This window comes from Polyodon spathula, chromosome 13 (genome assembly GCF_017654505.1).
Source record: "Polyodon spathula isolate WHYD16114869_AA chromosome 13, ASM1765450v1, whole genome shotgun sequence".
NCBI classification, from domain to species: Eukaryota; Metazoa; Chordata; class Actinopteri; order Acipenseriformes; family Polyodontidae; genus Polyodon; species Polyodon spathula.
This window is the reverse complement of record NC_054546.1, coordinates 18894110-18966198: the sequence shown is the minus strand read 5'-3', so window position 1 is coordinate 18966198 and position 72089 is coordinate 18894110. Positions and strand designations below refer to the sequence as shown.

The 72089-nt window shown below is 38.8% G+C and overlaps 2 protein-coding genes across 2 annotated transcripts in view; one reads left to right on the top strand and one right to left on the bottom strand.

Moving 5' to 3' along the window:
• The window catches only part of pdzd8 (PDZ domain containing 8), a 93028-nt gene extending 64948 nt beyond the window's left edge, over positions 1 to 28080 (top strand). Inside the window, exons 4-5 of the mRNA XM_041268211.1 lie at positions 22901 to 23063; positions 24594 to 28080. Coding sequence (XP_041124145.1) covers positions 22901 to 23063; positions 24594 to 26743 — 2313 coding nt within the window. The 3' untranslated portion in view covers positions 26744 to 28080. The remainder of the gene's footprint in view (positions 1 to 22900; positions 23064 to 24593) is intronic.
• Positions 28081 to 32716: 4636 nt separating this feature from the next.
• slc18a2 (solute carrier family 18 member 2) lies at positions 32717 to 55860 on the bottom strand. Its single transcript, XM_041267398.1, has 16 exons — positions 55523 to 55860; positions 54768 to 54934; positions 48829 to 49189; positions 47006 to 47064; positions 46832 to 46915; positions 45550 to 45642; positions 43761 to 43850; positions 42703 to 42746; positions 41757 to 41817; positions 41172 to 41267; positions 38628 to 38706; positions 37065 to 37116; positions 36295 to 36358; positions 35387 to 35506; positions 34744 to 34877; positions 32717 to 33536 (listed from the first exon to the last, which is right to left on the bottom strand). Exons 2-16 carry the CDS (start codon positions 54898 to 54900, stop codon positions 33432 to 33434), a joined length of 1575 nt encoding a protein of 524 aa, XP_041123332.1. The 5' UTR covers positions 54901 to 54934; positions 55523 to 55860; the 3' UTR covers positions 32717 to 33431.
• Positions 55861 to 72089: the final 16229 nt, after the last annotated feature.

The following is a 72089-nucleotide window of genomic DNA, read 5'->3' as shown; positions in this document are numbered from 1 at the left end:
TCACGCCCCCAATTTGAGAACCGCCGCTCTACATAATACTGGAAAAGAATGGATCATGTGGATGACAGGATTGTATTTGAACTTAAATAGAAGGGAAAAAGAAACAAATTTCTAAATCTTGGTTCATAGACCAGATAGAAATAGGCTACATCAAAAAAAAAAATTCCTAAATGCACATAATATAGCCAAAATGGGGAGTTCAGTGCTGTAGACCACCGAGATATTGTCTGGAGAAAGTGAACAGTTGTCTCAGCTCTGCCATCCCCCGCACTAATAATAATAATAATAATAATAATAAAATAATAATAATAATAATAATAAAGCAATGACTTTATGTAGTGGGGAATGCAGGAATTTTGATGTCATTAGCCAAAGTGCTAGATTTAGATGAGAATTGCTCAATTTTTGTTTTAGTTTTTTTTATTACGTTGTTTTGGTGCCAAATGAGACAGGCTGCACTTGCAGTGCTTCAACACAAACTTACCACTTCATGAAACCCAGTTTAAGAAAGCTGTATGATGTCAGAAGTTGCTCAAGGCCAGATATACCCTCCTGTGTTTGAATATTAATTAGGTTATTTTCATTTGGAATGTCAATTTCTCTGGCTAAAAGAAAACATGCAACCCAAAAGTACTACTAAAATAAAGTGAGAAAGGCGAAACTTATTTTTTCTGTTGAAATTGCCCTAGTGTCACATGATATAAATGAAATGAAAAAGGCTGTCAAGTTCCAGCACATAGGATTCTCCAGACAAGCTCAAAGCCATTTGAAAAAAAAAAGACAGGACCCAGAACTGAGAATATTGCAAATATATTGGGACAAGCAAGTAAAGCTGTTCCCGTTAGAGAGAGTTTGATGCTGTACTTTCAGTGGAGGTATTTGGTGCAAGTACTTTTTATGTGTCCCACTTTTTGAAACCAAGAAAAACGTTTTTGCAGTTAGTGATGGATTGTGATTATAATAGGTTCTTGTCTAGGTACCATACACACTGCTGGGAAGAATAATATGCCTACTATTAAAAGCCCTTTAAGTACAACACATAAGAATTTAACATGCATGCACTAAATTTTTTGTGTGTTTGTAACTCTTTGCTTTGTAAAACTAAGGAAGTCTGTACTGTCAGAAATCTGCATGCCTTTCTGTGAGCTGTTTACTGTACTTGAGAGTATTATAACAGTTCTGCGATAAGACCACCAGTCACACTGCTTCTCATCTTTCTGTGAAAGCTGCAATAAGTGTATTTACTTAGGATTTCAGATAAGGATGGAGACCAACAGAACTTCCCTTTACACTGTGTTCTTTCAATAATTAAAGGTATTTTACGTTCTTTTAAAAAGACCACACTATACTTTCGAATAGCAGCTAAGACCCATTCGACCAACAGACAGGCTTGCTCTCAACTTATGATAGTTACCTACTTCTATACTAAATACTTTGGCTGTTATGTGTTGAATAGTTTTATTCGGTTTTGAAATTTGGTGTACATTCTTATTAACACCGATGACAACTTGTGTAAATTTTTCAGTAGCCTGTAATTTGAGCAACACCTGGTAAATATATTGTTCCTTCCTTTGTACTGTTGCCACATCAACAATACTTAGTAGTCAACCTACAGACACAAATGAGACTAATATAGGTGTGCTCAGTTCAGAGCAGATTTAGCAGGGGCCTGATTGTGCAAACTATTAGCACCTGTTGATTTCAATAATAAACCTAAACAAGAGAAGTTCTGAAACCCAGGACTGGGTGCAAGACTAGTGGAAGTTTTTCATGATACGGATAGCTTGAATTTTGCGATGCACAGTATGTTACAGCATACTTGTTGTTAAGATGGTAATAATAACTCCTTCCGTCTTGACGTTTTATATGAAGTGAACGTTTACTCCTTTATCCTTAAGGATTGTTCTGTGAATCTTTTGTTTGCTTTCAGTACCTGTAGTTCATACAGTGTTTTCTATTTGGCATAACCGTGATCACTGAAGGGAGCAAGTTAACCAGGGTTGTCTGGAAGTCAGCAATGTGCCCCACTTTGACAATCCAGACTCCTGGCACATACTGTAAAGTATGGCAGGTAAGTGCTGAACAGGAAACCTATATAACTCTTATAATATCACACAATTGTCTTATTTTTTTAAAGGATGTTTAAAATGAACAAACAAATGAAATTTATGTTAAGAATATTGAACTAAAATTCAGATCTCTCCCAGTCCTACACCTATTAAACCAGAACACCTGGTGCTTTTGTTTAGATAACAATCTCATCATCTTTTCTAACGTGGCAGTCCACTTGTCATATGTTATTTTGGGCTAGTTTTTAGATTTTCTTTTCATCTAAATCAAATGAACTGACATTCAGGGCTTATGATTTTCTTTTTTAAACACATTTGTATTAATAAGGGATAGAAGGTGTCTGATATTTCCATGTCTGTTAAATGCGATCTCGATCTGTCATCTGTCAAGGCTGTACAATATTACAAGGAGGCCTATGTACATGCGCTCAGTGGGGAGTTCATTTGCACACATCTGAGCGGCATACATTTCTCACACTTGGTTGCGGTCAGTGTAGACACTACAATGTGAAAGCAATTCCCCAAAAACATTCCCCTTTCTGTCACCACTCAAAAATCTTTTTTTTTTTTTCACAAGGGGTAGTTTGATTGAGTCCGTATTTTAACCCCTATATATTGGCAGAGAATTTCTAAGTTGTAATCCGGTATACTGCTAGGGTTGCCATCTGGCTGTTTTATTTCCTGTTTTTCAGGTTCCCATTGAAAAGATTTAATGTGCCGGTTTTATAAGCATAGTGATCGTACTGGGATGGATAGGTCTACACTACTACTACTTTTTTTTTTTAAATTCTTGCCTCTATCTTATGAAGCTTTTAAGCAGTACTCAACTGTCATGAAGTCCTGTTGCATTCCCTATTTAGAATAGTTATGTATATCAATAGCGGAAGGAGTTCATGGTGTAAAATCCAGAACGAGACAAATCAGCCCGGAACCACATTTTAATTAATAAAATATAATGGCTTTATATTGCATTTAAAAACAGCGGATAAAGTGACACGCACTTGACAAGAATATTTTAGGGATGACACGCAATTAATAATTAATCGGTGTGTGTAACTTTCTCCATTTTTAAATGTAATATAATTATAATGCGGTTCCGGCTTTTCCCCAAGGTTTGAAACTCGTTTTCAGGTGCGTCTTGACTACATAATCACTTTCCCAAGTTTAATTACAAAAAAAAGGTAGCTCAATGAACCGTAGTGTCCTTTGGTGTCTCTGTTACCATAGAGACCTACAGCTATGACTAAAAGTTTTGCATCACCTAGAATGTTAGGATTGAGACACAGAAGAAGAAGAAAAAAGAAAAAAAAAACTAGTGCTGAGAAAGTTTGTGAACCCCTTGGGATTTTCACATATTTCAAACCTAAAATGTTATTAGATCTTAATCCAAGTCATAATAATAGATAAAAATAACCTGCTTAAACAAATGACACAAACACATGATTTTTCAACATTTATTTATCCACAAATGATTCAACATGCAATATCCATGTGTGAAAAAGTATGTGAACCTTTAGATTCAGTAATTGGTGGTACCCCCTTGAGCAGCAATGACTTCAACTAAGAGTTTCCTGTAACTGTTGGTCAGTCTCTCACATCGGTTTTGAGGAATGTCCTATTCCTCGTTACAGAACTGCTTCAACTCGGTGACATTTGAGGGCTTCTTGCATGGACAGCTCACTTCAGGTCCTGCCACAACATTTCGATGGGGTTTAGGTCCAGACTTTGACAAGGCCATTCTAAAACACAGAATTTCTTCTTCTGCAGCCATTCTGCTTGTACAGTGGCTCTCAAAAGTATTCTCCCCCCTTGGACTTTTCCACATTTTATTGTGTTACAACATGGAATCAAAATGGATTTCATTAGGAGTTTTTGCAACTCATCAAGTCCATAATGTCAAAGTGAAAAATAAAATCTACAAATTGTTCTAAATTAATTACAGATGTAAAACAGAAAATAATTGATTGCATAAGTAACATTTTGATTCCATGTTGTAATGCAATAAAATGTGGAAAAGTCCAAGGGGGGGGTGAATACTTTTGAGAGCCACTGTATGTTTAGGATCATTGTCTTGCTGCATGACCCACTTTTGGTTCAGCTGAGCTCACGGACGGGTGGCCTGACATTCTCCTCTAGAATATTCTGATACAATGCAGAATTCATGGTTGTGTCAATGATGGCAAGCCGTGTAGGTCCTGAGGCAACAAAGCAGCCCCAAACCATTACACTCCCACCACCATGCTTGATAGTTGGGATGAGGTTCTTCTGTTCGAACACAGTGTTTGGTTTTCGCCAAACATAACATTTCTTACTGAGGCCAAAAAGTTTTACGTTTTGACTTCTCTCCAGATAACTTTGTTCCAGAAGTCTTGTGGATCATCTATGTGCTCTTTGGCGAACTTCGTACAGGCAGCAGTGTTCTTTTTAGAGAGCAGTGGTTTCCTTCTGGCTATCCTTCCATGAACAGCATTCTTGTTCAGTCTTTTTCTGATAGTTGAGTCATTAACATTAGCCAAGGCGAGAGTGGCCTGCAGATCCTTGGATGTTACTCTGGGGTTCTTCGTGACTTCCTTGATGATTTTCCGGTTTGTTCTTGGAGAGATTTTGGTAGGATGATTGCTCCTGGGTAGAGTGACTGTGATCTTGAACTTTCTCCATTTGTAGACTATTTATAGATCTGTCTGACAGTGGATTGGTGGAGCCCCAAATCCTTACAAATGGTTTTGTAACCCTTTCTAGACTGATGAGCATCAATGACTGTTTTTCTGAGGTCCTCAGAGATTTCTTTTGATCGTGGCATGACGTGTTTCGACACACCTGTATGGTGAAAACCAAACTCACAAAGTTTCTGATCTTTAGATAGGATGAGGCCTCCTAAACTCACCCCTGAAGATCTACCTAATTATTTAAACACCTGATGCTAATTATCTCCTTAATTGAGCTGATAAAACCAGGGGTTCTCTTACTTTTTCACATACCCTGAATCTTAATTACTCATTGTTTGTGTAATTCATACATCATTTTGTTTCAAAAGACATGGAATTGGATAATATAAACCATACTGGACGTTTAAGAAAAGAAGATGTTCAAGAAGGCTATCATGCTAAAACTATGGAATTTCCATAATTATCACTGGAGTTCTGTGAACATGATGGCTTTGCAGGGGTGACGTCAGACCAGAAATGCAGACTCCAAACAATGAGGAGTGGTAGGTGAATCTGTGACGCTACAGCGTCCAGAGTTTTATTGTAAATAATAAAGAAACAAAAGATTTAAACAAAACAAAAGACACACAAAACAAAGGGAGTGTTGGCCAAACAAACAGACAGACAAAAACGGACACAGTTCACAAACCTTTTCTCAGCACTGTATATGAACATAATTTTGATCTTTTATTTAACATCATGCAATCTAAGAAACTACAAAAGGATATTGCAGAAGTCTACCAGAAGCCATGATAGTAGTACAGTATTTCATATTAGATTTCGAAATGTCACGTTTTTCAATTTTGGTATATGGAAAACTATAAAACGGTATGTAATTGAATATTTTAACATAACATTATTCAGTAGGTTTCATTTGACTTAATAAAGCAACATTAGTTAATTCTATAATTAGCCCTGAGGTGCGTGGTGAATTGCTGCAATGAGAGAATGTAATTGGACATTGTAAATTGGGGGGGGGGGGGTTAGGAGTAAAATAATTGGGCACCTGTAAAAATCTGTTAACCAGACCTGCAGAATTGTATGTTATATATTAAAGGTAAACATTCTCCTTTTTTTATTAAGTGAATTTAGAGTGTTATGGCTTGACAAATTGTCTTAACCTCAGTATCAATAAGTCAGTCAAATCTTTATTTGATATAGCACCCTTCAGAATAATTGTCGCAAGGCGCTTCACAGGTATAACAGTATACAATACAAGCAATAGCAAACATTTAATACACAAATCTATTCAAATGTAACAACATTATTTAATATTAAGACGTGAAGGATAGATTATAAAAGTGTGTCTTCAGTCGTGTTTTAAAAACTGTAACAGTTGGTGCCTCCTTTACAGAAACAGGCAACTGATTCCATAATTCGGGGTCCCTGAAGCCAAATGCTCTACCACCCGTGTTCTTTTTTGATACCTTGGGGACAGTAAGCAATCCTGCGTCCTTAGTGGTCGTCTAGGTGTATGTGGGATTAAAATATAATTTAAATATAAAGGGGGCCAAACACCATTTATTAATTCCAAAGTATTGCCATTTGCAGGTAACTCTTAAAATGGTTTATAATTCAGATGTTTTAAAACTGACGCTAAAGAAAATGCAGCCCTTTGCAACAAAAACAAAAAAACAAAGCTCTTTGCAAAGCATAGAATATCATACTTTTTATCCTTTACATGTTAGATGATCAGACATCGGATTGCTTAAGCTTGCACTTTTCATTCCCATAGCAGTAAGATAAGATTCCATTCATTACATTAGTCTTAAGTAGCATCTGTCATGGGTACCTACCAAGAACAAACAAAGTCACATTTGTACCTCAAAATAAATTAGCGCAGCCTGGAATTAGTTCCTGTGTATATTGCTGCTGGCTACCTACCTCAGCACCAGGTGAGCGACTTGTGTATAGAATTGAAATAAAATCTCTTAACCCTAATTCATAGTGCAAGATTTGTTTCACATGCAAAAAAAAATAAAATAAAAATAACTTCTGGTTTCCAAAAATGTGTTGTGTTCAAAAAGTCAAATACTGGGCTTATTATCAACTTGCTGCAAAACATACAAAACGAAAGTTACAAAAAATGCCCCTGTGGATTAGCATCTACTGAGGAATTTGCTGGACTCGTATATGCTACCAGTATACTGGATCCCCAATAACAAAAATATAACAACATTTTACTGGCGAAATTCAGATTTATTATTATTATGAGGAACATTATGTAGTGGGAAATGTGGGTGAGTTGGGTATCCTATTCTTGATTTAATACTAGTATTTTGACAATGTACCCTACTAAACATTTTGACTGGATACTTTTTAAAATATTATTAACCTAAAGTCTTGGATTTTAGCTCCATTTGTAGACTACCATAAGGATATGAATTGCTGATGCTACCCTTCTGTGGGAAACCTATACTATTGTTGCATGTAAACCAAGCCATGGAATCTTCTGTCCCATTTGAGCTGTTAGGGCTGACTGATAAAAGCATTCAATTTTTGTAAACCAGCTGTACAGACACTTCTCATTACTCAGCGACCCCTTCTAAATTGTACCAATTACCGTAAAGGTCTCAAATTTCGATCAGACTCCTCTTTCGAGTGACTTGATCAACCTGGACAGTAACAATATGAACCTTTGCCTTGAGCAGGTCATCTCCAAGCTGCTGGTAATTGGAAGTGGCAGCACACTTCTGTTTGGCTGCCTTCTAGCGACTTGTACCCTATAACCATACACAAATTGATCTGACATGTGATATTAGATGGAATTACCAAGCAACCAGTGAGGAGAAAATTCTTCATTGTTAAGGAACCTTTGTTTGAAATTAAATAAGACTTTCCCTCTCTAGCTGGGAGCACTTTTCCAGTATACTGAGTACTGTGGCACCAACAATGTTACACAGTAAAACCAGCTTATAGAACTAAATGACAAAATAAAGAACCTTTCTTAACTGGTCACCCTAGTCCCTATGATTTGTGTGTGTTGGTTTGTTATATGATCCGTTGCCTAAATAAAATAGTGTAATGATGCTTTTTAGCAAACTTTTTATTCTTAAAATAGACATTTAACCCAAAGCTGGTAAAGCTGTAAATGATCCTGACAGTTAACATAGCATAACTCAACCCAGTGTTAAAGGGCATGTTGAGGGAATTACATTAATTGGTGTCAGTTAAATTACAGTATCTGTCTCAATGTTTAAGGCAATTTTCAGGTTTGTCGACAGTTTTACAAAAAACATAAAGCTAATGCTGTTGATTTAGACAATTGAGGACATTATAAAAATGTTGCGGATTGATTGATTATAAAGACAAAATTAAACTACATTTTTTGCAGATGTGATTTGTGGTTAAGATCAAATCCTTCTTGTTTAATATCTAAAATAAATGATGGGAGAGTTCTTTTTATGTATAATTGGGAGGATATATAGGGCAAACTTTATAAAAAAAAAAAAGAGACTGATTTAAGGAATGCTTTTAAAGAATGTTTATAGACATTCTCTTGGATTAAACAGCTCTTTGAAATGTAAAAATGAACATCTAACCCTCATTAAAACATTTGAGGTTTCATAGACAGCAAACTTGCTTGAATACATTTAAAAAAAAAAAAAAGACCTGATATGTATTTGTATGAAATGGAAATTGTCACATTAAAATTCTACTATTTAATTATTCTTTAAAAAAAATCATGTTTCAAATCATTGTATAACAGGTGAATTGTAGGCTACTACATACTATTACTACTGACAAGTGATTTCTTGCATAGCCTTTTATCATTCCCCTGTGGTAACACTAGGAATGAAATTGCAATTCAATATTGCAAATGTTATACAACCATATGAAAATCCAGTTATGTTTTAATAATTTTTTTTTTTTTTTTTTTTTTTACCTTGCGTTTTACAATATTTTGACATTCAGAAGCCTATGGGTTAATTTTATACAAAACATGTGGGAGGCAGGAGTTACACAGCTCTTCTGTATACACACTTAACTTGGTTCCATTGTAGATCTGGAGCATAGCATGAGGAGGATTTTACATGAGGCAGTTAACATGGGGAAAGCAAGAACCAATGTGTGATTTCTACAGTAATATGAGGAGATTACAAGGGGAATTGGGTAAATGCAGTCCTGTAAAAAAAAAAAAAAAAAAAAATGATGATAGTGATCTGGGTGACACTATTGAAGCTTCCTGTCTCTCATTGTGAAGCAGACCTGTAGGAGCGGGTTTCAGTAGAAAAGCCTATTTGCACTTCTGAAATATGCCATTGTTAATATGCTATGCCACAGTATGCTAATTGCCTATAATACAATCGAATAGCCACATGTTACTTTAGCAACAGGTATATAATATTAGCTGCCGTGCTTTGTACACAAGAGGCCTGGAGACACTATGGACACAGCAGCTCTGGAGCAGTGGATTCACGGCTCAATCAGTTACAATCTTTCATGTCATTTGGCTTGTTTACTTATTCTTTCAGCATCTGCAGTATGGGCAATTTATTTCCCACAGAACTGGCCTTGACAGCCAGCAGTCTGTTCATTACACAACACAATTTGATGTCTTTGTGGATCCAGTTCAAAGGCAATGTTAGCTTAGGAACAAGAACATACAGCCACTATGGAAAAAGAGAGTCATAATAACAAAGTGGTTGGATATTAAAGCAGGACTCGCAGCAGTTTTGTGTTGAAAAAAAAAATATTTTAAAGCTTAGGTTATTGCTCCTTTACCATTTCTGGCTAACATTGTCCTGCTGAATTAAGCTTCTATATACTGTATGTTCACAATGAGGTTTAGTCGGATCTAAATACTGCCGTCCTTTACTCCTACATTAATCCAGCTTGGGGTTCTCCTTGTGTAATAATGTTAATAAATACAATGCAATAAGGTCTGCAAACAATCAGGTTTACACATTTTAGGCAATAAAGGTCTTCTACCGTTAGGAACGTTAAAATAAACCCCACTATGTCCCGTTCCTTTCAATATGTCTGACCGACAGTCTGGCATCTAATTTAGTATTTATATGGATTGTACTTTACAGGCTTAACCTCCATCACTGTCGAAAGCAGTAAATGGCAGGCAGGAAGATGTTGGAAAAACACATTGAAAAGGAAAATAATCCAATCAATATGTTGAATATTCTAGGCAGAGCCGCGGTGGAGTGTCGCAGTGGGGTCTTAATGGAGAGTGAAAGACTGTTTGTGTTTGAGATGTATTGAAGGAACGTAACATCAATGCTTTGGGTAAATTGTTGTCCTGGGAAGAGTCACACGTAACTGCAAAGATCCGCTGTTTACCTGCTCCTGACATTATTGGTGCAGATAAATGCAAGCCGCCTGCTGCTGCCCTGAAGGCCTGGACACCTCTGCTGCCATTCTGTGATTGCTGTTTAGTCACTAGGTCTCAGCAATCCCTGATAATTGCAGCACAATTTGGCTTTTTGCACATGTCATAGATAATCATCTTCCATCACATTTCTAAGACAAAAGGCTACACGTGTCGCGTCATTAAAGTTTTCTGGCAAATTGAGATTACTGTAGCAATTTTCTTTTACTTAGCAGTGCCTGTAAATGAGGCTGGCAGCGAAGACAGTGTCTGTGTGCTGCCGAAATTGGTCATGTTTTTTTTTTTTTTCTGAGTAAAAGGGACAGGAGTAGAAAGCTCATAACAAACAAAACATTGATATTTAACGCAGGAACGGCTACACCTGACATCATGCAGTCGCTGGTTTTGAATGCTGTATATTTCAGTAATAGAAAATAATCAAATAGTTTTTAACAGATCCCTAGACCTAACTCAGGCCCAATGGTCACTTCAGCCAAGTTATACAAACTGACTTACAGGATAAAACGTTTCTTTTACTTTGAACAATGAAGAAAGCTGCTGGTTGGTTTTTCACAGGAAAGAAGCCAGTGAAGGGATGGGGACAGTTTCAGTCTCCACTGAAATATCCCAGGAAGTGCAAGAGTCTTTAATTTAGCCCAGTGTTATACCAGATATGTTTACTGTAACAAGGGTTTCTTTCAAAGCTGCACTTTTGAGACCTATATAATGAATGGATGTGCATGGTGGAGCAAATCTGTGGAGCTATTAGATACAGCAACTGCAAGAAAATCGCAGTGAGTTTTCTATGTTGACGGTGTGTGCGTACGTTGATGTTCTGGCTGCAAATACCAGAAAATTAGTTTTATTGTATTGTACTTCAGTTTAATGTCAGTACAGTATAAACCCAAAAGCTAGACTACCTAACTGGTCTGTTTTAAAATCTTTTGTTTGTTTATCTTTGCTGATTGGACAGCCTGATTTGGCTTCAGTGTTTGAATTGGGTCCACAGTGCAGTCCACACATTGTCCGCCAGTATCTCTATTTGCACACATGCTGTGATGAACTGTGATTAGTATAATACAGGTTGTTTTCTTCCTATACTGATTTCAGATAAACAGTGAAGATTGCACTGTACAGTACATGCAATATCCACAATAAATCCAGGCATGTACTGCAAGATGGGATTGGATTGAAGAAGTAATAACAACATGCTGCCAACATCTACCATCCCAATAACACAATCAACACAATAGTACGCTTGGCATGCCTTGAACCTGTAGGTATTCTACTCGTGCATTAGCTAAAAATGACTTCTTCGTCGTGTCAGCATTATGCAGTAAAGGAAATGGAGGTTTCTGCTGGGAAAGAAATATCAGGATTCCCACCCAGACCTGCTGTGGGATCAAGAACCCACTCGAGGAGCTATATCCAGAAGTGCTTGTTAGAGCCTCGTTCTGAGATGAAAGCTATGATTAGATTATGGTGTGTCTTCTTGTCATCCTTGTAAAAGGTTATTGCTTCCCATAATTGTGGCAGTTTTAATGCCACCCTGTGTTCACCAACTCAGCTAATAATTGCAGTTTAATTGGCTTGTTATGTCCCCATATGCTTCGACTGCTCCTCGGCTGACACTGTTGTCCCGTGTACTTGATAAGGCCAGGGAGCTGAGCTTGTGTCTGTGTGGAGATTGGTAGCTGTGCTGCATGAACAGGCTATCATATTTGTCAAATTGTGTTATCAGTTACTGCATCAATTTTAAATCATCCAAAAAAAAAAAAAAAAAAAAAAAATGGCATACAAAATAAGGCCCATAATCTGAATGCAGAATAGGCTTCTTGTAAAACATCATCACAAATCCTATGAAATTTTTATTTTTTTTAATACTGCAGCATCTGAGGTTTGATAACTTTTAACAATAACTGGGTTTGATTTGTATGCTGTTTTATTTGTGTTCCTTCTTGACATTTAACCCTCTGTTGTCATGCTGAGATGAGTAAAATAAACCTGGTACACTCACGTCTGTACAGTGGAATCTGTTGCCTAATTCATATGTTACGGAGTCACTTCCTTTGTGTTGTGTCTTTTTGTCACATTAAATTATATTCTAATAGTCATCTCAGCGCTGGTATATTGCATATACATCAGATTCTATTGTGCAAGGCTGTAGATCTGTGTTTAAATGATTAAACATTTAAATAATGCCCTATTTCTTACCATTACTTGAGTAGCCTTGATGGCCAGTACGACACCTAAGGACAATTTAGCCACATTAAGTTTTGACCAGCAAATAGCTAGTGTTTTGTGGAGCTCGACTTTTCTGACATACAGGATGTTTATAGTGGGGGTGGCACTAGTTCAAAGTTTAAACATTTTAAATGTTATCAAAAAACATGCAGGACAAATATACTGTATATGTTAGCCTTAGAGTTTACATACAGTAGTATTAAGTGTACATTTTAGACCAATTTAGTTTTATGTTCAATATTTGTACACATTCTTTTCCATATCAAATTAAATGCTGTACTGTCTTATACACAAATACATGTTGTAGTAATTTTTTATATATATTTTTTTAAAGTGATGAGTGCTTTTTCAGATTGATTACAAACATTAACAATTTGTTCAAATGTAAATGTTTAAGTACCATATTCCTTTGAACTTAAGATGCCCTTGAATTTAAGATGCAGTCAACATTTCCCACCCTCACTTTTAGGAAAAAATAAAACCTCAAATAAATATGCATTTACAAAGACACAACCTCAATTACACATCTGGAGGTAGTTTGCGGCTGTCTCACACAGAGCATTAGTGCTGCTTCTCATTTCCAGTCATGATTACTCACACAACAGTTTTTCTCCCAGTTTGCGGAAGGTGGTATTGCTTGGCATGTCAGAAAGTATGGGGGTCTGATCAGCATTTCCAATCTGTCCAAGCTGGTACTGTTAGAACGGAGCCTAATAACGAAATGCTGAAAGTGTAAAAAGTTCTCTTTGAATTCCTCAGGAAGCTAATAATGCTTTTTGAAAATGGTTGCCTGTATGTCTTGGATGAGTCGAGATTGGTCAGTAACGGTTTTGGTTGTTTTTTTCTCGGCAGTAAGTCACGTTGCTGTTTGTGTACTGGGGCAGTGACGTCTTTGTTCATCTTTTCTCAGCAGCCAGTCACGTTGCTGTTAGTGTAAAAAATTGTTTAAAAGGTGTGTCTTAAATTCAAAGAAATACGGTATGTTTTAGTATACTAGAGAGGGTTACTAAAATTAATTAAAAAACAGTCTTGCGTGTCACACTTTATTATAGCACATTGAAAAGCTTTAGGAGTGTTGCGCAACTCAGAGCAGCTAACGAAGCGAGATTCTGTACAGTTACCATTCAACAGCCTGTTCTCACTGTCTGGAAATCCAATTTATTTAAGATTACGTTGTGCTCATACACTGTGCATGTCAGCTCATTGCAATCCAGAACTCTGCTTGAGACCCATACTGTGTCTGACTTTTTCAGTCTTCTTTGAACATTAGTGTACCAATGGCAAGAGACATATTGAGTCAAATAAAGGATGTACTACTATGTCTTCAACTAAGAATGAGCTGAATTTTTCCGATGTATATTACTGTAAACTGATTCTGCGATTGCAGTTCGCCTTGTGCATCTGTATTTCCCTTTCAATGGAATGACAACCATTACCGAATGGGAAAAGCCCTCTCTGACCCCCAATCACTGAGCATATATAAAAAAGCTGCCCTATCAGGGCCCTGCTGTGAGGAGCTGGTCCCTCTAGCCTGCTGAAGAGAGATGTCCTCACAGTAGCATATCGACATTTTCTCTCTCACTTCACTGAGACAGGTCACAAATTGCCTTGTGCTTTCTTTGTCCGAATTTGGCTGATTTGTTTGTTTATACCTTCAAATTAATTATTATTCACGGCAAAATTACGCTTTTGAGCATTATTGAGAGCGCTCCTGCCTGATTCTCCTGTCAGTTTACTGACTATAGCTGGTTTCGACCCCTCTTGTGAGATTGGCAAGCGGCCATTACTCTCTTCCACTACCTTGTGTAGTTTTCTCTACCATGTTTGTAGCTGTTGTGGTGGTGTAAGGTGACCCCGCAGGCTCTCAGCGTCGTCCTCTATATCAATGTAATTGGCCACAGCTACCAGAAAAAAAAAAAACAGCTTCTCAAGCCTCTGGCTTTCCTAGAGCGGCTGTGCTTATCCTCGGCGTCCACGCTACACAGCCCGGCATCGACCACTCTTGTACTCGCCGACTTCAGGCTTGAAACACCACTCCTGCTCCGGCCCCGATTGACTCGGCGTCGGTGTGAACGTCTTCGGCGCTATCTACAGCCCAGCACCGACCGCTCTCCCTCTGCGCCAATAGACGCGTTACCGACTGCTTGGCACCAAACACGGTTCCTCTCGGCACCGAGCGCAGCAGCCCCTCCTACGCACGCAGTGCGTTCCACTGGGTCCTCCGCTGGTTTTCACCAGTGTGACCACGCGGCCCTATCCCCAACGGAGTCTCTTTCCGTTCATGGGAGAATGAGGTCTGTGGTCCAGGGTCCTCCGCAGAGGTCCTGTAGGACCCCCCCAAGCCCCCCCCCCCCCCTGCCACAGTGACTAGGGAGCTCCCCCGCACACCTGAGTCACCCTCCCCTTCTCCACCACTGGTACAGAGGCGTAGGCGCCTCTCAAGGGAGGCGAGATGGTCACCGCCGCCCTGCCACAGTGACTAGGGAGCTCCCCCGCACAGCTGAGTCACCCTCCCCTTCTCCACCACTGGTACAGAGGCGTAGACGCCTCTCAAGGGAGGCGAGATGGTCACCGCCGAGGCGGTACTGCTCGAGGGGGCGTTCACCAGGGGACAGGCGGTCACCGCGCAGGTACCGCTCTCCTTCCCCGCGCAAGCGCAGATGCTCACCATCAGAGTCACCTCAGAGATTCCCAAGCTCGGCTGAGCGGTGTTTCCAGGAGCTGGCAGAGACTGTAAAGGCTCAGCAGACAATGCTGGAGACCCTGATTTAAATCTCAGGGAAGACTGGGCAGCCCCAACTTCCCCAGTCTCGATCTCCAGCGCCTAGACCTCCTAGCCCAGACGAGCTGTCTTTTACAGCGTCGAGGTCAGACGTGTCTGACCCAGCCACATCCATCGGGCAAGCCACAGCAGGGCGCTCCTTACCGCCCCTGCTGCATGTGTCTCAAAGGGAAGTGTTCCGGGCACTCACCACGGACGTTCCCTGGCTGGCAGAACAGGAGGGAAAGGGGAACCGCTTCTTACAGAAGAAAGGGCACCCACAGCATGCCCTCCCCTCTGCACTTTGCCTTTCAAGGCAACACGTACGAATTCTGTGTGCTGCACTGGCTCCACTCAGGCTGCGGGGTGTTCGGATCCTGAACTATCTGGACGTTTGGCTAGTTTGCGCACGTTCTAAAGCACACGCAGAGGCGCACACAAAACAGGTCATAGATCATGTGACGAAGCTAAGGCTCTTGATACACCAACAGAAGAGCAACTTCGTACCTTCTCAGTCAACAATGTTCCTGGGAATCAAATTGAACTGTGTGTGCATGCTTGCCTCACTGTCGAAAGACAGGATTCGGTCATTGGAAGCCACACACTCCCTATTCAGAGAGGATGCTCTCCTACAGGTCCGAATATATCAAAGGTTGTTGTGGCTGATGGCAGCCGCCTCGAGAATCCTTCCACTAGGGCTGCTGAGAATGCGCCCGCTTCAAGTCTGGGTAAATACGCTTAAGGTGCACCCAGTCCGAGATCGGTACCGGCTGGTGTTAGTGTCCAGACAATGCCAGAAGACACTGGAGTGCTGGCTCCGTCCCGACAATCTGCGACTTGGATCTCCCTTCGGATCCCCTCACAGAAGGGAAGTGGTCACTACAGATGCCTCCAGCCTGGGCTGGGGAGCTGTCTGGAATGGGAGAGGAATAAGAGGTCAGAGGAAGGGACATTGGCAGCAGGCGCACATAAATGCCCAAGAGCTGCAAGCAGTAAACCTGGCGTTATCTCATTTTCACCAGCAGTTAGTGCACAAACATGTGCTGGTCCGGGCGGACAATACTACATTGGAAGCCTACATAAACCACCAAGGCGGCCTGCGCTCGTCAGGCCTTCACCACGCAGCGCACAGACTCCTGTCCTGGACTCACAGAAACTTGCATTCCATCAGAATGGTTCACCTCCCAGGTGTGGACAACAAGGCAGCAGACTTCCTGTCCAGAAGAGCTCCAGACAGCTCGGAATGGAGACTGCATCCTCAAGTGGTGAAACAGATTTGGGAGAGGTTTCGTACTGCACTAGTCAACTCATTGTCCCCTATGGTTCTCCATGGAGAGAGACGGGGGCCCTCTGGGAGTAGACGTGCTAGCCCACCCACAGGGGCTTTTGTATGCATTCTTTCCGCTACCATTATTACCCCTGACACTAGAGAGGATCAGGGTGGAGAGAGCACAGGTTCTACTGGTTGTTCCCAGATGGCCGAGGCGCCCCTAGTTTGCTTTCCTCTCCGACATGTTGACGGGTCAACCGTGGCAGCTCCCGCTGCGCAAGGACCTCCTGAGCCAAGCGGAGGGGCTATTATGGCACCCGAACCCAGCCCATCTCCAACTCTGGGTCTGGCCATTGAACGGAGCGGTCTATTTGGACGAGGCTTGCCAGATGCAGTGGTAGAAACACTACAGTTTGCTAGGGCGCCAAGCACTTGAGCCCAGTACTCATACAAATGGAAAGTTTTCCAAGACTGGTGCATTGCCGAAGGTCACGATCCTGTGACTTGCCCTATTGAGACGATATTAACCTTCTTACAACACCTGTTTGATGCAGGCAATTAAGCGTCCACTTTGAAGGTATACCTGGCAGCAAAATAAGTGTGCCACGAGAAATTGACTCTGTGAAAATGACGATATGCTACTGTGAGGACCTCCCTCTTCAGCAGGAGGTGGGAGGGCCCTCCTCCTCACAGCAGGGCCCTGATAGGGCAGCTTTTTTATTTATGTTCAGTGTAGGTGGTCAGAGAGGGCTCTTCCCATTCGGTAATGGTTGTCATTCTTTTTCAGGAAATCAGGGTTATGGTAATAACCCAACATTATATTACAACTTCCCAACAAGATCAAAACGGAACACACTTTTCTGGGGAGGTTAAGACTTGGCAATTTATTCATGGCACTGCAGGAGTCGTCAAATGGACTGGACAAGCACTGAAAAGGTTAAACAAGAATGAATACGAGCAATTAGTCTTGTTTCTCGCTAGGGGGCCTGGCATTCATTGAACAGAGAACAAGGTTAAGCAGAACAAGACGAATCAGGCCCAACTGCTTGCCACTTTGCATAGTGTTGCTAGTTTTTCATCTGCTGAATTTAATAGACGTCCAGCTCTAAAAGAGTTTCAGATACAAATGAAATGAGTTGCTTTATTACGGTTATTCATCTTTTTGGTGCTTTTGCGTTCTCCCCTTTACCCCAGGCTAATTCTGTACTGTACCCAGCTCACTGGCACAGCTGGCTTTGTGCTTGTACACTTCAGCAATTGAAGTGAAGTAACATGCTTGTTTTAAAAAACACTAAAGCAAAAAGGTTGCAAAGTAGATCACAGTTTGAACACAAGGCTGTTTTCAGGGCTGGTATTCGGGGCACAATGCAAATGGATTTCACAGGCTGTGGAGCAGAAATTAAATAAGATCAGGGGGCCAAATACTCATCTCAATGCACCTGTGTATGACTCAGGAGTGACAATGTATTGCCAGTGTAGTTAACACTAGTTAACAGCCCTACTCAATCCATCTACTGTCTGCTATTTATTTGTTAAATGCCCAGACGGCCAAAAAAAAGTTGAATGCAAACTGTGCAAGTGACTGTTGATGTATCATGGAGGCACAACCAATCTCCAGGGTTACTAGACAAGCCTAAGGTAGTATCTAGTAGTACTGTAGTAGTAAAATGTGACTGACTGATAACCTGCTTGGAAAGGAACTGTTTGAACCTTCCTTCGGTAATGTGATCCGAACCTTCGAAGGTCAAAATGTACCCTTCGTTGCAGCCCTCATTCGGACAGGCCAACTACCCATGCACCTAATAATACACAATCTATCAAAACTGCTGCTGTGTTTAATACTACTACTCTGTAAAAACTGTCTAGTGTATACTGTAGTTTTTACTGCAGACCTGTTTTTCTCTGGGCTCAGTTTTGTGTACTCCAAGCAAACCTTTGTTTTCCATTGTAGTGCTTGTGTCTGTAGTGCCTATGAAGGTGAAGGTGAAAGATGCAGACAGTGTTGGTAGAAGCAGGCTACAGTTAGTCACAGTGTTGGTAGAAGCCATAAGAGGTTCCGTATACAGATCTGTGTGCAAGCGCCAGTTTTTAATGAAATAATTCAGAACATTTGTAATAGTCATCTTCGATAGTTCCAACCCTGCCTTCCTGCGGTTGGATGGCACACTGTTAAGGAGGATAATTACAGTAATGCAGTTGACATGAGGCAGGGGGTTTAAGTCCATGCTTGTGTGGTATCTGCACATGTAAGAAAAATAACCAGAGATTGATGCTTTAAAAAAAACAATGATGCAACATTGACTGTGACCAATACCCCTTTCACACAGCCAACTTATGACCGCTCAGAATTGGCACTGATGCGGAATTTTGGTCTGTGTGAATTGCTTACACTTTCACAGAGCTGTAATATTTTATGCTGTTTCTGAACCACCTCGAAGGATGGTGGGTGATGTTGAAATTTATGGGCAAATCGTCGTTGCCATGAAAACGATCTGTTGACTGACAGGTTTGAAAGTTGTACTTGCATGATCCCTTTGGCAGTGTGAAAGGGTTATGACGGTATTATACTGGCACAGATTGTACAATTTCGTGCTGCGAGAATGAAGGGGTATTTTAAAGATTTTTTTTAACGTCTGAGACGGCTCAGTAGTGGCATATGTGTGTGAAAGGGGCTCAAGACAGCTGTCTTTGTAGTAACTGCCACTATGATATAATTAGCTCGACTTGCAGAAATCCCCTCAATTAGCAGTTTACATGGGCTTCTTTGTCATCAAAGTTTGGACAAGGTGTCTCATTTCTTTACTGAAGAGTTCTCCAAACCTGCCTTATTGACAGCCAGGATCCCAGTTAAGTACTGTAATGTACACAATACTTATGCGTATAAACCATGTTATTTCTGATGGTGACGTCCAAAATATATTATTTGAGAGTTTGTGGATGTCCAATATATTATCTGAGCAGATTAACAGAAGAGAGAATGCTCAAATCCCTGTCAATTGGTCATTTCAGTAATATACCTAAAGGAGACTGGGTGCAGGATTAGAGATTCTTACTCTGGTCTAAGAGTAGAGACAGAGCTGTATAGCTGCTTGTAAGGAGAACCATCACTGTTGCTAGTAACCTTGAGTGCGAAGATGTATCTTGTAAAGACTAAAAGCTATTTTTGAAGGCTTCTAAAGTTATTACTTTCCTTTTAATTGTAAGTGGTACTGTTTCAGTAAACAACAACTGTTAATTGACCCAGAGGTTTAAATATACAGTTTTGATGATGATTCTGTATTTGTCAGTTGCCATGATTGTTTGTTTTCTGTAGAAACGAAGCTTTTAAAGTTGCTTAGATCCTGAATAGGACAACCTAAAGCAGGGTGCGTGGCATCAAAATGAAGCAGACTAAATCCATCACGAAAAAATGCAATAACATCAGCCTTCTTGTGATCAGAGTAGGAGAAAAACAAAGGACATTACTATTAAGAAATTATGCACATGTATAGAAAGTCATGGCAAACTGTTGTACCCTTATCTGAACAATGCAAACTGCACAGGATGATAATGGTGTTTTTCACTCAGGGTGAAGAGCACTCAAGTGAGAACCATTTCTTGGCTAGAAAAAGAAAAGTTCTAATTAGAGGATATTATCCCTTATAGCTTTTATGGTGTCAAGCTTGTATTCCAGATGCATTTTTGCTACATTTGAGCAGTTTCAAAAGAAACACATTATTTTAAACACATAAAACACATTTATTGTAAAGTCTGTGCCACCTAATCGGATTGCTGTTTAAATGGGATATACTCTGGGTGACGGTGCTTCACAATGCTATATGTCGTTTAATTGGGACGTCACCAGGGTTTGAATTTCAGCGGGGGAATCGCACATTTTCCAAGTTGCTCTCGCATATCTGCAACTTTCAGTGTGCGAAAATCCCGCAGATAAATTTTAAGACACCAATATACTGTATTTTTCACCCAATTTAGAATGCCCGAAACACTACAACAATCTCTAAGGAAGCAGGTGTCAGTGACGAAAGCACTATGAGCCGCATTCTGAGTAGTTCTGGTTAAAATAAATAAATAAATAGTACTGCTGGATATTTTAAGTGCCGCGAGACTATATTCTCTCATACGTGATTCTCAGCCGCTATCTTTAAGGATTGTAGAAACTCAGTACACTCCAGTATAAGTAAACCAGTTTTGATAAAAAAAAAACACGATATTAAGTCTATCAAAGTGTTGTTTTGCAAGAGGTGACTTTCGCTTTAACTCTTAAAAGCTCCATTCATTTTGGGGCGCCAGCGCACCGAAGGTTACGCACATATTACTCAGGCACCTTAAAAGTCACCTACCTTTAAAAGTACAGACTCTGGGCTTTCCAAAGACGTATTCAGTGAGTGTATAGGGTACTCCTAGCCAGAACTACGATCATCTGAAGTCAAGCCTTTCATCATGTGACAGAGTTCATAACTTAGGTTTCGTTTTGAGTCTCTTGTTACCTCTTTATAGCAGCTAGACTGAAAGGGGCGGTATCATTAGAAATCTTAGAAGCTCAGCTTCCCCCCGTGTTCATTTCATATTGGGTTAATATATATATATATATATATATATATATATATATATATATATATATATATATATATATATATATATATATATATATAGCTAGTAGTGCCAAACATGATTATTTTGGGAAAACGTATTTTGTTTTTCTCTTTTTTTTAAACATATATTCTCATCTCTACCACATATAGTATGCCTGGTCCTGTTGCAACTTACATAGTATGAAAGGTAATTTTGTGGCCTTTCATTTGATATATTACGTGCATGCAGCACAAACTATCCAGTACTTAAACATACATACATGAAAACCGTGAAAAACTGGTGGAAATAGTGTAAAGAGTAAAAAAAAAAAAAAAAAATGGAGCACTGGTTAAAAAGAAAAGCACCTTTTTCTTCAGCTGCATACAAAAAATTCATGTCAGGCAATTGCAAAAGCAATGGAGAGTGCTCTGTCTCACAGGGATGAACAACTGGTCTCCTGAAACGGCTTATTTTAAAGCAACACCAGTGTGAATGATGATGCAGTAATATGTATATATTTTTTTATATGCAAAAGTGCCTTTTCTTTTGCCATTCCCCACCTAAAATTTTGGAATTCCTCATTGGCTGCAATATATGGGGCGGAATCCCCCTAGCACACACAAATGAAATTCAAGGCCTGGTAGGTATTTCCAAATGATGAACAGAAGTCGCGTTTCAGAGCAAGACAAGTCACGTAGAGCAGTGCATTGAGAATGTGATTATCCTGTGACTTGCATCAATTGTGTAAATCACGCTGACCTCTTGAAAGAGCTGGAGTCTCCTGCCGTTTCTCAGGCTGCTGCTGCAAAGAAAGTTGGTGTGTCAACATCGCATATGCGATTTAATTTTGATTAGGAATAAAAAAGAACATGGACTCATTTTAAAATATATATTCAACATTTAGTCATAAAGTGATGTGATTTCATTCTTTTTCTTTTCATTAAGAATCAAAAAAATGTGACAGTCGTCTATACTACCTCTTTTAATTGGGACTGCTTATTCAGGATATTTTTCCTTCTCCTGTGGCATCCCGAGTGTTTGCCGACTATACTGCTGTAACACCTCATTTGATTACCTCATGACATCTAGGTTAAATTCCACTTATCCAATTTTCATTAAACTATTTATTGCCAGTTCTTAATCTTTAGTATTCTGTACGGTTGATATACTTCATGGTCATCAATGTTTTCGTCATACTGATGGCTCTAATTTTGAATTTACAGCTGTGTTTTATTTAATTATTTTATGTATTTTTCTTAATATATGGAGTGATCCTATGTCCTACTAAGTTTCCCAAAAACATCTTGCATCCCTACTTTTAGTAGCAGACTTGGTATTTTTGTTGTGCCAAATACCCTTTGGCAGGAATGTAGTATTTATTGTGTCTTACAGGTTTCAAAGCTGTCTGTGTATCTTATTGATCTTATTAAATATTTCTGATGAAATCCCAACACCCTGGTGTTTCACAGATAGAAATACACTCCTGATACTCTATGAATGTTTAGATCCTTGATTTCCATAACCTTGGCCTTGCTTGAATGAAATAAACATGGGCAGTATTTTGATCCACTGCTGTTTAGAGCAGTTAAGCAGACCCCAGTGATTGCAGTATGTTGTGGGTCTTTCTCATTGCAATACAGCTCTAAACAGTTGGTGCCCTTTTAATTTGTGAGGCGGCAGTAGCAGTGAATAGTCTGAATGCTTTCAAAGTCAAGTGGTGTTCACTAGTGATTTTCGAAAGGCATAAACTTTGTGCAAACTGATGGATGTTATTGAATACAGCAATATCCTGTTTTCACCACAGGATATGTACTGTATATGCTTTTTATCACAGTTCCACTTAAAGATTACATTTTAATAAAGGGAAGGGGATAAAACAAAGAATGGAACAGAATTGGATGATGGTCCTTTGATCACCTATAGTAATTATATTTCTGTTTTGTTTCTGTTTTTGTACAGGCTGAAATCATCAAAGGAAACTCCCAAAGTGTTGGCCTGACATTCAGGCAGGCACCAACCATTGAAGGGGATGCTGTGCATGTCAGTATTGAGACTGTAGTCCCCAACTCCCCTGCTGCCCTGGCAGACCTTCAGAAAGGAGATAGACTCATTGCCATCGGAGGTGAGTGGTCATGCAGTTTTAACACTGCAGATTTAATAGTCTTTTGAATTATTTGTCATAATTAAGACAAATCCTATATTTGTTATGCTGTTTTGATACAGTAACTGTGAAGATTGCACTGGTGGTTTTGCTATCTGTGCAGGGATGGAAATAAGACTTCTATTGCATAGCACTTTCCCCCATTCCAGGTTTAAATATAAGCTTGATTAGCCACAGTGTATAGATAACAAGTCAGGGGTGTGTGTGATTTAAACTTGTACTGAAACCAGGAATGGATTAAACTGATGTGCAACATGAGTCTTATTTCCATCCTTGCTGTGTAAAACCATGAAAAAAGCACCACCTAAAACTTAGGTATTATGTATGTTATGAGTTCATGAGCAATAGATAGATGAGGCTGTCATGACATGGCTACACAGGAGATTGTGCAATTAAGAACTACTGTACAACAGGGCTACTCAACCCTGGTCCTGGAAGGCTGCTGTCCCTCCTGGTTTTTGTTCCAACTGTACCCTAAATTACTTAATTGGACCAATTAAGTGCTTATTAGAAGCTTAATTGGTCCAATTAATCAATTTTCTGTACAGTTAGAACAAAAACCAAGAGGGACAGCAGCCCTCCAGGACCAGGGTTGAGTAGCCCTGCTATACAATAATGATGTGGTATGTTTTTTGGTCTTGTCTGAAGCATACCATGTAAAGCATCAGTGTATGTTATAGATCTTGAGTGTATACTGTGTCAAAGGTGCTATAGCTGGAGCTAGCACACATGGAAATTTCAAACAACTGTCAAAGGAAACACCTCTTGGTATGCAAATTCAACTTCCCAAAAGCCTTCCTTATTAAAAATGAAAAGCTTATTATTACTCTAGATCTTTGGTCTCCAACCCTGGTACTGAAGAGACCCAATCCTGCAGGTTTTATAGGTATCTTATCATCAATGGCTAAAGTTCTGGAACACCTGTTAATCTTGAGTAATTCAGCCAATAAGTGGTTCAGTTAAGTAACAGAGCTCGGTTGAAACGAAAACCAGAAGACCCTGTAGCTCTCCAGGACCAGGGTTGGAGACCCCTGCACTAGATAGTAGACATCAACAGGTTTCCAATTAACTGTTTGAACTGAATGCATCCAAACACTATTTTTAACATGTGTTGTTTTATCCTAGCACACAGTTTAGTAATCAATATATCATACATGTAACTGTCCTCAGTTTTTTGGAAATTAGTAGCATTAAAATATGTATTTATAATGTAGAAATAAGAGATTGAATGCACAGAGTAGGAGATTGTAATGACTTAATTCTCCTACCAAAACATTAGTATTTCAGCATCCCAGATTATGTCAATTGCCACTCGGGTCTCACGGGCACAGTCTCAAGGTCCACCTGTATAACATGGAATTGTAGTGTACCCTTAAAAGATTCAGTGAAAACAACTTTTAAGTGAGGCTTTACAATACTATGTACTGTAACGTGTCTCTAATAATGGTAGAAGCACTTTGTTTTCTACAATTGTTCTCACTGATTTTCTAGGAGTGAAGGTGACCTCTTCAGTTCACGTCCCGAAGCTTATTAAGCAGGCTGGGGATAAGGTGTTGGTTTACTACGAGAGGCCAGTGAAACATCAGATACAGCCAGTGGGGGCGCTGCAGGAAGGGTTCACTCAATTGGAAGAGCCAGCCTACCTGACGCAGCCCGTGTACGAGGAGGACTCTGCCAGCATCAACACCTTAGACAGCAGCGATGGCAAAGATTTGGACCCTGAGTCAGAAGAGCAGGTGTATGAAGTGAAGCCACCAAGCAGTGATATCAAGGAAGAGTCTCTGCTGAACATAAACCAAAGCCCCAAAAGGACAGTGGCCAACCTTGCTTCTAAACCCCTAGGAACCGTATCCCCCATCCTTAACCGCAAAGTGAACCTGGGAGGTCTTCAGGCGCCACTGAAGCCACAGCTGAAGGATGGGACTAAACCTCCCCTCCCAAAAAACACAGAGCCCCCAGAATCAACTCAACAGCAAGGCAAGCCTTTGCATGTCCCTCCAAACAGACCCCCTGTGCCCCCAAGACCACACATTAAGCTGACCCTGGCTTCCTCAGAAACACAGTGCCTACTGGATTCAGGAGACGCCCCCATCGAAAAGCCGGAAAGACCGCCTCCACCTTCGAACAACGGGGAGAAAGCAGCTGAGAAGTCGCCTGTGAAACCCATGGAACAAAACGAAGAGCTGGAACCCTCAAATTCAAGCAAAGTGGACTCTAAAGACAAGATTTCTGAAAGCTCCTGCAGCACTAAGGATAGTGTGGAGGATCAAGCAATGTGGGAATCCTCGGAAGCCGTTTATCGCAACCGAACTGCTAGATGGAAAAAAGCCTCACAAGTGTTTGAGCCAGAGAGTCACCAGAAGTACCTTAACATAGCACTTTGGTGTAAGGACCCTTTTAAACTTGGTAGTCTCATCTGCCTCGGACATGTAAGTTTGAAACTTGAACACATCGCCTTGGAATGTCTGTCTACATCTTCTATGGAATATCAAACCACTTTCAGGCTAAACACACCAGAACCAAAAGCTAGTGTCAGCAGAACTGCTCTGAGAAATCTAAGCAATCACAAGGGATTTAATGAAAAACTGTGTTACGGGGATGTTGTTGTAAACTTCACCTATTTGAAAGAGGGGGAATCTGAGCACTCTAGCAGTTTGATGGAAAGGGAAAGAGAATGCAGCGTACAGGAAGATGCACCGCAATTTCCCAAAGAAGAAGCTAACCTCCCACCAATGCTGATTACAGAAGTCAAGCATAATTTCCAAGACACACAGTTTCAAAACCCAACTTGGTGTGAGTACTGCAAGAAGAAAGTTTGGACCAAAGCAGCATCACAATGCATGATCTGTGCCTATGTGTGCCATAAGAAATGCCAGGAAAAATGCCTAGCGGAGAACCCTTACTGCGTGGCAGGTGACAAGAGGGTGGACTTGGAAGCAAAGTCAACCCTGAACAAGGCCACAGGGTTGACCAGACATATCATCAACACTAGCTCCCGCTTGTTAAACCTAAGGCAGATACCTAAGTCTCGCCTTGTGGAGCAGGGGCCAGAGACAGTCGAACCCTCTCCGAAACACACGCCCAACACATCTGATAATGAAAGCAGTGACACAGAGACATATGTTGCCGGCAGTCCATCCAAACGTCCAGCTCCTGCAAGTACAAAACTAGTTAGAAAAGAAGGAGGCTTAGATGACAGTGTGTTCATCGCTGTCAAAGAAATCGGCCGAGATCTTTACCGGGGGTTGCCGACAGACGAGAGATCCCAGAAGCTGGAACTGATGTTAGACAAGTTGCAACAAGAGATCGATCAGGAGCTGGAACACAACAATTCCCTTGTCCGAGAAGAGAAAGAGACCACTGATGCCAGAAAGAAGTCTTTGATTGCTGCAGCCCTGTCCAAATCCGGAGAAAGACTACAAGCCCTAACCCTTCTCATGATCCATTACCGAGCGGGCATCGAAGATCTGGAGTCGATCGAAAGCACATCCCCTTTGGAGCAGCATGGCAGGAAAGCCAGGGGCTCGGAAGATTCCATCTCAAACCCGGAAGCGTTTGACAATGAGATTGCCAGTCCGATGGAAGCTCAGATACTAGATGAGATATCCGAAGAGCAGAGCTGTGTCGAAGCTCTGCCGTGAAGCAGGAGTTGAAAGCCTGTAACTTAGAAAATCCTTTTTGTCATGTTTTGTTTTTGTTCAAGCTAGATGTACAGGTGTATATTTTTCAAAAAGCAGTAAGACTGCAGAATGCTTCCCTTTCGATGGTTTGCTAAGTATTTAGCTTTCTAAAGAAAGGGCTTGCATGAAAGGCAATGGCATGTACTGTACTGAAATTGCTTTGTAAGTTACACTGCCCCAAAAAGTTTATCACTTCAAATGTACCGTTGTTCAGTTTGTTTAAGCAGTGTATTTTTAATTCTTTGTAACCTCTGTAAATCTGTGTCTGTGAGCTTTTTTTATTGCAGAGCTATTGATTGTTATTCTGTCCTGTAAAAGGGATTATATAAATGACATTTTAGTTTGTTACTGGTAGGGCTGACATTCACTAAAGCTTGAGGCCATTGCATGTGCAAAATGAATGGACTAAAACAACAGTCATTTTGGGACCAGGGTTGAAAATGTCAAAGTAGTTTCTTTGTTTTAACTTAGTTTTATTTCATTTTTTGTTGATGTTGTTTCCTTTTGCCACAAAGTGTATCACAAAGGCAAAAACACTGGCTTAAACTGTGTCCATTACAATTATTGAGTAAACCTGTATGTATATCTTGTTGCTTCTTGCTTTAGTAACTTTATACGTGTAAGATGATTTTTGTAAAACACTGGGGTAGAATGTAGTACAAAAATGCCAGACAATGTTCATTTTCATTACCAAACTGTGGTTTTCTGTTACATTTTGCAGCCCAGTATGACACCTGAGTGTGCTACAAATGTGTATGCACTGTTAATGTCTGCTTCTATATTTCTGCTGTAATTCTAGCATTTGGCAAAGCAATTTGGTAGCATTTAGGATGCATCGCTAAAGTATAAATGTGGTAAAATGATTAAAGTGAAAGTGCAATTGTAAATACTACCAATTACCTTGAAAGGGACACAGTTATTTAAAGGGAATTATTTTTATTCTTGCTTGATGTGACCAGAGAAACACATTGTATTTGTGCTGTAGGAATGTCTGTAGCAGTATTTTACCACCACAATACAAAAATGAGCCTCACTCCACACAAAAAAATAAATAAATGAGTACACCCCATTGAAGTAAACACGAGCACAGACGAAACGCAAGTAAGCAAATATTTCAGTGGTCCTTGAACCTAACAGATGTACCCTGCACTGTTTCTATTGATTTATAAATGGATATGTTACTTTGCCTGGCATTGCTACCTTCAGTTTAGCATTTTACAAGATGTTCTACAAAGTAATACAAATCATGTAATCATGCTTTACTGTACATAGCTGTAATAAACAATACTCGCCCGAAATTGCCTCATTGAATTAATGTGAAGATTTTTATTTATTTTTTTCCTTAGATTGATGGCCTTTTGAGTTGATTTTTTGGTTTAACATTTTTCATAAACTTTCAACTGCAGACCTTCCTCAGTAAAAAAAAAAAAAAAAAAAAAAAAGTTATAAGTTAAAAAGTTATACTTACTAAATTGCAGCTCCCTGTAAATGCCAAAATAAAAATCAGTCCAAATTGAGTTAAAAGCCCTGATAGCATAAACCTGACTACTTCTAAATCAAGCATGTCTGAGGCATCTTCATATCAGTACAAGTGTCAATTCAATGAGTGAGGCAACAGCATGATTCATCAGTCTCCTTTTTGAAGTTTAAACACTGATCCTTTTATACATTATTTATGAACTCCTAATATATAAAGTACACTCTTAAAATGTTGCATTGAGATTACATGTGCACCAAAATCTAGACAAAAAAGGAAATGTCATTAATATTCTACAGTAGTAACAAGAGTAATCAAAAGCCATTGCTAGCTGAAAACTGGTTAATGCCATCAAGTACACGCATCTATTATCCCAGCATCTGGCACCTAATTATTACCCAGAACTGAGACGGACACAATGATTATTATGTGGCAGTCCTTTCATGCGGACATCTTTAGTCTCAGTGTTTTTTTTTTTTTTAAATTCCCATGTACCATTGTCATCTAGTTTACATTGTATGTCAGGTTCTTCCAATGTTTAAAGAAAACGACTCAATTAAAAAGAAGCCCAGATTCACAATTATGTTAAATTCATTAAGGCATTTCAAGATAGACTGATATACTTATATTTACTGAAGTTATAGCCAGCACATTTTTGTTTATTTTTTGTTGCTGTGGATTTCTTTAACACAATTAAGTTAAATTATTACACCTGAACAAGTGAAAACTGAAAAAGGTTCTCATTTGGTCCCCAAGTGGCTTACCTGGTAAAGGCATGGCTGGATTTCACAGGGAGATACAATCTCCTTCTCATGCTACAGGGGGCCCCACTGTCCAGTTGCCCAGTGAACATCATGTGGACACTGGCAGGGCTAGCCTTTGTCCTCCAGGAACACTCTAAATTAGGGAGAAAAGCAGGGGTGAAATAAGTAAGCATGTTAAATGATGATAATTAAAAAAAAAAAAAAAAAAAAAAAAGTATATACAGTAACTAATGAAATAATTATATAAATCTTACCTGCTGTGGACTCCCATTCACTATGAAGATGAAGTTTACAGCAGGCATATAGTGCCTATGAGAAGTTTTAAGTTAGTTGCGTTACAACCTGAAATCTTGATGCATTTAAATTGATTTTTTTTTTTCCCTTTTGATTTACACAACCTACTCAACACTTTCCCAAACTGAGCAGCCGGGTTAGAAGGGCATTGGTCAGAGAAGCCACCAAGAGGCCAGTGACAACTCTGAAAGACCTACAGCGTTCCATGGCTGAGATGGGAGAAACTGTCCATGTGTCAACAATAACAGAGGTACGCCACAAATCTGGCCTGTATGGAAAAGTGCCAAGAAGGAAGCCATTTCTGAAAAAAAGCCCATGTAAAATCCTGCTTGGAATTTGCAAAAAGGCACATGGAAGACTGAAAAGATGTGGCAAAAGATTCTGTGGTCCAATGGAACAAAAATTGAACTATTTGGCCTAAATGCAAAGCGTTATGTCTGGCGCAAACCCAACACAGCACATCACCCAGGTAACGCCATCCCTACTGTGAAGCATGGTGGTGGCAGGATCATGCTATGGGAATGCTTTTCATCTGCATGGACTGGGAAGCTTGTCAGGGTAGAGGGCAAAATGGATGAAGCTAAATACAGGCAAATCCTTGAGGAAAACCTGCTTCAATCTGCAAAAGACCTAAGACCGGGATGGAGAGTCACCTTTCAGCAGGACAATGACCCCAAGCACACAGCCAAAACAACACTGGAGTGGCTTAAAAACAAGAAAGTAAATATCATAGAGTGGCCTAGTCAAAGCCCAGACTTGAATCTGATTGAGAATCTGTGGCAAGACTTGAAGATTGCTGTCCACCAACGATCCCTATCCAAATTGACAGAGCTTGAACAATTTTGCCAAGAAGAATGCGAATATTGCACAATCCAGATGCGCAAACCTTGTAGAGACTTACCCCAAAAGACTCACAGCTGTAATTGCTGCCAGAGGTGGTTCTACCAAGTATTAACTCAGGGAGGTGAATACTTATCTAACCAAGACATTTCAGTTTTTTTGTTGTCATTAACTGTTGTTTCACAATAAAAGTTTATTGACTCTTCGAAGTGTTGAGTAGGTAGTGTAAATCAAAGGAAAAAAAAATCCCATTTAAATGCATCAAGATTTCAGGTTGTAACGCAACAAACTGTGTAAGCATCCAAGGGGGTGAACACTTGCTATAGGCACTGTATATTAATTATATATGGCTGCCGTTTCAAGCCATTTCATCTCAGCAGGGTCTAAGCCTTCCACTGGCTATTAAGCTTAGACTGTTTGGGAGAGTTTAATTCCCCTGGGGGAAATGACCGATGAGGTGTAAAGCCGAGGGAACACAAAGCCACTGTGGCTTTTAACTTAGTTTCAGAGACTGCCATGTTTCAATCCACTGCATGGCACACCAGGGGGAGACAGGTTTGAATCTGCAAAGTTGCCTCAAACTAGGTCTCCCTGAACCAGGTTTGGAGCCACTGTTCCTGTAAAAGTGTCTTTGTGTTCCCTGAGCTTCAGTGTAAACTGAGCATATTTTTACTTATTTTATCTTCCTTTGCTATTTCTTTTAAGATATTTCCTAAAGGATATGAAACGTTAATCCTGGGGTTTCCGAGTGGCTCATCTGGAAACAGACATGACCGCGAGATGTGCAGGGCGAGTCATGCATTCAAGAAAGGGCAGGGAGCTCCAGTGAGTTAGTGAACCAAAATAAACAAGGACAAGTCTCCTCATTGCACTACAGTGGACCCCCACTCAAAAGCTCAAACCGGACCATTGCAGTGCTGGCCTTTGTCCTTCAAGGGCCCGTAGCTTGTTAACATCCCCTCGATAGCACCCACTGCCTTCAGTTCTCCTGAGCTGTTGTGGGGAGTTGCTGCAGCCAGGGACCATAATTGGACATTTCTCAATTTGGAAGAAAAACGGGAGTAAAATAATTGAGTGGTCACTTAAAATAAATCCTGTGATAACATCTTTATACTGTATGCGTAAAACCTTAAGGCAGACATTAATGGTTAACTGCTTTTATTAAAGTTGAAATCTGAAACCCCTAACAGGACATGATGTGAGTTTAGAGAGACTTAAAACACATAACACAGGTGAAGCACTCAGAAAACATTTATTACTGGATTGCCCTTCCCTAAAGAGCAGCATGTAATACAGTACACAAGCACACCCTCACCCTCCTCCACTGTTCAGGGACAGCTTTTTTGTCTAGTTCACTTCTCAGCTACATAGAGAACATCTGCTGACAGTTGAAAGAAGGCACATATATATTTTATATACAAAAGAAAAGTTTTGTTAACACTTTTAACAAGACATTATTTTCTCTCCCAAGTCGTACCGTTATTTGTGTCCTTTGTCTTCAGTGCAAATAACTTCTATGACAGATATCATTTCTAAGCTAGTTTTTACCACTCTGAATAATTGCTTGTGTGGCGAAATGCAATGTACTATTTTATTTAGTAAAGTATTAGCATCATAATAATTCGTTTTTGTTTCAATCTATTGGATGCTTACTCACTAATCTTGTTTACAATAGGAAATATTTTAAAACAGTAGTTTTTTAAAAGAGGAAGCTTGTATTCCCCCAGAAAACTAGGTGGACTGTCAACAAGGTCTGCTTCTGACAAAGCTGTGTGCCATATAAGAACAGAAATAAAAAAGAGAATGTGGTTTGTCATGAAATGGAAATTGTCAAATATTGAAATGGAGAATAACGTTCCTTACTATTGCCATGTCTAGCTTGCTTTAAAAGGAGTGGCATGTCGATCATTGCAAGTCTAATCTACACTGAAGTAAAATAAACAAGCTTCCTGGTACACAGTCACCTACAGCACAGGAAGTGATTGGGTACCATCTTAGGTTTTAAATCCTTGGTTATCATTCCTTTTCAGTTCAACAGTACTATAAATTGTACTATCTACAATTCTTGAATTAAATGAACGCTGCAAAATGTTTAAATTAGTACTGTGGTGCGTCTAAAAATACACAAAAAAAACAATTTGCTTGTAAAGCTGTAAAAGTTGTAATGTAAAACTAACTTCAATGTTCAATATTTAAAAATATACGGTATTACAGTATTATACTCTGGCAGTGTGTGGGTTTTAGTTTAAAAGGTACATAAGGACCTTTTTATTTTATTATGTTACATGTTCCCATGTGTTGCTACAACTGTTTATGTACAGTATGTCTATTTTTTAAATTATTTTTTTACATTCTGACCACTTTTTAAACTTTTAAATTGCATTCCCTGACTCAAGATGGCTTCACATGTACCTGCATGGACCTCTCAGAACTACATTTCCCATCATCCTCCTGCTCATATATGTAACTGAGATGGATTTACCAGTGAGAAGGAGGATGATGGGAAATTTAAACAATACCACACCTTATATAAACAGTTGTAGCAACACATGGGAACATGTAACATAATAAAATAAAAAGGTCCTTATGTGCCCTTTAAATTGTAATAGACAAGGATATGAAACACATTTTCTTGATCATTTTATCAGTAATTTAACTGCATTTGTTTTCCAGAATGTATTCTCATATTGATTTTGAAGTGTTCACTACACAACTAAAACAATTTAAAAAACAGTTTTGCAGTAAATATGACCTCACCAGCACCATTGTTTCCTGTGTACAGCATATAATGGGAGGGTAAAACTCAATTGGGATCCTATTAAATGTAACAGAAGAAGTGAAAATCATGTATCGAAAGTGTACCACACTCTGCTGTATTTAAACCCATCACAGACAATTAAAAACGTAAAAATGTATCGACTTTTCACTTACAATGCCACTATCAGATTTACATTACTTACACCTGCAAATATATAATTAAAAATATAGGCTATATTTAAAGAAAACCAAAGACTTGATTTAATTTGTTTTTCTTCTCCCAGCAGTAAATTACTTCCATAAATACATTAACATCAGTTTTATAAGGCTGGCGGCTACTTATTTTATATAGAATAACAAAAACAGCTGTAACACTGGCAATAAAAACAGCTTTGGTATGCTTCAATAGTACACTATATTGACACCGCACATTTAAAATGGGACGTTCACATAAACACTGCTTTGTTTGTACAACAAAATAGATATTCTGAGGGGTAACATACACATATGGCTCCTGTTATTCGTCACTTTCAGACTCTTCATCTTCCAGAGGGTATGGTTGCATGCTGTTCTGAGTGTACATTCTGGTCTTGACTGGGTGCTTCTGATCCATTAAGATAGCCTGAAGATAGAGAAGAGGTTCTAGTCTGAGGGCTCTGTTTAAGAGTGCTAACCGAAGCTTTGAAATCCAACTCAAAAGACAATGCCTGGAGCGTTTAAGAAATAAACAGTTTGTGTGGAAGCTATGGAGTTCGAGAAGTTGCCCTGCCAAAACTGAAAATATGCATTATACAATAGATACATAGATAGGAAATTTAACAAGGTAGCATGGCCTTAAACTAGCTATGAGGACACTGAGGTCGTGTCCTTGGTTGTTTTAATCATAAATGCTGATTCTCAAGTAAAAATTCTGGTAAAGTACAAAAGATGCCTTAATTTTTTCTGTTAGTTTGCCATGTAACATAGATTTTGGAGGTTGATTAGTCAGTACCAAGCAGTCATAAATACTGCCAGCTACAGCTTGAAACCTAGGTTTGACCTCGGTAGAATGTTAGCTCTGGTTATGGCCCTGCAAGATACCATTATACACACAGCAATGAAGAGGATATAGGCCTATTTAAATGTGGGAGCCAAGTATTTTATTAGTAAACACTTCTGTGTGTTCTGGGGGTACTAAATTTGAACGTTATAAATATGGAAGCACTGATGAACAGTACTGATTATAAAAGAAAATGCCATGATCTGTAATGGATATTTCTCTGTATTAAAGAGCAGTTTCAAATATCATCTGAATTGTCTTTTCACATTTCTCTTAATATCATAAGGTCTTCCAATACTGAATTATCATATTTTTCCCTAAAAGCAGCCTTTCTGTGTGCACTCAACACAATGTAACCCTTAATGCCTATACACTGGGACTTCTTGTATCAATCTGTAAAAGGCAATCTGTAAAAAACCTGAAGCAAATGTACTTTTTAAGCACTGGAATGCATGCCTGTTCCATTATTTATTTTTTTATCTAAAATCACAATTACATTGCTAAAATGACCAAACTAAAAATATTTATCCATAATCAAATTTCACAGTTTGATCAGTGAACCTGAATGTTGTGTTACATTGACTTACTGATCCATTATTCTGGCAGAATGTAAAATGCAAACAAGTGATATATTTATGAAACCTGTGTTCTTTTTGTATCAGTATGTATCTACAGATTATGGATATGGCATATCCTGTAAGTCTCCAGAAAATCACAATTGAGCTGATTGTAATGTTCTAGACTCTGTGCTGGGTTCTGTAGGTAGAAGGCTCATTATTAGGTCACTTACCATTTTCTCTTCCTTGGCTGGTGGGCTTCTGAGGAAGTAGCAGAGTGGCGCAAAGAGTATGTCAATGATCCCAATGATCGTCATCAACCAGGGAAACCCAATGCTCCGAGCAATCGCACCACCAGTGGAAGGGCCTGAGGAGTGACATTTCAAGAGGTAACAATGAAAACAGTATTCAAAAGAACCTGGCACTGCACAGCACATATATGGTAAACCAGTTTGAGTTAGCCCAGATACGATATAGACAACAAAGCATTGAGTTTGAGTCACAATTAACAAAGGGTGGATGTATTGATACACTTCTTTACACTGGAAGCAGTTACAACGGACATATTCTGATTATGTACATGTAAAGCTAATTCACTGGTCCTTTGGTATTTTTAAAAATAAAATGCTTATTTTGAATTGAAAAGAACAAAAAAGGTGACTCTTTCATGGTGTCTGCCTGTAGTTTCTACAATTATCCATCAAATTCAAGGTAAGATAATAATTCATTTGAATTTACATGTTGACAGAATTAGTTAGAAAAACATAAGTGGAAAACTGCTGTTCAAATTTAAGTACTTGCATACAAAAGTGATTATTTTTCACTTATGGAAACGATTTGAAACAACACAATGCTGAACCACTGAAGCATGCTTACCCAATGCAAACCCCATGCAGAAGGCTACATCTGCGATGGCATACACACTTCCATAGACAGAAACATGGCGCAGGTCAACGAGGTAACCCATTATAGGCATCATTGAAGAATCCACCATGCCTGTTACAAACCAGGCAGAAATGTCTGTTAGTATCATTTTACTGCTACAAAAGACTTTCTTTGCTAGAAAAGTTCAAATACATTAGAGTATGTTTTTGTTTGCAGAGTTAATGTTTTTAGTAACATTTTCAAGTATGATGCAGAGCATACTGTTGGAGCTTTAGTGCTGTGGCCGATCATAGCAACAACTGTGACTTGAATAAAACCAAAGTTAAGGGGGAAAAACAGGTCTTTTTGCATTCTAAAATTGGGAGTCTTGAACAAACAGTAAACTGTCTTGAGGGACACGTTTGTCAATGCAGCCAATGCACTGAAGGACGGGCCAGTTGTGATGTCAGCAAGATCCTTCTGCTTCTCATGATTATCACTGAGTATCTGCACACTGTATCTGAACTCTCACAAAGCTTATATAGGTCTGGTCGAGTATGTGACATGTCACCTCACCACTACTTGCGCATACTTTTTACTAGTCATTTTTTTTGTCTCCAGTCAGCATCAGTTATAAGATTGTAGGAATACTTTTACAAAAAACATGCTGGTTTTATTTGATCCTGTGTAAAATATACACCATGTAACTTCTGAAATTTTACGAAAGTTTAGGGAGATTCATGATGTAGAGATGTCAAATTTGGGTGACAATTTTGTTCTGGACAGTATATATATATATATATATATATATATATATATATATATATATATATATATATATATATATATATATAAGGAAACAAGAACGAAATATGTTCGGCTTCATCAATGTAGTGAGGTAACAGACAAAGCTCACTCACCAATGGCAAAACCAACTCCAAAATTTGGTAGAATGAGCCCATATATGTTTTTGGCAAAAGGTACCTGTATGAAGAGATGAAAAAACAAAATTCCCTTAAGAATGTTTACTACGGTCATTTTAAAATTGTATTTTTAATTTGCCATAGTCTGCCATGCTTTACTATACCTCTCTGGGCTTTACAATGCTTGCCTTTGCTTTATTACACTTTGCTCTGTTTCTGCTATGGGAAACATGTATAAGGGCCAGTGTTAACCTGTTATTTGAGGTTCATTGAAAAGCAGCATTTTTACCTATCAAATCTCAAGAAATGTTCAAATATACTAATATTTATGAAACCAGTGTCTACTTATACAAAACACAGGCAGATTCAATTAAGTTTTTTTTTGTATTATTACTTTTACTATAACAGTTCTTGAAAGGGGCCAACCCTTTGTGTGTTCCCAAACTAGAAAATCATCTCTAAACATTAAACAATCAATAGTGCTCGATTTAGAAATACCAAGAGAAACTTTAATAATTCAATGGCAAACGTTTTGAATAGGTCTTTCTCTGCGTTAACTCTTTTAATGATTTAAACAAGGACAATATTTGATCTGCTGCCGTTACAATCAATGGTATAGGCTGCAATGTGTCTTGTACATCTGCCCAAAGGCTTCTTAATTCAGCTGTTTCCACATCAAGATATTAAAAGCTTAGATCAACTAAGAAGATATGTTTTAGTTTTTAGATCACAATGAGAGTTACAGCAATAACGTCTACATCACTCACACATAAGATGCTTATTCCTACAAGTACCATTCCGATCAAGGCACAAAGCCACCTGTGAATAAAAAAAAAAAAAGACAGAAACACAGACAAATTAGAAGCGCATTCCAAACTGATAAAGACACTATACCTGTATTTGAATTATAATACAATACTCCGTAAAACAGAAATGAACAGTTGGTTTACTGGATAAAATAAACACATCAATGCAAAGTCTCTGCCCATTTTGTTTTACGGTTCCTAATAACCTAATTTAGAAGAAAATGTTCTTAAAAATATTTTAATACAGGTCAGGGTGGGACACAAGAAAGTGTGTTCAATGTATTGCTCACAAAATCAGATCTGTAAACATCAGAAAAACAGTTTTTTTCTGAGTGGAGCAAAGTGCTGGGAAACGTGGTCAAATGATGGAGCAGCAATGTGCAGGGTTCCAGTTGAGAGCATCCATGGAGCAATTAAAGAGGTCAGAAATCAAAACCAAGTGGCAATTATTGTTTGGCTTCCCCTGTAACATCTCAATGAACTAGAACTCCCCAGTCAACTGTGCGGTTTGACTTATATATTTTTTTATTTATTTTTAACGGCTTTGTGCCATCTGAAATAACACGATCCAATCTAAGCTGTTTCGCAGAATTCATTTCACCGTTTGAGTCTAGTTCCTTATTTCACTGTAGTGGTCCCTGCACAGCAGCTGTTACAGCAGTTTTATACCAGAACCCCACTGCACGCAAGATAAAGGGCAACTATGAAATCCTGACTTGTGAGAGAATCAGTTAGGTCTGTGTGACCCTAAGTAACGTGCAATTGAATACAGAGCATAAGAATCCAGGGAAGGAAGCCAGGTTGTTGATTGCGGCACTATACCTCTGTGTGGAGCCGGAATTGCAAGTGCAACCCAAGCCTTCAAAATCACTTCAAACGAACCAAGCAAACTTGTGACAATAAGCAGAGCTGACTTTATCAGTTCACCAAATGACCTAGCAAAATAAGCTTTAAAACATAGAATACAGCATATATGCCTATTTTGCTGTATAACTCAAATATAGTACAAGGCATTTTTATTGATACAGTTGTGTTTAATTTTGTGTTAAGCAATTTATTTTCCAATATATAATATACAGTACACTTACAACACATTGTAACATTTTAATAGTTTAACATCTTACTTACATTTAAATCTTATAAGCTTGTTTTCCAAAGTGATATTAAGTGGGGTAGAAATCAGTTTGTTTTAGTTGTAGGACTGATAAATGTGAGTGATATTAACCAAAGTGGAGTTCAGGAGTGAGAACCATTATATTCTGACCTGGAGATTTCAATGTGGTGATAACAAGTGGAGGGGTAACAGGACTGAAATTAAGCAGGTTTGACTGTACACTGTTTGTCCTTTTATTTTTACTTCAATGTCTCAGCTGATTGTTCATTGAAAAATCAATTTCCAATCTCTAGAATATTTTAATCCAAACATTCAAATGCAACACTGACAGAGCAAACCTACTTTTAATAACCTGTCACAAACAGAAAACAGATTGAAATTATTTGATTGAAAAATACAATTTCCTGTACCTTCCCATTTTGTGAGCAAGAACGCCAAAGATGTTGGTTCCAATAAGGTAGGAGATGCTGGCGGGGACAAAAGCAACGCCTGAAAAAAAAAAAAAAAAAAAAAAAAAAAAACAAGGTTATCAGAGGTTTCATCACCAAAATATAGAAATAAAGTTCTGAATCCAAGACCTACAATAATGAAACAGGCAGATAATAAAACTGTCTGAATGAGTCTTTCATTTCCTGTTCTTTCAAGATGGTGTTTCAAAAATTACTCGACGTGTAATTCGCTGCACAATACCCATATATATATCTATAGCATATCTATATATATATATATATATATATATATATATATATATATATATATATATAATAATTTCCTTTATTTGCCAAGTGTTAGATCTTGTGAAGTTCCCATACAGAGATAATATAAAGTCTGCTGGCCAGAGGAATGAAACTAAGCAGGAGATACCAGAAGTCTTTAGGACTTAATTCATTATGATGTTCTCCATTTGTATGCCTTTGTACTTGCACTTCCTAGTTGACCAAATATGATACCTGAGGTCCCCATCCCTTTTTCCCTGACATAAACCAGCCAGCTGCTTCATAATGACTGACAAGACCAGAAATACATTGCTAGGGTGCATGAAAGGTGTGCAAACCAAGAACTTTCTTTAACCAAGCATGGTATCAGATAGCTGCTTTTAAAATGTGAGACCTACTGTATAAAGTGAAAGTACAGGACCAGTAAGATGTAAGGAATTACTACATTAGCTATAACCCTTCAAAGTTATTTATTTTAATGTCCGTTTTGATTAATTAAATAAAGTGTGACATCCATGGGTTTTAGATTAATGTCGGCTTCTTTCAATAAAGAAATATAATCGCCCCACCCTGAGCACTCCTGTTTGTTCATCAAATCATTCATGTGATTTGTAACCTCTGCTATTACAAACTTAATGGTTTTCTCAACATCTCGATCATTCCAGATAAAAGGGAATCTCGCTGAAAATGTACTACGCTTCTCAAAGAAAGGCTTAAGAATCTCGTTTCCTTTTGTGGATATGAGTAGACATATTTCAGTATAATAGACCCTCGATTCAATAAAGCACGAACTCTTTCAAGATTTTGATTGTCTTGTTTGTTTTATATGTGCAGCTGAAATGCATCTCTCTTTAATGGCTCCAGTTTCTGAAATATGCCTAATCTGTTTGTCCAGCAGTGGTTTTAGAAGAAACATTTGAGACATAACATATTGAAATGAGAAGCAAACAGAGATTCTCACGCATTACGCAGAGCACCGATGAGCAGATCTTTTCCTTCTGGGTCTTTCCTTACAAAGAGGCAAGACGAATACAAGACCAGCAATTTCGCATCAATAGTTGTATAGACGAGCCCTATCTGTATAACAGAAAAGTCATTTTCTATTATAGTAGTTAATAACGTACTTTTGTTATTTTCTTCACTAGCATCAAGCAAGTATGTTTTTCATACATCCCACTATTCCAGAAAGACACACAGTGGTCAGTGTGAACATTTTCTGTAATGATTCAACATGTACGATTAAAGACGCTGCGGCCAAGTTGGTAGATTTCCACTCCTCAGCGACAAGTTGGTGACGTCACTCACGTTTAACCAATCACACGCATTGTTCTTTCCTTTAGAATTTTACAAGTAAAACACAATTTACCTTTTATTATTGGAAATAAATGATACTTGTATAGATGTAGCGGAAAATGTCTAAATAACTAATACTTAAGCGTGTACAGTACCATAAATAAACAGATAAATAATCAGAATGAAAACTAACAACTCAGGAATTTAAACCGTGTTTGATGTGTGTCTTTCAGCAGCCTACGTAGTGTACTACTGAAACTTTAAAGCAGGACGGTTAGATTGAGCGGGTCAGCTCAACAAAGTCTGAGCGAACGTCAGTGATTTTACCCTGAAACTGAATGGTGGCATTTGCTGTCAATCATAAAAAAGAAGCACTGTGGTTACACAGTGTAGAAGTTAAATGCAGCTGTGTGCACGACTCCCTGACCCTCCAAAAGAGTGTTGTCTTTTTTAAACCAATCAGAATGAACTAACACCTGAGCTACAGCCTGCGTCTGTTCGTAGTGTCTGTCTGAATCGTATACCCAGTGTGAACCAGCCTTTAGTGGTGATTCTCTTTCCTATGAGGGCATCTCATTGCAATGCCAATATCCCTTACCTTTTATCAGCATGGAATTCACAAGTGCAAACATTAAAAAGTACGCAATTGTTCATCTTCATGAAAGACACTACATGAATAAAACGTTAAGAGGAGGATTACGGTTGTACTATAGCTGCTGTATCCCATGCTTAACTGGACCCTGATTCCTGGTTCAATGTTTGCAACTGTATATCATTTCATAGTTCAACCTGATGTTTACTACCTGAGGTAGTTTGGCTCCCTCTTTGAAGCTCTCTGGTCATAATCTAAACAGCCACCCCCCTGCTACTAGCTGCAGCAACAGCGGGGGTATGAACAATATCTGTTTTTTCATATTGGACACTACAGTTTAAATAAACAAATACCAAGTTGCCATTTTCTTGAACACATGGTCTCCATCATCCATATTGGCAGTGCTGGCTCTAGCATTGCGATGGCCATGTTAGCAAAGCATATGGATCCTGAAAAGTACAAAAAAAATAAATAAATACAAATAATAAAGCAGTATAGCCTTGTACGACACTACTAGCATTTTACAAACACACCCTTATTGTCTCAAAATGCATGACCTTTTCTGATATACATTCTATTGGTTCAGCCTCTCCAAACAAGAGGCCGGTAATTGGAGGAGTGGGTGGAATCACAAGCTGGGGATGTATTTCAGCACTTTAATATCTGCCACTTCTGAAAAGAGTGTGCCTTTCATTAAATACAAAAAAAACACAACACTTGTACACAGTTTAAAACAAATGCATTTATTGAGCTGCGTTCGATGCCTAGTCATATAAAACATATTGATTATTTAATTTAAATTGTATTGCAATTGCACTGCTGTGGTGTGTTACTCGGTAATAATGGAACTCCTTTTATTGGCTAAAGAGTTCCATTATTACATTGGAACCTACTACAGCAATTATATTAAATCCCTTGAATATATATATCAAACCTACCTGCAGCAATGAGGATATAAGGGTCCCGCAAAAGTGCAAAGAGTGATGTTCCCTCCTGGCTCTGTCAAAGAGAATTAGATAAAGTTAACAGAAAGAACACATAAACACAACACGATGCTCTAAAACAGAATCAATAGTGAAAGTCCAGTCTGCTAGACACAGACAAGAGCCTACATTAGCTCATGGCTGTATCTGAAGATGTGCTCAAGATAAACAGAACACTGACAAATGAGCAATAACACAATGCCCAATATCCGGGTTAATGGGAAGTCATCGTGAATTATACAGTTACTGGTTCTGTGCATGACGACATGTGTTTGGGGAAGACGACTCCCCCTATTTTTCCATATAAGATGTTCTGATCAGATACAGTAAGTCTAAGAAGTGTCATTTCAGCCTGATGGCAAGTACACATCCTCATGGACCTAGCTGTCAGTCTCTATAGATCTTGTGGTGTTCCCTGTTTTTAACACCCCACACATGCTGCCCTCCCTGCTTATGCACTGCATATAAAGGTAGTTTTATTATCCTAACAGGTTGAGTCTAAAAAGCTGTCACTGGATTTCATTAGAGCATTTTAGAACACTGGGGAATCTGCCTGGATTGCTTCAGCTACCAGTTTGCATTTACCCTGGGATAGCCCTAAAACTACATGGCTAAAGCTTGAAAATTCTCTGATCTATTCTGGCGGGGGTTTACAGTAGGTGTTGATATCACTGACCTCTGAGATTTACAACTCATTAAATCAGTAGGCTCAATACTACAGTACTAACCTGTTCAAGTGACTATGAAATAAATCTATTTTCATTATATGTTTAATTCTTTCTTATTTCTTAAGAAACATTTTTTGTTTGTTTTTTTAATTAATGAAGAGTAATTTCACACAGTCTTTACCCTCAATAAAAAAAGCATTTAAGCTTCTGCTGGTTTTTTATATGTTACTTACTTCAGGTTCTGACTTTGATGGCTGCAGAATAAAAAGCTGCAAAGCTGTGGGACAACAAAACAAAGATTTTTAAATAAAAGGTCATTAAATCAGTCTTACCTGTAGTGCATTTCCAGCTGTTATACAGATCTTAGCAAGCATGAATTTTCATTAAAAAAAATTAAAAAATGCATCTGGCAATATACTACATAAACTAAAGAAAGTTCTCAGTGTGCATTCCTTACTTTCAGGTGTAGTCTGTTAGTGTATCACTTCAGTGGTTGAAACAACTGGTTTGATAATGGCAGGAAATGTTGTATGATTTTATTTAACTTAAGATGGTATTAGCATGGGGTTAATAACAAGACTTCTCTGGGACCTTCCACATTGTGAAGGCTGTCTGGACTTTGTAATCAAGTGTTTGTTAGCAGTGTTAGCCAGCAACTGCAGACACAGAAATGTGTAACCATTTATAAATAAACTGGTGTAAGATTTTAACTCGCATAACCGTTCTGTACTTTTAACAGATATGTGTAGGTTTACCATATGACTCCATGTATATTAGGACTGTTTGGGACAGTTCAGGCTTTTCAACTCACATTGCTGGACTTTCTGGTATGTTTTACCCATTTCGCAGGACTACACTTGCCAGAATGCATTGGCACAGTTAAAAGCCTGAACTGTCCTCACATACATGGAGTCATATGGTAATCCTAGACAGGCCTGCAGTGCTTACTTCATTTTTCCTACTGTAACAAAGAGCTCTGAAAAGCTTGATGTCTACACCTTCCATAACCACTTCTTTGTCTCTCTGGAATATAGGTACATCTTGCCTTGTTGTGAATTTTGTGTGCTATCCATGAAGTGTATTAACCCTAACCCTTAGCAAATATTTTTGGTCAATCCACAAAATACCAGTTAATCAAGTGAGACAGGTAGCAATCTGCTTGTCCAAAAATGCACATGTTAGATCTCCATGAATGGAGCTGTAGGCAGGCAAGATATAAATACACCGTTTGGTGACTGTAATTTTAATAATGCAGTTACTTTAATTAAATAAATACGTTAAACTCACTGACCTCCATCGAGCAGTGCCAATGCTGCTAAAATCAGAAAAGGTGCCGTTTTCCCCACAAACTCGTACATCACGCTGCCAAAGGGGGGGCCAACTGAAAGGGAAAGCAAAAACAAAACCGTGATTCTCAGAACTAAACTCATAAAAGCTCTTATAAAACATTTTTTGTCTGATTTCCAAATAGAAGAATTGAAACTGCAAACAGTTGTAAACAGACAAGTTGAATAAGTAGGAACATTTTTTGACAATTAAAAAATATATATGTCCGGTAATTTCCGATTTAAACAATTCAACAAGCTTGATTAAAAAAGAAAGTGGTACCGAGAATGTTGTTTTGTGTACTCTTCATTCTCTAGCATGTAGCACTCTCTAGCTTGTTTCGCCCCTCAGCCTGTGTGTCTGTGTATTGTAATAATATAGCGCAATATCTGGTGACACCTGCTTAAGCACTTTCTCTGGTTCCCTAAAAATCTAAAGGCACAATAAGTAACAATACATCTGATCTGCAGATACAAATATACTGGAAGCATAGCAGTTGATATTTTTAACAGTGGTTTATATAATATATTGTAATAATAACAACCTAAATGTATAAACAAGGAAAGTGACCCATCGGGGGGGTAGTACATGTCTGAAAGCTAATTAAACACCTTTGAACAGATAAGAAATGATCCGACCCTGAAAGGACTGATCAGTCCTGTAAAGGGTATTTTCTTGACTCTAAAAGGAGATGTCACTTAGATACCAGACCGAAGTCCTTTCAGAAAAAAAGTTTCTATTTTGAAGCTTTTGTGAAAGAAAATGTAAAGTAAAAAATTTGACTGTGGTAAAACCAAAAAAAAAAAAATGTAATTGCTGAATGTGCCGTTTGTATGTTAATTCTGAAATTAGTTAGAGCACAGACAGACTTACCATTATCACCCAAGAACTACCCAGCAAGAAAGGTTTGATGTTTTAAGACTTGAATGTTTTACTTTTTTCTAAAGTAGCTGTTTTGTAGATTCAGAGCAGATAGCTGGTAAACACACATCTCAAAAGCTGGTGCTGCCAATATGCAGGTAAAAGCAAATATTTATATAGGATGTAGAAAATGCATGCTTTCAAAAAATAAATAAATAAATAATGCTTCCTTATAAAATCAACAAAGCAAAAAAATTCCTTAATGAGCAACACTTGACATGTCTGCAAAAGTGACGGCCAAAAATAAAATATTTACCATGGAAATTGTTTCACCTTTAAAATCAATAGATATGGTATTTCCACATTCTTATTTTTCCATGGATACCAAATGTTATGTAGTCATCCTACCCACCACCTCCCCCGGTCCCTTTCCCTGTCCCCGTACAATTTTGCACTTAATTATTTGTCTGTGCTGCATATCATTTTATACTTAGAATGTCCTTTACAAATCAATTTGATCATTAACAGTCCCTAAAAGAAAAGTTAAAAAAAAAAGAAAAGGCACCCATTTGAAGGGAGTTCAGTAAAACGGCATGGCAACAAAGCCTCAATTACAGACAGAAAGGCTGATCTACTATTGGTCCCTGTATCATTTATATTCATACATGTGACATATGTAGGATTCACTTCATTTTTAAGTGAATAGATCTGTGGGTCTGTACAGCGTCAGATCTAATAGAGCCACTATTTAGATCATTAAACAGGGCTCTGTAAATGCACAGGAGTCTCTTCAGTGTAATTCTGCCCTATTTTAGTTAATCAAACCACGGGGGTATTTAGATCTGCCTTCATGTAGTGAATAAACCAACTGCTCTCTGCATCAATATACTTACCCAGCACTCCCATAGCCAGGCCTCCTAATGCAATCCCCATGGCATTCCCTCGTTCCTCATCATTCGTGTAGACACTAGCCAGCATCCCCATACCTGATAACAAACAATATTACTTAGAAAACCCCCTTCTGTAATGGGGAGTCGTGGGTAACCGGTTAATATATACAAATCTGTATTTGCATTGCAAATGTGCATTTCCGGACATTTGTATTAAATTACTACAAGTCAATTAAATTATTTACCATACTCATTTGTATATAGTGTATGGATAAATTGGATATATGGCATATATACAGTACATTGTCCAATGCACCATCCTTGAAACAGAATGAATAGGGGTGGGAATTCTATTCTACTCAGACCCCCTTACAGTACTTACTCAAAATCTTCAATAAATATATGTTAAACATTTTAAAACATGTCCCACAAGTCCCACAAGCCAAATAATGCCCACATACTGTACACATATATATATATATATATATATATATATATATATATATATATATATATATATACAGTGCTCCCTCACTCTAAGGCTCTCGGTTATAACGCGCCTCTGATATAACGCTCCTACAACATGTCTCCCAACTCCCTATATTAGCAATTCATGCAATATTTCTACAGTAAATACAGTACCAGTGTTGTTCAAACTCTAAACAACTTCTCAGTCTTTTCTGTCTCTCCCTTTTGATACAGTATCTGAACTGAAGAAAAGCTGTGCTGGTAATTTGTAACACAGAAATCTTATTCAGCATTTGTTTTATAACTACACAAATATTAGGCCTATGATGTGTTATCACTCCTAATGTATTTACTTTTTTGCTGCAAGAGGAGCTGCAACTTTCTCTGGGAGACAAGAAGCTTTGGGCTTCACCTCAGCCCCCCTCCGGTAGCCGAACCTGAGGAGAGCCCATTTCCTCTTCCCCTATTCTAAACCGCTCTCCTTCTCGCATTTGGTTTGCTTGTCTGTCACTTCGAACTGAACTCCCGGCCGTTGTTGAGCCAGGCTATTTATAGTTTAAAAACTGCTAATTAAAATGACCCACTAGTTGTAAAAAACATAGCGTTGATTACATGGTTGATTTATGCATGGTTAATTAACAGAAAGTTACATTTTTGCTTCACTATATGTGCATTATAGAAAGGGAATTATTTTATTTTTTATTTTACTCAGATGTGTGTTGTTATGTGGTTTTTTTTTTTACTTATTTCTTTTTTGTTTTGGATTCAGGGCTGACATTTTCATATAAACAGAGCATTAGATGCTGTGTGTTCTAACCTGCCACTGATGAACAGGAGGAGCCGATTCCCTGCAGAGACCTCGCCAGGAAAAGTAAAGTATAGCTTTCAGAAAAAGCAAACACTGCAAGACAGATAAAACATGGCATTAAACTTTTTATTTTAGAAATCTGAGCTACTGTACTGTAATAGTTTAAACGTGAGAAGTACTTACTGACAGTGGAAAGAAACATGATGCAAAAGCCAGCAAACATAGGAATCTGGTATCCTATTCTGAAAAAAACAAGCATACAAAAGAGCCATCATAATGCATTTGCCTAACAGAGAAGGGCTTATTAAATACTACCAGCCTTTAACCGTTTATTCATGAGTTCTCGGGCAGTGATGTGAAGATCTGATGCTGCTTTTATCAGAGGTTCATACAATTTCCATAAAATAGTTCAAACAATGCAACTGAATCTATCAGTTCTAAACCATTACTCTCATGCTGGCCTTTGAAAGTTGATTGGCATTTCGCACAAAAGAAATACCAGTATAAGCATAAATAAATATATTTTTGGTCTGTGGAAAAATCCTTACAGTTGGGAACCATAGCTTTACGTTTTACTTCACAGAACTTAAAATAACTTAGGTTGTTAGAAGGTTTGGTGATATCATTTACACCGAAGGTCTCTTTCACCCTCAGAGATGTGCCACACCTGTTTAAAATCTACATGTCACTTCATAAAACTTACCAAACCTGTTCAGAAATGTGAAAAATGCTGTTCCGACTGTCCCAGACCCCACTGCTTCAGTTATGTCAGCAGTTCAAGAGAGGACAGCTGACAGCACACAGGCCTGGGGGTTTCTTGAAGACACATTTACGATCGTGTGTACGTGTGTGATGAAAGCTCTAATTTCACATATTTCACAAGTGACAACTATGCTTATTAAAATCACCACATTGAAATGTCCCAGCCAGAATATAATGCAAGTCAAATTAATAATTTCTTAGCTATTTCAGATGTGTCTGTTTAGCAGCATAACTTGTATTTACTGTGAGTGAAGCATCATTGTTATTCATATTGAAACATCAACTTTATTATGATTTTATTATAATGCTGCGTAACAAAAGTTACAGTAATAAAACATTGTATCGTCTTACTCACAGCTCTGCTAAATGTAATATAGTCAGTTTATTTTATTCTAGAGTAATCTAATTACTGTATTTTGATAATGGTTTTGACACACAAGTTTAAATGCTTCAATTTATTAGAAGAGACAAGCGACTGCAGCGAAATGGACTACTTATTCTCAGTGTTTTTTTCAATAAGTTATTTACAGTTTTCAAAATATTTTACATAAATGAAGAAATCCTTTTTTGTTCAAACTCTAGATGTGTAATAATTATTTGTAACAACATTAGAAGCTTACTTGTGCAATGTCATGTGCACTGTAGACCTAAATCCAATATGTCTTTTAATGGTTTTGCTATATGTATGTGGGCCCTGTGCCAAAAATGAATTTCAATAAAAATGACAGAACTGCACGGGATGCTCCAGGGACCCAGTTCACTCTCATCACTGTTAAATGTAAAAAAGATGTACTATTCTTTAAAACTCTGCAGCACAATAACTGCAAGCGACTTTAACCAAATCATACTTGCACACACTTCCACATGCAAACGCAGCACAGTGTGATTGTATACAAGAGATGTTCTTACATGGATCTGACCAGCCAAGTTAAGAGTACAGTCATCAGCCATATTATGATATTTACAAAATGTACCAAGTTATCTTTTCTTTTTTTTTTAAACAAATAAATGGGGTTATCTTGCATCCAGCTTTGTAGTCATGTTGCTATTATTAATATGTATCATTTTTACTAGCATGCCATTTTTTTGCTTTCTATAAGTTAATACACTGTGTGTGTCTCTTACTGTTATATAAGATGTTCTGTGCATCGGGGGACACATCTGTACACCGGACGTGCTGGATTCCAATTTGGATTAAGGATTCATCATTCTAAAACTTTTCAATACAAGTTCAAGGAACCTACCTGTTGGTCAGAGGTCCAATGAACGGATTAGTTATCAACTGCACGGTGGCTTTTGAAGCAAACAGTAAACCCACTTTCACATTTTCATTTAAGAGACGCTTGTCCTTTTTGGGACAGTCTGATGGGTCTTCAGTGGCATTGGTGACGGGGCTGCTGGTGGTGGTGTAGGAGAAAAGGGCTGTTCTTTGGGATGTCTCCTCAGAGGCGTTGCCAGGTAGCCTGGTGGAGTTGTCATAGTAGGAGAAGATATTTTGAAAGGTGTTTGAGGAGGGCACAGAGTCTGGCCCAGGACTGGCCGTCTGGTTTTTCACTGGAGTGGCCTTGTGATCTGCTGTGTACAAGTAGCTGGGGATAATGGGCACTAGAAAAACAAGAAAGAGGCGATGTCAATGACGTGCTTTTACTGTCCAGCATCACCAGCTCTGTTATGAACAATATTATGGACACACATTTCAGTTAGTGCCTTCAGTGTACTGAATGTTTTTGTAGGTCTACCTTTTCACAACCTTTCACATATATATGGTGACAAATAAATCAGACACTTACCCTTAATGTAATTGTAACTAACAAAATAATTCCATAAATTTGCATTTAGCTACATAGGTCTCAAACGTGCAGTTTTAAAATAAACATACATTATAGCGCATGTGCACTTGATTTAAAACATGATATCTGGTACTACTCTAGGCCTTATTCTTTGGTTATCTGTTTGACCTTGCACTTCCTGGGTCATTTCACCTGAAGTGTCTTTTGGGTCAAAGCATGTCACTGGCTAAAAGTATGTCAGTCAATAGGGAAAAGCAGCTGATTGGTTATTGACAGGAAAGAGGGCAGTGAAGGGATGGGGATAATTTCACTCTTTTGGTGAAATGACCCAGGAAGTACAAGACCAACTAAAAGTACAGTCTTAACCTTGTGTCGTGCCAGATATCATGTTTTAAAATGAAAGTACGTTTGCTACAGATCATGTGTTTTTCAAAACATCTCTTTTGAGACCTATATAGTGAATGGATGTGCATGGCAGGGAAATTCTATGGTACTGTTTTGTTAGCTACAAGTATTTTAATATATAACGCTGGTAAGCCACTGGATGTGGGAATTATAGACCCATATCTATACTCCCAGCACCTGCAAATATCTTGTAAAAAATACTTAGCCTCAGTTAACTGCTTCTGGTAATGGTAATTATCGTCATACTGATAAACAACCTGGCCTTAATGCAAACTATTCTATTGCTGACAAATTATTTTGCTCGGAGCATGGATAAGGGACAACTAGTCAGTGCTGTTTTTACAGATCTTAGTGAAGCATTTGATTTAGTTGACCACAGGCTACTCTGCTAGCAAAGCTTAGTGGTTCTGGCTTAGGTCCATCAGCCTTGACCTGGTTTTCTGATTACTGGGACAATAGGGTCTATGCTGTCTCGAAACAAGGCTGCCCATCTGACTGGAAACCTCTTACAAAGGGAGTACCCCAGGGTTCTGTCTTGGGACCTCTACTGTTTTTTATTTTGCCAATGATTTGCCCCAGGTCTGTAAAGACAGCTGCAAGGTAAGAAGTTGTGGGAGGATGTTTTCCAACTAAGCTAACTCAAGACACAGTGGAACAAGGAATTGATAAAGTGGGGTGCATTTGACCTTGTGCAGAAATGATATTGGAATCAATAAATGGACCTTACTAACATAGCAAATGGTATTGCGCAGACATCACATTAGTTTCTTTGCAATACTAACACTCATCTGCTTACCTAATAACATCTAGGTCTAAAAGACCACATATCCCATTTCCATGAAACTATTCACTGCCATTTTGTATTCAATACTACTCTGTGATGATATAGGTCACAGGCACCAGCTTTGTCCCTCAAACTGATAGCTGTGGCTGGGGATGCATGTAAGTGTCATACCATCCACTACAAGAGGTGACCTTTCTGGTTTTTTTTTTGTTGTTTTTTTTTTTCTGAACAGATAACTAGTCATTTTTTATATAGGTTAAACATGAAAGTTCAAACTCTAGATATGAGCTCTGTACCAGACAAGCATCAAGGATCAACCTGCAATTTATTTTAGCTTGACTCATTTCATGGAAAAGGTTTTTGTCTGCCCCACAATGTGCGACCAAGGTTTAAATTGATTAGGCGACCTTCTGGGTTAAGGGCAGAACCATAAAGAGGGTTAATTGTTAATAAAATACAGATCATGGTTTTGTTGAGTCAATACTTGCCCTCCTCCAGCCAGCCCTAAACTTGTTAGCTGCACACCAATTGCTGTTTCAAACAGCTGCTAAGTTGCCTGGAGCTACAGCCCACACTGCTGCTGTGACTGGCATTGTGAACTATTTAGCCACCCCCCAGTGTTAGCTTTCCACGCTGCTCATTCCCTGTGATTATTGTTTGCAGATGACAATCTCTGAATATGCTTCTTAGGATTCACACTGGAACCCTACGTGCAAGCGAAGTGCAGCTGTAAGGTAAAAACTCAAAACGTTGCTGCTGGTGCTTTCTTCAGTAACGAATGCTTGCCTACTCGTGTCTGATAGTTTTAACGCTTTTAAAGTTATGGAAAAAGCCTGTATGTAAGTATGCCACACTTCACAAACTGCTTAATATTATGGTAATGTCACTCTCCACTTATTATCACCACTTTGAAATCAACTGATCAGAATATTACAGAAACCAACAGGGACAAGCTCCTGACAATATCACTTTGGGCAAGTGCCTCTGTTATTTTTCATGGATGGCTACGGACGGCCCTGGCAGATGAACACTTGCCATGGTGAATAAATATTATTGTTTTAGGATAGAGAGGCTCCTTAGAGGGCACCCTGGGGTGCTTGTGCAGGAAACATACTAAATAAATTAAGTAGGTGTAGAGACTGCCCATAACCCAAAGAGAGGGTGAGCTCTGGGATATTTGGAATATGTGATTTTAAATAAAAGCATTCAACACAATTTTTCACCAACAGCAAAATTTCATTTTAAAAAATCTGTTGGGGGTTTATTGGCCGGTAGATGCCAGTGACTGTAAAAATGTGTTTTAATGAAATAAAATCTGTTTCACACTACTGCAAATGCATTATGTTTTTTGTTTGTTTGTTTGAGGAGTTAAAACATTTTTTTTAAATATCATGTTACCATTTAAGATAATTTAGATTTATTTTTAACAAGCCTGTATGTTACATAAAAATCTATTATATACCGTACTTAAAACTGCTAAATGGCCATGAACCCAAGCCCGGCTCTGCATTTCTTTCTTTCTCAGACTGCACAGAATGACAGCAAGCACACCTTGTTTTTTCTTCAGCAGCAAAACAGAACAGCCATGTCTTGTGTGCTGGCCCTTTTCAATCCAGGTCAACACTGATGCTATTTTGGACAGAAATACAAGTGTGGAACATGCTGTATATGGCATGTGCGTTACGCAAGACTGGAACACAGCTAGTGCTGTATATCGTATATGCGTTTCGCAAGCGTGGAACACAGCTAGTGCTGTATATGGCATGTGCATTACACAAGAGTGGAACACAGCTAGTGCTGTACATGGCATGTGCATTGCACAAGAGTGGAACACAGCCAGTGCTATACATGGCATGTGCATTGCACAAGAGTGGAACACAGCTAGTGCTGTATATGGCATGTGTGTTTGTGTTGCGTCCTGTGTTCGGAATTACGTCCAAATCACAAAATGTGAATTGTAAGACAGCAGAGCTGCATAAAATGACTCAAACCTAAAGCCCTATTAACCATGCAATGAGAAAAAACCACAGAATAAAACTGGGAAACTGAAATACGGAATCCGACAATCATATACGTCACTTAAAGGAAATTATGTTAGCATGCCAAGTGCGCTGCCAGGACACGCTTCTTTTAATTAATATGTTCAAAGATCTAGTTATTAAAATTTTTATCTTTACACAGCTATACATAACCTTTTCCATCCCAAGCACGGCCATGAAGTGATTATGGAGTGTCAACACAAATCTGAATAAAATCAAACTGAAAAATCTGAATAGCTTAGCATTCATAAATTAGGTACGATTTTCATATTATATGCAATGGGGGTAATAAGACATACATTATATCTGCAAGAAAAAAAAGTCATTTTTTATACCGATTAACATTTTGCAGGAAATAACAGGATAATTGATGCTTTCATAATTATAAGGCAGCTGGTACGCTGTAGTCCAATATATAAAACCAGATGAAGCAGCTGTAAGCCGTGTACACCTCTTTTGCATTCTCATTTTATAACAATATTAGTATATAGTCGCTACAGAGCAATGTACAATTAACATAAATGATTATCATTTGCAATTACTGTACTAATAATTAGAATTGCATATGTATAACAGCTTTACAATATCTCGATAAGAATATAAATCATGATATGATAAGCAATATAAATCATGATATGCCAATTTCAATCGGTGTCCCCCCCCCCCCCCCATGTCCTTCCACAGAACAATATTATCAATTTCACAAAACAATGGTACTACTGTGCATAATCAAATTCTAAAGCAGGCATACTGACAGTCAGCAAATCACACCTGAAAACAGCCAGAACCTGTATACCTAAACATACGGAGAAGCACTTGCACCAAACTATTCCCAACACACTTCATCTAATTGTACGGAAGAAGTCAAATATTTAAGTCTGTGTCCAATATTAAATCAATAAGGCCAGCTGCAACAAGCTTTTCTACAGAACTGTGTGGTTTTGTATAGTGTCAGGGATCCCAATCAACATGCTCTACGATCATGTTATGCCTTTCTGTATTATAATTCAATAGTGCATGCTATTGATTTATGGCATTCTTCCAAAGTACCTTCCATGAACTCCACTTTATCAGAAACACATTAATGACAGTCCAGTTTTTTTTTTTTTTATGTTCTCCAAATGTTAGCTGTGTGTTTCCCTGATTGAAATTCACTCCAGGCAAAATAGGTAGATGTTTTTTTCTTTTTTACTACTTGCAGCAGTAGAGGGTATTAAATGACTTTATAAAACAGCAGGAAGCAGGACACTCTTGAAAACGCCTCCCTTCCCCATCCCCCTCCCCAGATATGTTAAACTATCAAGTTAAAGTTTAATATAAATTACATTTTAATGACATTCTTTGTATGATAGATATACCTGCAGACACATTCTCCCTAATAATTACATTATTGTAATCTTCAAAACAAAAGTGTAAAAATGTTCCAGAACCACAACGATGATCTAAACATATCCAGCCGCGACAGTGATGATGATAATACGCAGAAATAAAAGCTATCAGTAATTTCATATAGACAGATATAGATAGATAGATAGATAGATAGATAGATAGATAGATAGATAGATAGATAATTCATATCCAACAGTTGTGTTTGTGCTTTACCCTACCCTGGACCCTGGATACTTCAATGCTAATGTCATGAATCTTTTGAAATCCCATCAAGATAAATATTAAATAAACCGTGGCTTGTTATCGCCTATACAACCGTTAGCAGTATGCTCCCTTGAGAAAGATATGTACAACATATCGTTGGGAAGTTGGCTCTTTGAGCTAATATATATATATATATATATATATATATATATATATATATATATATATATATATATAATATGCATTATGTTGGTTTCTTGAATCACAACCTTAGTACTTGCTATAAAGGTATACTTTACCAGTGGAACCATTTTGGCACGAAGGCAGCTTTTTAAGATACACAAAGCAAAAGCTTAATACAACATTTCCCTTAAATAAAATATTAATACCTCTTTATCTTTATCCCTGATGTAAATCTCTTGTCAGCCGTCTATTTGGTGTTTTTTTTTTTTTTTTTTTTATACCGGCTGTAGAAATTTGTAATGCTAATAAGAAAAGCAAAAAGCCTGTTGTCAGTAGATTTTCTACTGGTTCTAATCACGAATTTTAAAATAGTTTAATCGCATACATACCGACTACAGTGAGGAGCATGTTGTCCAGCAGAAGTGCAACGAACACGATAAGAAGAATTAGCCTCCTCGATTGCCTGCCTTCTCTTAGCCATCCTAAAACACTGAACTCCCTGAAGGTTTGCAGTGCACCCATTTTTCACAGGAACCCACGGAGGAACGCTTTCACTCTGCAAGAGAGAAACAGGTCACTTCGTGCTTCCATCCCCGGAGCACACGACAAGGCAGCAAGCGAATGCTCACATCTGCATGCAAGATAATATACACCGCTAATCTGTGTGTCTACGTCGCATTTTGTGCCATTACCTGTAAGCACTGAGAGACAGACAAAATTCAGATCAAAATATGTGTAGGCAAACAAGTAGACAAATTACATATTGTTTAAAATATTATTTAATATTATATAGGTTTTTTTATTATAAAAAAAGGTTTTTTTTGTTTGTTTGTTTTCATTTGCTGTGCTTTAAAATACTTGTTTTATGCATCAGGTCAGCCCTGTATGACATATTCAGTATGTTCCTTCTCAAAATATCTGACATTATGCTTTCTAGTAAGTGGCAGAACTTTTGACACCCAAATGAATAAAAAGCGATCACATATCAATGTGAATAATTCTTACTGTTTTCGATTTATTTATTTATTTATAAAAATAAAAAAAAGTTTGGTCTGCATGCAAAAAACATATATGGCTAAATAACTAAAGCAAATTATAAAGCCGCAGAATAAAAACAGTTATAGAAAACAAAGATAAATCTTACTTTGAGTGCAATCCACGTAGATTTAAAGTACCTCTTGATTCCTAAACTCCAGGAGACACAGGACGGTATAGCTGTGGGCAGGTAAACTAACTTGCCTTGCAACTGACGTCACAGAAGCCTTATCAATCATGTTTAAAAGGTGGAATTTAATGACACACGGACTGGGACACGACCAGTGCGATGTGTACATAAACACGTGTTTTGCTGCATAACATCTAGTAAATCAAGTAAATAAACAGAAGTCAATGAACTACTGCTACTGTACGCCTATGAAAAAAAAAAGTGGATCTAAAGCTGCGTTTCAGACTCCTCGCAGTTGCCGCAGCTGCTTTTGTGGAAAACCTTACCTCTATTTGTTGCTGAAATGGTCACACTGGTAATAATGGTTAATACTATCGCCTTGACACAGTCAGATTACATCAGCATTTTAATACGGGACTGTAGGCTAGGAGGATATATGCAGACACATGGGCAGCTACCTATTAACGAGACAGCTTCGCAATTGAATGCAAGTTATAAATATGAGTGTACATTCGAACCTGGTATATTAAATATTTCAAGGGACATCATTACTTCCTATTGAAACAATACGCTGCGCCTCTTTTTTTTATGGACATGTGGAAACAGAGCAATGTGGTTTGCGTTGCTGTTATTTTGTAAAATAAATAAGTAAAATACACATCACATATACAATTTTAATACAGGGCAAGGTAAACTTATCTTAACACAACACCATTACTGAATTGTGCAACTGGCAAGTAAGGAAACTTATATTTTTAAGAATAACTACTGCGCTTTTCATGCCTGGAATCTGCACATTTTTCCACAAGTTGGGTAGCCGAAAAAAAAAAAAAAACATTCTAGAATCTCCAATCTTTATCTTTAGTGTCTATTATTTTGATCTAAAATTAAAAGGATGAATATACCAACGTACATTTCTGTGCTTCGGTTAATTTAGAGCTTGTTTCAACTCCTCCTCCATTGTTAAGCTTTATACACTTCTAAATTCACCGTGACACTTAATTTATTAAATTCATTGTAATTGTCTTATAGTCTTAATGGCCATGCATTCCTAGAGATTTTAATTGCCCCATGTTCAGCCGAGTCTTTCAATTGTTGGCTACCTTGCGTTAATACCTGAGATACTTTTATACATTCATAAATAAATAAACAATTGAACCAATTTGACCAACAAGCAGATCCGTAACTAGGTATTTTAGCGCCTGGGACGAGCAAGAATATTTGCGCCACCTACCGTTTTTTTGTTGTTGTTTTTTTATTTTTTTTCAACATTATATGAGTTAGGATATGAATATGTATAATGATATGTAATATGTATTGTATGTTGATATCAATAGTGCGTATGTGTTTTTGTAAACGTGTATGGTTAATAAAAACATTTTTAAAATTAATAAATAATAAAACATAATGATGTAACCAATCAGCACACACTTGAACTGTCGGACGCTGGTAACTGTTTTGCTGCAGTCGCATTTAACCCCTTTGCCTACGCAGAATGACCGTAATTAGACATGAACGTGACAACTTTCTGTTTTAGCGCTTGTAGTTTGATTACTGTAAACCAGAAATTAAAACCAAATATATCAACAGAAAGGCATTAAGTAGATAGGAGCTGTGCACTTTTACAAATATTTTAAATCAGAATTCAGAATTGAAATAGCTTGTTCATTGCAGAGCTACGCAAGGTTTTGTGATGCGTGTATTTTACAAAACAAGAGCCGAAATGGCGAATGCAGACCAGCTGTAAGACAATTGAAACTGGAAACATAATATCATCCTGCCACACAAGATGTTGACTATTTATTTATGCATGTATTTATTTATTCAAAAAGAAGAAACTTGCGAATACTGTATTAGTATATAAAAAAAACTCCTACCAATAAAAAACAGATAAATGACTACAGCGAAATAATTACCCATTGTTTTAACACACGCAGAAACAAAGAAAACATAAACAAATATATATATATATATATATATATATATATATATATATATATATATATATATATATATATATATATATATATATATATATAAGGTTAATGTTTGACACAAACGCCAAAATAGGAATGATATCTGGGCACTATATTACTTTTCGACTACGTCCATCTCCGTCCGGAAAGACATTTTCAAAACAGGACATCAAATAAATATATATATATATAATATATATTATATATATATATATTATCTTATATATATATATATATATATATATATATAGATCTAATAATAAGGGGTATCTCATAGAGTCTGTTCAGTATTGTCATAATCGTCATCTCCTGGACCTGCACAAACACACCTGCACACACACACACACACACACACACACACACACACACGGGCTGGGGGGGGGGCGGGGGTATAAACGTTTTTTTTTTTTTTTTAAATGACGACTAATTTCTCCCAGTTGTAGCTTTCATAGTTTTCAAATGACGTTTCAAGTTACGTGATCTTTATCTTGTGTCTTGAGCTGGTGGGCTGGCAAGCCGTATCTCTGATTCGCTTAAGTGGTTAAATAAAGTTTAGTTTGCTTTTACGAAAAAATGGTGAGCTATTGGCTGTTGCAGTAGGCACACACGAGACAATATTTCATTTTATAGGCTGCCGAGGGTTATACAATTGCAGGAAGAGAAAATAAAAGACATAACGCAGCGAAGATTAGGCAAGTGGCTAGCTAATAATATATCAAGGGCAGACCTGAAGGAGTGTAGCTACTTGTCCTCAAGACTGTGTTCACGACATTTCATTTTAGGTTTGTTACTTTTACCACATTACTGAATAGTAGTTAATAATAGTTTTTTGAATTGTCCTGTTCTAGAAGTGTAATATAAATAAGTTACAGTAATATTAGACTGTACATTGAGCAACATATACATTTTAATGATTAAATACCTCAATATAGTATTTATTTTATAAATACCTCAATATATTATTATGTTTGATTTTGTAACAGAATACAATGTTATCGCAAAGAGGAATAGAAGAGAGAAAATTCCTTTATTTAAAAATATACATATTTTATTGGTTTCATGTCTTAACAAAAAGTCAACAGGGAAAAGAAACATTTGTAAACTTGTTATTTGTTTTATTATAGTGTTTGGGTCTTTTTAATTTTTGTGTAACTAACATGGTATTACAAATAGCCTAAGATAATAAAAAAAAATTAAAATAAAAAAAAAAAACACAGGTAAAGTTAAGCTGTGAGTTTAATGACACAAAGGTTGTTTATGATGCACGTGTTCACCTCTCTAACCCATCCACAGATAAATTGGTTGTATAATTCCTAGCTGTACTAATCATGTAATTTGTTATGGCCGGAAAACAAACACGTGGCAATAATTGTACGTCCTGGCTCCATCTTTGCTCAAAAATAGCACACGGATCTCGGTTACCAATTATATGTATCTTTTCACTGTATATTTTCTTAGATGATCCATCTAATTTCATAACATAGTGAGAAAATGCTGCCGATTCCAACATTGTTTAGTGATGTGTATCGGTAAAATTTACACACGAGCCCACTAACATGGCCACCATCTCTGTAAGAAAGGTTGTTAGGTGATTTATGGCATCATTGAAAAGGATCTATATGAGTTCGATCTGCACTTTTGGACATGTGGAACGTTAGGTTATTACGATAACGAATATTTCGATTGACAACCATTACTCAATGGGAAAGCTGTACCAAAGCTGTTGTGGCTCCAGATTACCAACAGTACAGCCCCACGGCAATAGCCTCAGGGCCCACATCCCACTTGCAACACCCTGGAGCCCAGAGAGGGACTCGTTCGGTTTGTAACATCAAGGCGGTAAAAACACACAAATGTCTGACTACCTGTCCATGTAGCAGCATTGCATAACTCATCCAAGGAGGCGCCATGAAGGAAAGCCCACAAAGTTGCCTGGCCCCTGGTAGAATGGGCCGTAATGTCCCCTGGTAACGGGGAGTCCGTCTGTTCATACGCCAAGCGTATCACATCTGTCACCTAGTGCGCTAGACGTTGCTTCAATAGGGCCTGACCTCTAGAGCAGGACCCATAGCAGATAAACAGTCAGTTAGGACATCTTCAGGACGCCATCCTATCCAAATAACAGCGCAGAGCCCGAACTGGGCATAGCGTGTGTTGTCTACGGTCCTCCTCTGGCGGGGGAGGTCTGAAAGTTTCCATAATCATTTATTGGTTAATATGGAATGAGGATACCACCTTTGGCAAAAAGAATGGATTTGTTGTTAATGTTACCTGCGAGTCATTCCCAGTGAAAGCCATACATGTGTCATCGATGGACAGCGCATGGAGCTCGCTTACTCGTCTGGCAGACGTAATGGCTATTAAAAATGCCACTTTCAATGAAACGGCACAGTTCTGCTGACACCATGGGCTCAAATGGGGGATCCATAAAGACCCACAGTACCAGTTCTAGATCCCACTTGGGACCATACTTTTCATGGGAGGACAAAGCCTCCAAGCCCTTTTAAGAAATTGCACTGCCAGGAAATGTGCCCCAGGGGACACTGAGTCAATTTTGTCATGGCACACTGATATTGCTGCCAGGTATTCCTTCAAAGTGGACGCTGATTTTCCTGCGTCAAACAAATGTTGTAAGAAGGTTAATATCGTCTCAATCGGGCAAGTCACAGGATCTTGACCTTCAGCAAGGCACCAGTGTTGGAAAACTTTCCATTTATATGAGTACTGGGCTCTACTGCTCGGTGCCCTAGCAGACTGTAGTGTTTCTACTACTGCATCTGGCAAACCTTGTCTGAATAGACGGCTCCGTTCAATGGCCAAACCCAGAGTTGGAGCTGGGCTGGGTTTGGGTGCCGTAATAGCCTCTCCGCTTGGCTCAGGAGGTCCTTGCATAGCGGAAGCTGCCACAGCTGATCCGACAACATATCGGAGAGGAGAGCAAACCAGGGGCGTCTCGGCCATCTGGATGCAACCAGCAAAACCTGTGCTCACTCCACCCTGATCCTCTCAAATATCAGGTGTAATAATGGTAGCGGAGGGAACTTATACAATAGTCCTTGTGGCAAAGGGTGAGCTAGCGTGTCTACTCCTAGGGGGCCCCCATCTCTCTCCATGGAGAACCATAGGGATCAGTACTTGGCTGTGGAAAAGAGGTTGACTCGTGCAGTTTGAAACCTCTCCCAAATCTGTTTCACCACTTGAGGATGCAGCCTCTATTCAGAGCAGTCTGGAGCTGTTCTGGAAAGGAGATCTGCTGCCTTGTTGTCCACACTGGGGAGGTGAACTGCCCTGATGGAACGCAAGTTTCTGTGCATCCAGGACAGGAGTCTGTGCACTGCATGCTGAAGGCCACCTTGGTAATTAATGTAGACTACCACTGGGCTACCACTGTGGTATTGTCCCATGTTTGTGCGCTAATTGCTGGTGAAAATGGGATAACGCCAGGCTCACTGCTTGCAGCTCTTGTGCATTTATGTCCCTTCCACTGGTCCCTTATACCCCCCCCTGTCCCTTCCACTGGCCTCTTATTCCTCTCCAGTTCCAGACCGCTCCCCAGCCTAGGCTGGAGGCGTCTGTAGTGATCACTTCCCTTCTGTAAGGGGATCCGAGGGGAGATCCGAGGCGCAGATTACCCGGACGGATCCACCACTCCAGTGTCTTCCTGCATTGTCTGCACCTTGAACGTATTCACCCAGGCTTGAAGCGGGCGCATTCTCAGCAGCCCTAGTGGAAGGATTCTCGATGCGACTGCCTTCAGCCCCAACAACCTTTGATATACTTTGACCTATAAGAGAGCCTCTCTAAATAGGGAGAGTGTGGTCTCCAATGACCGAATCCTATCTTCCGACAGTGAGGCAAGCATGCTCACAGAGTTCAGTTTGATCCTCAGGAACACTGTGGATTGAGACGGTATGAAGTTGCTCTTCTGTTGATGTATTGAGAGCCCTGTTTTGTGTGCACCTCTGCACGTGCATTTGAATGCACACAAACTAACCAATCGTCCAGATAGTTTAGGATCTGAATACCCCACAGCCTGAGTGGAGCCAGTGCTGCATCCATGCACTTTGAAAATGTGCTGGGCGCCAGCGAGAGGCCAAATGGCAGAATGCAGAATTAGTACGCATTGCCTTGAAAGGCGACGTACAGATATTTTCTGTGTGCGGGACGGATTGGGATGTGAAAGTAGGCGTCCTGTAGGTCGATCAATGTGAACCAGTCGCCCAGTTGGACGGACTGGATTATACACTGTGCTGTCAACATATTGAACTCCCTCTGTTTGAGGAACAAGTTGAGGACCATAATTGTTCTGAAACCGCTGTCCCTTTTGGGCAATAGGAAGTACCTGGAGTAAAAGCCGCTGAGGGCATCGCTTGGACTTACCAAGCGCACAGCGTTCTTCTTTTGAAGATTGGCGATATCCTGTTGAAGGAGTATCGCGCTCGTTAGTTCGACTGGTGAGGAGCACACTGTTGAAGGGTGGCAGACCTATGCGGAATTGTAGAGTGTATCCATGTCTCATTGTCCTGGCTTGAGGAGAGAGACTCTGCTGGGGATAGGGCTGCTCTCTGTCGCTTATTTCTCCTTGAGAACTTCCTACATGGAAAGCAGCCCAGCTCACCTGCTAGTGCTTTGGCAGCATGTTCTGGCCCTAGGCATCTGGCGCAGGATCAGTGCTCATCCTGCCTGGCAGCTTCGCCGCGCACTGGTCACACTGGTGGAACCCAGCGGAGGACCCAGTCGACTGGACCGACATGGCTTTGCAGGTGAAGCTGCTACGCTCGATGACAATAGTAGCGCGGTCAGTGCCAGCTGTAGACGCTTCCAAGCGATTCACCAGTGCCAAGTCAATCGGTGCCGAGGTCGGTGCCGATGGGTAGCACGGTCGGTGTCGATTCAGTTGCCGATGTTGCCGAGGGCAAGCGCAGCCACGCTAGGAAAGCCTGGAGCTTGAGAGGGGCTCTAGGCCTGAGCTGTTTTCTTTTTTTTTTGTTTTTGGTCGCTGTGTAGAGGATGACGCCGCGAGCCCGTGGAGTCTCCTCACAGCGCCCCAACAACTCTCCACACGGTATATCAACTACACGGGGCCTAGTGTAGTGCAAAAGAGTAATGGCCGCTCGCCATCTGAGGGGTCGAAACCAGCTCTAGTCAGAAAACTGACATGAGAATTAGGTAAGAGCTCTCTTACCAACGCTCGAGAGCGAGATTTTACCATGGATCTAATAAATTTGTCAGTAAAAACCAAACAAATCAGCCAAATTCATAAGAACATAAGAACATAAGAAAGTTTACAAACGAGAGGAGGCCATTCGGCCCATCTTGCTCGTTTGGTTGTTAGTAGCTTATTGATCCCAAAATCTCATCAAGCAGCTTCTTGAAGGATCCCAGGGTGTCAGCTTCAACAACATTACTGGGGAGTTGATTCCAGACCCTCACAATTCTCTGTGTAAAAAAGTGTCTCCTATTTTCTGTTCTGAATGCCCCTTTTTCTAAACTCCATTTGTGACCCCTGGTCCTTGTTTCTTTTTTCAGGCTGAAAAAGTCCCTTGGGTCGACACTATCAATACCTTTTAGAATTTTGAATGCTTGAATTAGGTCGCCACGTAGTCTTCTTTGTTCAAGACTGAACAGATTCAATTCTTTTAGCCTGTCTGCATATGACATGCCTTTTAAGCCCGGAATAATTCTGGTCGCTCTTCTTTGCACTCTTTCTAGAGCAGCAATATCTTTTTTATAGCGAGGTGACCAGAACTGCACACAATATTCAAGATGAGGTCTTACAAGTGCATTGTACAGTTTTAACATTACTTCCCTTGATTTAAATTCAACACTTTTCACAATGTATCCGAGCATCTTGTTAGCCTTTTTTATAGCTTCCCCACATTGCCTAGATGAAGACATTTCTGAGTCAACAAAAACTCCTAGGTCTTTTTCATAGATTCCTTCTCCAATTTATATGATATTTATAATGCACATTTTTATTTCCTGCGTGCAGTACCTTACACTTTTCTCTATTAAATGTCATTTGCCATGTGTCTGCCCAGTTCTGAATCTTGTCTAGATCATTTTGAATGACCTTTGCTGCTGCAACAGTGTTTGCCACTCCTTATTTTTGTGTCATCTGCAAATTTAACATGTTTGCTTACTATACCAGAATCTAAATCATTACTGTAGATTAGGAATAACAGAGGACCTAATACTGTCCCTGTGGTACACTGGTTACCTCGCTCCATTTTGAGGTTTCTCCTCTAATCAGTACTTTATTTTTTCTACATGTCAACCACTCCCAATCCATGTACATGTGTTTCCTTGAATCCCAACTGCGTTCAGTTTGAGAATTAATCTTTTGTGCGGGACTTTGTCAAAAGCTTTCTGGAAATCTAAATAAACCATGTCATATGCTTTGGAATTATCCATTATCGATGTTGCATCCTCAAAAAAATTAAGCAGGTTAGTTAGACACGATCTCCCTTTCCTAAAACCATGTTGACTGTCTCCCAGATACTGTTACCATATAGGTAATTTTCCATTTTAGATCTTATTATAATTTCCATAAGTTTGCATATAATAGAAGTCAGGCTTACTGGTCTGTAGTACCTGGTTCGCTTTTGTTTTCCTTTTTCTGGATCGGTATTACGTTTGCAATTTTCCAGTCTGTCGGTACCACCCCTGTGTCAAGAGACTGCTGCATGATCTTGGTTAGCGGTTTGTAAATTACTTCTTTCATTTCTTTGAGTACTACTGGGAGGATCTCATCCGGCCCAGGGGATTTGTTTATTTTAAGAGCTCCTAGTCCCTTTAACACTTCTGCCTCAGTTATGCTAAAGTTATTTAAAACTGGATAGGAACTGGATGACATGTGGGGCATGTTGTCAGTATCTTCCTTTGTAAAAACTTGTGAAAAGTAATCATTTAATATTTTTTTTTCTTCGTCTACGATTTTGCCATTTGTATCTCTTAGACATTTAACCTCCTCTTTGAATGTTCAATTTGCTGTTGTAATATTGGAAAAACATTTTGGAATTGGTTTTAGCTCCCTTAGCAATGTTCATTTCTATTTCTCTCTTGGCCTTTCTAACTTCCTTTTTGACTTGCGTTTGCAGTTCCGTGTACTCTTTCTGCGTACTTTCTTTTCGGTCCTTTTTTAATGCTCTGTAAAGTGCCTTTTTTCGCTGAATATATTGATCTATTAAACCATTTTGGCAAATTAGTTTTAGATTTAGATTTACTTTTGGGATGTAATTGTTTTTCGCTTCTAGACTACATTTTTGAAGAACAACCATCCTTCTTCTGTGGGTGTTTTCTCTATTTTACTCCAATCTACTTCTGTTAGTCTCTGTTTCATGCCTTCATAGTTTGCTTTTCTAAAATTGTAAACCTTAGCTTTAGTCTTTACTTTTGGGGATTTAAAAAACACTTCAAATGAGACCATGTTATGGTCTGAGTTTGCCAGTGGTTCTCTGACCTCTGTTTTAGTTATTCTATCTTCGTTATTTGAAAAGACTAAATCAAGGCATGCCTCCCCTCTAGTGGGTGCCTTCACAAATTGTGTTAGGAAGCAGTCATTTGTCATTTCCACCATTTCTATTTCATCCTTCGCGCTACCCACCGGGTTTTCCCATTTTATTTGGGGGAAGTTGAAATCCCCCATTAGTATGGCTTCTCCTTTGCTACACACATTTCTAATGTCATTGTATAACAGATTATTGTGCTCACCGTCTGAATCTGGCGGTCTATAGCATGCTCCTATTATTATGCCTTTTGAATTTTTGTCTGTTATTCTGACCCATATTGATTCGGTTTTATTTTCTTTGTCCAGGTTTAACCCCTGGGCTTCAAGACTGTTTCTTATGTATAGCGCTACCCCTCCTCCTCTTCTGTCCTGCCTGTCTTTCCTATACAGTGTATACCCACAAATATTATATTCGTCCCCATCACTCTCAGATAACCACGTTTCTGTAACACCTATCACATCATAGTTACCTGTTAGTGCAGTAGCTTCAAATTCTAGAATTTTGTTTCTGATACTTCTAGCATTTAGATAAATACACTTAATGGTTGTCTTACCTGAGTTGTTGTCCTTGTTTTGATGCGGTCTCCCTTCTGTTTTTTTGTTGATTTCTCCCCCCTTCCTTTTTAGTTTAAATGCTTCCGAACCTGCTCGAGGATCTTTTCTCCGAGTAGACTAGTTCCATTGTTAATTCGGTACCAGAAAGCAAATGCTATCTATGAGAGAGAAAATGGCGATGTGCTACTGTGAAGACATCCCTCTTCAACAGGAGGTGGGAGGGACTTCTCCCTCACAGCAGGGCCCTGATAGTGCAGCTTTTTTATATCTGCTCAGTGATTGATGGTCAGAGAGGCACTTCCTGTTCAGTAATGGTTGTCATTCGAATTGAAAGGGAACGGTAGATACAGACGTTTGAAATAGTTAAGTGCCACTACAATTCCCCGTTAAACGCAGCTGTAATGGAGGCGTGTTCCACCCAATGCAGCCCTAAATCAGTTACATGGGGACATTCACCGTAGTCATGGCTGTGACCCAATGAAAAACAAGATTTGTGATTGGACAGCTGAGATATGACAAGCAATGTCATCATGACTATAGTCATGAAATTAAAGCGAATTGGCAGCATAGGGTTAATAATGCTGTCCTTTTTTTATTATTTTTTTTAAACCAGGTTCCTCCAGCCGTGCAGTCATGCGTTCGCAGGTTGTAATATATGTCATTATTCGTCTGCTAAATGTCTGTAATAATAATGTTTTTAAACAATCTATTAAATAATGATGGTTTAGTCAAATCAAAGCATATAGTATTAGTGTTTTTTTTTGTTTGTTTTGGGTTTGGGTGTGAAGAAGACAGGGTCTCTCCTAATAATGAAATGAATATATATATATATATATATATATATATATATATATATATAATATATATATATATATATATATATATATATGCACATGTCATGCATGCACAGGTATTTCAGGTCAAAGACCATAAAACCAGTCTTTGGAAAATAAAGGACATTATTTAAAATGATATGGCTCTGATTTAAACTAAATATTTTCCAGTCTGCAAAGAGAGTGTTGGTATCTGAATAATTTTTTTTTTGCCTTTCTTTGAAGTTTGAATTTATAAGACAAAATACATATGTTATGTAAAATTGACATTTTCGATTTGTTATGTTTATAGTGTTTGACATCCAGGCACTGTTTCGGGCAACAGCCCCGCTTTCGTGGGGCTGGAACACCCAATGATGTCTGACCGCATGATGGTGACTGTCAGCCCAGTGTCCACCAAGGCAGTGCAGGTCACGACCTCGGGGAGCCAGTCAGATGACCCCTCACAGGGAACAGCCTGCTCTGCCTCTACTGCGCGGTCCGGACTCGTGGTGGACCCCGTCACGCAGGTCCCTGCCACTCTGTGGCCTAGACCACCTCCCTCTTGTACACCAGTTCCACCGCTTCCTGGAGGCTTTGAGGTCGGAGGAGTCTCACTTGCACCCGTAGTTTCTCAGTGGTCCCTGGCCAGCTCTTCCTGCACCGCAGGGGGCATGTGCGCAAAGGCACTGTGCGTCAAGATATCGCAGCGGCTAGCTCACGAGGGTCTCCCCCTGCTTCCGAGTCCGTCCCCGTAGCTCGTTGCGCAGCAGCCCTGGCTGTTGCCTGCTGCCAAAACGGCTCCGGAGCGCTTCACTCAGTGCCCCGAAGTCCGCTTGTTGCTCCGTGGCCAGAGTAAGCGCATCCTCCCAAACACCCAGCGAGTTGGACAGCCTTCTCCTCCTTGGTCCATCTTTCCAGGAGGGCTACCAGATTGAACTGGGCATGGAATGAGTCCTAGTCCACCTTCCCATTGAACCGGGGGATCTTTACACCACTCTGCCTGTTGCGATGCAGTGTTGGGATCGCTGGCACCAGTCCCCCTTTGGATGCGCTCCCGGGGTCTGATGGCTCACACCCCTCTGGCCGTTCGGCCAGCGGTCCCCATCTTTCCAGTGGGGGCAGCTCCGACTCCTCCCCAGGTTCCTTCTTGACTTTTCGCCACATCCCACTGCTGATACCAAATGTAGCGATGTCAAGAAGGATACAAAACAGAGCTTCTCGAAATACAACACTTGGCTTTATTTCACACACAAAACACTGACCAAAATAACAAGTTTAAACAATTTCCAGCTCTCAGCCCCTTTTATAGGGGAGCTGGAGGGAGGCAATGCCCGCTTCAGTCAATCCAGAGTGGACACTTCACCAGCTGGGAAAGTCCCCAGCCCAGGGATCCGGGAAAGTCCCTGCCCGGCAGCTGTGGGGAAACTCCCCAGTCCAGGGATCTGGGAAAGTCCCTGCCCGGCAGCTGTGGGGAAACTCCCCAGCCCAGGGATCTGGGAAAGTCTCTGCCCGGCAGCTGTGGGGAAACTCCCCAGCCCAGGGATCTGGGAAAGTCCCTGCCTGGCAGCTGTGGGGAGAATTCCCCCATCCCAGGGATCCAGGGAAAGTCCCTGCCTGGCAGCTGTGGCACCCGCTGTTACAATAACATGTCACGCAAAAATATTAACTTGGTCACAGGATTTCGCCAATTTAAGTAAGGAATTTGAAAAGACAGCTACATGTTGGGGTCCTCAGAGGGATCCTACCTCACTGCTGATATGAAGAAGACAAGAGAGGCTTGGTAAGTTTTTATCTTTTATTTTTTTCATATCTATGTAATGTATGTAGAATTGATAACCATAACATGTCAACCTGGTCCTTAGTCTCAATTTGACAAAAGTTGTTTAAAATATTCAAACTGTACAGAAAAGGCAAAGGTTATTTGTATATTTTGGTCTAACATTACAGTGAGATGAGGCCTTTTCTGTAACTGTCATTTTTTAGCGGGAAACTTGTCAACAGTCAACTTGGTCACAGTTTATCATTTTTTGGCGGGAAACTTGTCAACCGTCAACTTATAAAAATCTGTGTGACCAAGCTGACATGGCTTGTGACTAGGACTGCAAAGTACTTTTTAGTGTTGTTATTATTAGTAGTGGAATTAGTATTATTATTTAGGGTGGCATGGTGGCATGGTGGTTAGCATGTTCTCCCCGTGTTTGTGTGTGATTTCTTCCACAGTCCAAGGTTGGTTGGTCACTCTAAATTGCCCTGTGTGTGGTGCCCTGCAATGGACTGGCGTCCTGTCTAGGGTGCAGTCCCACTTTGTGCCGGGTTAGGCTCCGGCTCACCGCGACCCTCTAAAAGATTAAGCGGTTATGATAATATATGGATAATTATTATTTAGACATGTAGCAGTGCCTTTATTATTTTTTTAAGGTGGGAAGGCGGGGATATTTTGTTTTCTGTAGATACAGTGCAATTTTGTAGGCATGCACACTGAAACACACCACCTGAAATTTTATAACACATTTGTCAGTTTTATTAAATTATTACCCTATAATTTTTTTTTGTGTGTTTGAATACAAAGCAAAAATAATTTATAATACATCTGTACTTTTTGTAGAGACAATTTATGAAAATAAATACATATTTTCATGTTTTTTAATTCTATATTGTTTATTTAAAAATCATTAAACAATTTCAAAGAATACTAGTCACTAGTCAATTCTTATTCTTGTCAACTTGGTCACAGTATTGTCACAAGATTAAATTGCAAAATAAAAATAAAACTGCTCAACATTTTTTTAAATTGTTCAATGTTATGTTTATCCACTATACTCAAGATCATCAGTAGAATAATTAAAAAATTAAAAAATTAAACAAAAAATACCAATGTGTTGTGTCTCCATTTTATTGTGTTAATTTCTAGGCAGAAGTTCATTTATAATATAGATATTATATATATTATATATATATCATATATATATATTATATATATATATTCTATATATATTATCGATCTAGATATTATCGGATAGATAGATAGATAGATAGATAGATAGATAGATAGATAGACACACACACACACACACACACACACACACACACACACACACACACACACACACATGTGTGTGTGTGTGTGTGTGGTGTGTGTGTATATATATATATATATATATATATATATAATATATGTTATAACACAGATCAGATGGTAAGTCTTCACAAAACACTAGTAAAAATTGTTTGAATAATTTGAATTACAAATGTTTAACGGTTTTACATTTTTTTTTAAATGTTTTTGCGTGACCAAGTTCACATTTCTTGAGGGACACAATGTTTATCTTTTTGCCATAGCAACACAAATTTGGTGGGAGATTGGCAACTTCAGTTCCATGTACTCTAGTCTAGGGGTAGTAAAACATTTTGGGACCAAACACTAGACACTGCATTGAAAATAAAAATAAATAAAAAAAGCCAAAAAGTCCCAATTTTTTGAAATCACTGTTAAAGTAAACAATGGGCATGGTACGTTTCTTAAACTGGACGGACAGGGGGCATTTCTTATTCATCAGTCTATATTTCTGTGTATTAGATGAGGTGTGGCCAAACTATATGCAGGGTAATTGCCCATTTGAAACTTGATAGCTGAACATATTGACCGTTCTTGCCTTTTAAACACTCTTGCAGTTAAGCAGGATATTACTAAAGGCGACTTGTCAATTGTTGTCAATCTCCAGACACCGGTCGTGTGCTTACCTTTTATTCTCTCATTTCTTTGGCACATAATAAAGGTTATCCCGGGATCGATACGTGTACCAGTAAATGAGAATTAAGTTATCATTAATATCGTAATGGATTCTAGTAGCTTTATGTGCAGTTTCTTAACACAAATTATGTATTAAATGCCAACACCTCCCTCCCTTGCAACGCGCGACTCCTCACCTGTTTAGTCAAGTAGGCCCTACTGTGATAAGGATAATCTATTGCCTTAGCCAGGGGATTACAAATTTGTGAAGCTACGGTCAGACATACCGTTCTTGCAATAATTAATTCTTCAATTTAAAATTCTTCAACATAAGCCATATTTCGGTGTATATGATATAAGCCATATCAGATATATAATATATATATATATCTAGATATTATATTATATATATATAACGGAATATAGTCCCCCAAGCTGTCGCTATATTCGATATAAATGCTATACCTGATATTAGTGGGCGCGTTTCTCTTGTATACACACATATAGTCCCCAGCTGTGGCTTCTCCAGCAGCTGCTGTGTCAAGAGAATACTTCATTTAATGTAATATAATTACATGCAACGTGATCCCATTGGTGTTTTAACACAAACCAATACAATATTTGTCACCTAAACAATGTCAAACAGATCTGTGCTTCTTTTTACACACAATGCAGAGCGCCAATTAATGTACACTCTTGGGACAATTGAGAAATTCACAGTTATGGTAGCCATCTGCTGGTTTCATCTGAATGTAGCTGTACAAGTGTGGTTTTTCCACTTTCATATGATGTTAACAATCTGTCAGAGTGGTTCTGTGGTGTGGTTCTCCATTACGGAATGTCAATCAACTTTCTCAATATTAGAATCCACCTGGCATTATCTGTGCATTCAGCAATGACCTGCTGCAGTGACCTTTCAGCTATGCTGGTCCCTCCTTCATACCGTTTCAATGCGGCCTGTTTAAATTGGAATATTCGAGCAACAGAACTCAGATGTATTACATCATATAAGTGTAAGGGAACAATACACACATTACATAGGGTATATAAAGTGCTAAACCTATGCAAAATGGATAGATTTAAATTGATGTCAACATAATGTTCACGTGTTCCTCATAATAAGTACACCTCTGTTTCAAGCATACCTTTAATTTGTTAGAGAAAACACTAATTTCTCTTCTAGAAATTGATCTGAAGGTTCTCTGATTGACTGATTTTCTTTTTAGAAAAATGGCAAACTGCATGTTGGTGTAAAGACTTTAAAATGTGGCAAAAAAGAAACAAATACTTAGATCACTCACACATGGCTTTCTTCTCAATCGCCATGAAGTAGCGTTTAAATACATAGCTTATCAGTGGGTTAATTAAAAAACTACCTCAGGTAGTTCTTACAAAACTAGTACATTCAACTCTGCACAGGACTATATGCTGGTAATCTCATTCAGTTATATTAATTGATGTCATACGTGCAAATACTTTATACATTTCACTTTTTTGAAACAGACAAAGCGTTTTCAAAGTCTTTTACATTTGTTTTACTTAATAATTTAACCTTTTTAATGCCTAATTTTATATTGATGCACCACTTACTGCTATGGAGAACTGAACATAACATGTTCCTATTAAACTGCCTCTTTTCATCCGTTGAAAGCAACATATGTTACGGTTACTGAATCGTGGAGGGAGACGCAGTCAGTGTTTGCCCTGTCGTGGTCACTGACTCAAGGTGCGCTATCCCCATACAATTTCCCGCCTTTACGCACGAGAGCGCAATGAACCCCCGGCCAAAACTGAGAAGAGCAAAACGGGATTCAAATCATCGGGAACACGCGTTTACATTTTCTTTTTTGTTTGAGTGTGATTGTTATAAAAGGTTTTTATTTGATTATATATTTTTAAATGTGGAGTGATTGTATAAAACACTGCTGACAATGGTTTGATACCTACTAATCAGCGTTGT

Coding starts and splice junctions, on each gene's coding strand:
- slc18a2 (XM_041267398.1), bottom strand. CDS start 54,900: ATGGGTGCACTGCAAACCTTCAGGGAGTTCAGTGTTTTAGGATGGCTA. Junction 47,065..48,828: donor ATTGGACCTCTGACCAACAG/GTAGGTTCCTTG, acceptor TGTTTTTTTCAG/AATAGGATACCAGATTCCTA. Junction 33,537..34,743: donor CAGCCAAGGAAGAGAAAATG/GTAAGTGACCTA, acceptor CTCTATCTTCAG/GCTATCTTAATGGATCAGAA.